Genomic DNA, 59059 nt, shown 5'->3' on the forward strand with positions numbered 1-59059 from the left:
CCCTAATTGTATTCTCCTGATCGGCTCCTCTGTCCAGGTTGTCATCTGTATGAGTTGGGTGACCACCTCTCCCCCCTTCCAGGAGCTGGACACACTTTCACAAGGAGAAGATCATAGTTCAGTGCAATGAAGGGTCAGGTCTTTGCTTTCACTCTGTCCTGGGTTATATGGGGATTCTGGCCGCGGTTAGTTTTTTTACGGCTTTCTTAGCCAGGACATTACCGGACATTTATAACGAGTTCAAGTACATCACGTTCTGTAGTGTCTGGATAGCAGGATCGCGGCTTATCCCAGCACCAAAGGCAAATACATGGTGGCCGTGGAGAGATTTGCTAGTCTGACATCGAACGCTGGACTATTGGGCTGCATATTTTTCCCTAAATTTTATATCATTCTCTACAGACCTGAAATAAATACCAAATCCTATATACTGAAGAACAGGACTCTATGATATTGTGCAAACAGTAATAAAATGCCCGCCTCTTATGTGAAAAATATTTTTATGGTTTCAATTAGGTCTTATTATTATTATTACTACAGAAAAAACATTTATATGCACACACTAAACTATATACTATACGCCTACTCTATATATACTCTACATTACTATATAAGAGGAAAATCTGGAACAGCAGAGTAAACCAAACAAGCTGGAATCCCAGGGGGGTACAGAGGTATCAGACACACCCGGGCCCTGGTGCCTAATGGTATGTTCACACGGAGGAAATTTGCGGCGGAATCCACTGCAAAATTCCGCCTCCCATTCATTTCAATGCCGACGGCAGGAATAGTTCCGCTGTAGATTTTGCGGCAGGACCTGCCACGCAAAATTTGACGTGTGAACAGGGCCAAAGGCTTTTGTGTATTATAAATGGCACATGGTAGCTGGGGGGCTATGGTACAAATTTTGCATCGTGACTCAGGAGCTTACACTAGATTTATAACCTATGAAGATAATTGTAACACTTGATCCTTTATCGCCATATATAATGTGCAGCTCATTACTGTGCCATGTGTCATGGTGAATAATACACTAGATACAATGTATCATGTCGTATAGAACATTCTAGAAGCTTCATGTCCCGCCCTGAGCTGCGTCGTTCAATCTCTCCCAATATAGTGAGGCTGCAACTTTCTGCTCGGCGTCAGACTCACTATCATTATTCTCCACAACCCCGAGAGATGTCACATAATTATCAATTACCTGATCGGATCAACTCACCAAAGACGAAGCTACAACGAGGATGATCGTATGGGGCGGATTCAGTTTAACCCACGAGGGACCAAATTCAGATCAGTGAGAGTGAGAGCCACTGGGGGTGTAGCCAATAATATACAAATCTCTATATACATCAACTGCTATGGGGAGCTAGATATTGCAGGGGGCGTGGGTACGTTTAATTTGGGATTTGCAAAGATATATAAGTGTTGAGTATACAATAAAATACAATAATAGAGCAGACACAGGGCCACGCAATTTACCAGAAACCACAAAAGTAGAAAAATATCGGAATTCTTTGTATAAATGACACTTTATGGAGGAGGCTACAACAGATCTGATTCCATGAATGTAACAAATTCCCATCATCACAATTGGATTTTATCATTTTATATCCCAATTTAGAAATTAAAATATAAAGTACAATTAGATAACTGTGATGATGGAGACAAAATCTTACGCCAATCTAGAGTGAGAAAGTGCTGACTCCGTCCCGTCATGTCCTTAAGAGAGGTTTACAAGTTCCAGTTTAGGGACTGAGCAGGGATGGTCTGAGGTTCATTAGTCTCTGGGGGGAGCTATACATTGACTCTAGGTTAATCTTCCTTACATAGATCTAGTTGGGTAGATGATCAGTTTGCACTGATGATGCGGTTGGACAGATGATCTGGTTGGATAGAAGAAACGGTTGGGCAGATGATGCGGTTGGATAGATGATGTGACTGGATAGAGGATGTCGTTGGATAGATGATCTGGTTGGATATAGATGATGCGGTTGAACCAATGCTGTGGTTGGGTAGATGATGTGGTTGGTCAGATGATTCGGTTAGGCAGATTATGTCATCTTCTGATCTATTGTTACACATCGTGTCTCTTTTGTAATTAGAAAAATGTGAACATTTAAAGACAAGTTAAAATTCTAAAGCCACAAAGTTCTCTTGGATCTTCGGGTTGTCTAATTCCTAACCCCGTTCTGTCTTCTGCTCCTTGTGGTCAGCCTGCTTCTACTCCAAGCTGGTGGAATTCTTCTTTTCCTGCCAGTTCCTCTCCCGTTCCTGGAGCTCCCCTCGGGTGAAGGACGCTGGGCCCCAGTTTGTGATCAGACCTGGGTTTCTAGAGCCTGAAAGAGACATTAATATTTTAGTGACGGAAGAAGCCGAGGACATCACAGACCCAATAATTGTGAAGGAAATATTTATTATCAGTCGTGAGTTTAGCAGAGAAGAAAATGGTCTCAAGACAATGCAGAAAATATTCACCAGACCCTCTCTGCTCACTTTTTAAGATGTGTACAGTCCAACCCCCTCATCTTATGTAGTTGCCCGAAGGAAACCATGAAGAAGTGTCAAAATAAAGATTTTGCTGATACCCTCACTTATTTATATATACAAAGTGAGTTATGGGGAACTATTATTTTCAATTTATAATAGGAACCACAATTCTTTTCCTCTCTCCCTATTTCCAAAGTAAAATAAAAAACCATGAAGAAGAGATGGTTGGTGTGAAATTAAAGCCACTAAAACTGTAGAGGTCCCAACATTAAGACAACTAAGCTGACGACCCTCCTCTCCAACAAGACACTATTCTACGGACCATAAAATGTGGGCCAGAAAGGTTCCATGGGTGTCAAAATCAAGATGGGGGGAGTGACGACTTTAAGGAGTGGGATCCCAGGTATAATGACCCTCAAAACTCAAATCGCAAAGCAGAGTATAAACCTTTTCACAACAAACTACCCTTCCCCCCAAACACCTTCGCCAGGCAGGCACGAATAAGGGATCTTTATACACTCACCTGGCTGTATTAATCGAATTAACCCCTCGTGCTGGGCCACCTTGTCTTTCCAGCTCCTTGTCTTACTGGTCGCCATTTCGAGGTTACTTTTAACTTGCTGCAATAAAAGAGGAGACAGAGTCTTGTATTAGGACACGTGGAGGATATGTGAATGGGTCGGCCCAGAGAACCAACAGGAATACACGGCTGACATGACTGAAGTTATGAAAAAACATAATGTAATTATGGAGCTTTATGGCATCATGCTGGCATGGAGCTCTATACACTGTGTTTGAAGGCTGCCTAGCTCGGGCTCTATCAGCGCTGCAGATCTGGAACTTTACCTTTACAAGAGAATTACCTCATATTGCTCCAGAGCTGCGATCCGCTCATTCTCCAGCTGCTCCAGCTGCTGCATAGCCTCTTGCAAGGCTTTCTCCTTCATCTCCTGCATGGTCTGCAGCTCCTTCTTCTCTGCCTCAGTCATCTTGATGGTCATCTCCTGCTCTTTGTGCAGATTTTCCAGCATCGCCCTCTTTGTGGCTTCTTTTTCCAGGAGCCTAGAAATGGCAGCAATATCCAAACATGATGAGCGGCGTCCATCCGCCAGTATAAGACTCTACAGTATATATATATATATCCACACTCCTCAACACTGAAATTGTAACACAAGAAGGAAAAGTTTTGGAAATCACAGGATGGATAGATATGGTATTGACATGTTAATGATATGCAAATGATAAAGAAAATGGAAAGAAATATTCCAGACAACTTGATTTCTTCAGTATGGAGTATGAGCGCCTCGCGCAGAAATCCACGCACTTCCGCGCCTTGGCAGCGATCAATGTGTTTATTAGTGGTTGTCTGAGGCGTGTTCTGCCATGTTGAATTGAGTGGCACACAAATCATGAAGATTGGCTGCTGGCAGCTCCCTGTGGAATTGCCGACATCTCGTCCTAGGCGCGTAGCGATCTGCCGGAGTGATAAACCCAAGGTCTCCCAGTACAAGGTTTTTGTCCCCCTCAGTTTTTGAGAAGTGGCGATAACTGGCACGTCGACCAACACAAGGCATCACACAATCATCCTGCACCACGTGATCCAATTTTTGAGGTTTCATGTGGTGAAAAAATTTGTCTTTCAATCTAACGTTTATGCCCCCACATGCCACAAATTGGAGCGAGTGTTGGAAAATGTCATCATTTGCAGATCTTAGCGACACCTGCGACTTCCTCCATTTGTCTAACCTAAGGGCCTGTCCTTCTTGGTGCTCCAATTTCAGTGTTGGGGAGTGTATGTATATGTGTATATATAGTCATTTAAAGGGAATTTCCACCTAATTCCCAAAAATTGGCACGTATTTGTAAATGAGGAGTTAGATCGGCCGCCACCTTCTGAACATTATGTTTCCTTTACTTGCAAAGATTTTTCTGTTTAGTTGCGGCGGCCATTTTTTGCAAACATGACAAGAGAAAGTGCAGCTACTTGGTTGTCACCTTCTCATAACCTGATGATAAAACTGACCTATCAATGACAAGTTGGCAGTTTCAGTTTGAGTTTCTAAGAAGCCAATTCAAAGGGGACATCAATATGGCCGCACTTCCTGTGATGCCACAACTGAATAGAAAATTGTAAACCGTAAAAGAAACAGAATTACTAAACTGTGTCTATAAGTGACTGTGGCGAGGATTGGAAGGTTTATTTAAGGGGTTACCCCAGAGCTGCTGCTGTGTCCGGCTCCCGACCGCTCATTTCCTCAGCAGCGGCCACTACAGGTGATATGTAGTATTGCATGCAGACAGTCATATGAATGGCCGACCCTGTAATACGGCTTGTTAGTGGCTCTCCGCTCTGGTTCAGAGGAGGGTCCCGAGTAGTGAAAGCCCCCCAATACCATTCATATCAGGGGCGTTCATAAATGAGCTACATAGCAAAAATGGCAACAGTGTTAGTTCCCCTGTCCACTACCCTAGCCAGGAATTCAACCCGAGCGCCCCCTTCTCCATGGACCCCATAGCAGCTGCCTCTATAGTATATAGGCTCCCACTCACAACGCATAAAGTGAGGACACAATCTGTTCCCTTCCTCGGGGAAACCATCAGTAATTAGGATGTGTTTTATGTGGTTCTGAGGTTTACTACGTCCTCCCTCACCTTGTCTGGAGGAGCCGAGCATTCTCCTCCTCGAGGCGAGCTTGTTTCTCGTCATCCAGAGCCTCCTGCAGACGATGATACATTTCCTCCAGTTCCTGCACTCGCTTCAAGTATTGCTCTAACTCCGAGGATTTCTGCGCCACCTTCTCCTCCATCTGTTGTCGGATCTGTAAGGCATAAAGAGTGATGCTCGGGTGACGGCCTGGACGTATGGGTCAGATACAGGGATCCTATACAGCTACAGCTAGGTCTTACCCATAAGGCAAAGGGTGAGTTCCCTATAGACGGCACACATCCAGGCTGCTACAGTCGTAAATGAAGGTTAATCATTGTATATTGAACAGTTCTGCATCTAACAGACTTTGTGTTAGAATTCCTCGCCATTTAAAAAGCTCTACTTGCTGTCAGTGAATGAGAACATTCTTCTTTACATCCAGGCACTTAAAATCCATACTGACCTAGTCTAGCTGACACGATGTTACAATGTGTCAGTGCATATAAGAGAAACCAACCTCGAGTCAAAGAAAGCTATTTGGGCTGATGCTGTGTTTAGCTCACAGAAGACACATTGTATCAAACTCATCAGCTGTGTGAGCAGGTCTGGGTCAGGACATGTTGTCAGTCTTTGCTTGCATTCATTGACAGCAAGCAAAAATCACGATGGAATTAAAACAAAGTCTTTAGAAAGTTGCAGCACCTTTATGACACAATTACTGAAGACTGGACCGGCCCTTTAAACGCTCGGCCGGATCGGCTGTGTGCTGCATATAATATACCGCCATATCATTACCAGCTGCTCCCGCTCAAGCTCCTCTCTGAACCGGTCCTGTAGCTCTATGTGGGTGTCATGGCGTTTCTTCTCCTCCAGCGCGGCCAGGGCGGCGGCCTCCCTCAGTTGCTGCAAAAAATATAAAACATTCCGTCTTTACTAAATATCCAGAAAAGTCTTGAATTCTTAAAGGGACATCAACCCTAAAACAAATAAGCTGTGTACAAGATAGAGGTCAATGTAAACGCTAAAGTAAAGAACATGACCCCCTCCAAGATGGTAAAGCAATGATCTCGTACCTCATCGGTCAAACAAGTCAAATTCTATTCAGCCCTTTCCTACTTATATCTGTTTCTGAGAAAGCTGGGTGACAATCACTATGGCCGACATTACAGGGCTTGTCCTTACAGCTTTCCCAGACTTCTGAATGGAGAATCTGAAAGTTATGTAACAGAAGCAGGAGATGTGTCACTACATAACTGGGCAGATTTGCCTTTCAGGACTCTGGAAAAGCTGAGTGACAATTTCCGATGGGAACTGTAATGAGGGCCATATTGCATGTCACCCAGCTTTCTTAGATTATTGAACAGAAAATCTGCCTGGTTATGTAGGATGTAGCGTTGCTCCTCTAGGCGTAAAAGCCATTCAGGGGTCTTGGAAAGCTGGGTGACAAATCTTGAGGTTGCCGTACATGTGGATGTATTTATTACAACCCAACTTTCCTAGAAACAGAATAGAGAATAGTGCTTCTAATTGTTCACATAAACTCTGAATATAAAGCGCAACTGTAAATCCGGATGTGAGACATTACACAACTCTGCCCGGAGGCACCAGGAACCTCGCGCCTCATCGCTCTTACCGTGCGCACTTGCTCCAGTTCTAGCTGTTTCATCTCATTAGACGTCTGCAGCTCCTTCATCTTCCTCTCCAGCTCCTCTTGCTCGGCTTGTAGCTTCTGCCGCAGCGCTTTTCTCTTCTGCCGAGTGTCTCTGTGCGGCGAGGCGATCCCCATCTTCCTCAGGTTGACCACTGTCTGAATATCTGCAGAGAAGACAATATACATGGAGAGATGCCTGCACTGACTGTGATCCTGGGAGGACCGGAGAACGATATAAAGGAATTTAGGTGCCAAAAGAACGTTGTGTTTCAATTCCTCACCATGTTCAAGATCTTTTCTTGTTGTCAGTGAATGGAAAAAAAATCTTACTAATATCCAGAGACTGAAAAGCTGTACAGACCTAAAACGTCTCACATCTGAGGGTTTGTTACAATTATATCCAGTCTGGACTCCAGCCTGATACATTTTACCAGCACTGATACATTGTAACAAACTATCAGAGCAGGAAAGAGATTTGTGTTTAGCTCACAGAGGATTGTATAGACTGGATAAAACTGTAGCAAACCCTCAAGAGACATATTTGGTCAGGACAGGTTTCCAAGCTCTAGATGGAAAAATAAATATATCCATTCACTGAGAACAAGCAGAATTCTTGAAAACAGTGAGAAATTGAGACACCGAGTCTATCAGAAAGTTGTAGAACTTTTCATTATACAATGGTGAAGCTTTATCAACATTTCCTTGCCTGTTTCTTTTCATAAGCATTATTAAGGCACACAGAGGTAAGAGAAGGGGGTCCCCTCTGATTAGGCCCCGGCCCCCGCTGTTACCGGTAGTAAAAAATGTGTAGAAGAAGATAGAATCTTGTGCGTCTCCTCTTACCTTGTATCCACTCCTGTTTCTTCTTCTTGTCGGAGGCGCTAATCTCGTAGCTTTTTTCAATACATTTCACAAGGAGCAGACACTTTTTCCCATCTCTGTCTGGCAACGACTGAAAAAAAACAAAAAACAACTTAAGGGATCATCCGGCTTTCTACATACTCTGAATGGTAGTTACATTTAAGTAGTAGCTGTTTTCTTCCAATGCGGTGTCAGTTTTTACTGTAGTTCTAGCATTCTATTCATTCTAGAAACTCTGGGTGAATCCAGCAATGATTGCAGATCAGGGAATTGTGGAGGGCACGGAATGCAGTATCATCATCTGTGGTTGGGATCTGTGGGGCCTCTAGGAATGGGCCATTCACTTAGAAAAGATGAGTAATTGCGAAAATGTTACCTCCACACAGCAATTCCCATCCAGGATGATGTCTCCCTTCTTGTCCTTCAGATCCTCACTGACATAATACGACATGACGTTGGGTTTAAGGACAAACCAGCGCTCCGTCCAGTTCTTCCGCTTGTGACCTTTCTTCCACATATAACCCTACGGCGAGGAATAAGACTTCAGAAGGACGATAGTTTATAATGTCCTCTTAGGGCCAACGTTGTCTTTTATTTAATTCCGTGATATTTACTTATTTTCTTTTTTTTTCTGTTTAACTTAAATGCACAAAAAAATAAACAGAAAACGAATGACTAAATAATATCTAATGACGAAAATTATCAACTTGATATGAACTCAGGTTGTAGTTTGTTGTTTCCACCAGCAGAGGGCACCAGAGTTATACAGAAATGCAGTGTGTGCAGTACCTGTAGGCTCAGAAATAATACCATGTTCACATGGTGCAGATTTGCTGCAGATTCCGCATGTATTTTTTACGCCAAAATCAGAACCGCAACCTAAACAGAAGAAATCTATAAAGGAAAGCCTCATCGGTGGGCTCTCCTGTATCCAATTCTGATTTTGGCTTTAAAACTGCATGCAAAAGCTGCAACAAATCTGCACTGTGTGAACAAGGTCTAACTCTGCTGGTTTTCCTGCTTAGTCACAGGGTATCTGGCTAAGACTCTTTATTCCTTGACTCATGTCTGGACCTCTATGAATGGTGGCCTCAGATCTCCATTCTCGCCAGCAACCTTCCAACTATGCAGGCAATGTCCTAAATTGAAGGTGGACCCCTGTACTTTGTATACCAGGCCTGCAGGACGTATGAATTTATATTTATATGGCGCATTGGGCTCTGTAGTTCAGGAGCTCAGCCCCCTGGTTGCGATTACTGGGGAATTGGCCGGCTGTAGAAAACTGTAAAGATGACGCCATGACACCATGAAGGGTCTTCTTTTAAGATGTTCGTTCTATTTAGTTAGATCTATTTCTATAAAAGATGGGTGACAGTAAATATACAATATAGTCGCAATTACGTGATGATCACCCAGCTGTCCTTAAGTCCTGAATGTCAAGTCGGCAGTGATACCGTGATTTGTACTAGGAAAGCTGGATGGCAACCCCTATGAGAGCGGTCATGGCTGTCACCAATCTTTCCCAGACTTCTTAATGACACATCTGCCTAGTGATGCAGGACGAGAGAATATAATCACTAAATAACCGGGCAGATGTGACATTCAGGAGAATAGGAAAGCGTCGCTGGTTGTCACCCAGCAAGAACAGATTTCACTAAGAAACAGCTGAATAGAATATTTACCAACTTTAGAGGAGACGACTTATAATTACGGAGGAGATTTTTACATTTCACAGGGAAATTCCCTTAAATCTTCAGACCAGAGTCTGGAGTTTCCCTTTAAGACTGCGTACATTCCCCTTGGGGTTCCTAAGCATAAAATGTACATGTTGGTACAGAAGAGCCGTTAATCACCTGCTTTAAGACGTCCAGGATCAGCTCGTTAAAAACTTCGTTTATGGCCATGGACACGGTGGTGGAGTCGGTGCCTTTACTGAACTGACCGCTCCCGATCAGCTCGATGAGCTCCCACACGGACAGTCCCTTCTGCTTGTCGTGGAGACTGATCTTATAGTCCTCGAACAAGGCCTGCTGCCAGCCGCTGCCCATCGCCTCCGCCAGCTTCTTCAGTAAATACTCCATCTGCAAAGGAGCAACTTCTTAAAGGGCCAGACCACTTCTCAGCACCATTATGCAGGACATGCTGAATTGATCTCCATAAACAGAGAAGTCACTATGTACATACATTGCATTACTTATCCTGTACTGATCCTGAGTTATATCCTGTATTATACTCCAGAGCTGCACTCACTATTCTGCTGGTGGAGTCACTGTGTACATACATTACATTACTTATCCTGTATTGATCCTGAGTTACATCCTGTATTATACTCCAGAGCTGCACTCACTATTCTGCTGGTGGAGTCACTGTGTACATACATTACATTACTTATCCTGTACTGATCCTGAGTTACATCCTATATTATACTCCAGAGCTGCACTCACTATTCTGCTGGAGGAGTCACTGTGTACATACATTACTTATCCTGTACTGATCCTGAGTTACATCCTGTATTATACTCCAGAGCTGCACTCACTATTCTGCTGGTGGAGTCACTGTGTACATACATTATATTACTTATCCTGTACTGATCCTGAGTTATATCCTGTATTATACTCCAGAGCTGCTTTCACTATTCTGCTGGTGGAGTCACTGTGTACATACATTACATTACTTATCCTGTACTGATCCTGAGTTATATCCTGTATTATACTCCAAAGCTGCACTCACTATTCTGCTGGTGGAGTCACTGTCTACATACATTATATTACTTATCCTGTATTGATCCTGAGTTATATCCTGTATTATACTCCAGAGCTGCACTCACTATTCTGCTGGTGGAGTCACTGTGCACATACATTACATTACTTATCCTGTACTGATCCTGAGTTACATCCTGTATTATACTCCAGAGCTGCACTCACTATTCTGCTGGTGGAGTCACTGTGTACATACATTACATTACTTATCCTGTACTGACCCTGAGTTACATCCTGTATTATACTCCAGAGCTGCACTCACTATTCTGCTGGTGGAATCACTGTGTACAGACATTACATTACTTATCCTGTACTGATCCTGAGTTACATCCTGTATTATACTCCAGAGCTGCACTCACTATTCTGCTGGTGGAGTCACTGTGTACATACATTACATTATATATCCTGTACTGATCCTGAGTTATATCCTGTATTATACTCCAGAGCTGCTGCTCTTTCTACTGAAGAGGCTATGGAAAGCTCTCACCGATCACCCCCTGCATACAAGTCTTCACTGACCCTGCTCTCTCTTTTCCCCATGTTTGTCAGACTTAGGTATGTTAATCCAAAAGTCACGCTGCTGTGCCATTTCTGTGTATAAGAAGGCTACTCACTGCCAACTAGGCTGGGTAGGTACATCCACATGACAGCCCACATACAAGGTGGCAGTTGGCATCGTAATCTGCTACTTTTAAGATTTACAAGAATTTCACTGAAGACAGCCGTCAATCTCTACAAGGAATGTCCTGTACTCCAGTCACAACCAGAGCTACATTCACAATTCTGCTGATTACTACTTAGAACACCCACAACAGTTCATCTAGTCTTCTCTAAGGCAGGGATCTCTGTGGCACCGCATTCTGCAATGTTTAATGTTTAGTATTTTCTACAAGTGCAACGAAAAGACAGACTTACCATATCTTACGCCAGAAACTGGCGTACGTTATGGCACAAATCTATGGTGCAAACAGCAGGCGTAGATTTGCATTTCTGTCGCATGGACAGCCAAAGATGCGCCAAATTTATTAAGAGGTGTGCGAATCTTAATAAATTTGGCACATTTCCTGCCAACGTAAATTAGTTTGACTGGCGTTTGAAATGGCTGTCTTTATATATTCCTCCTAGTGTGTCCGTTTTGCCCAGACCACAACGTGTAACCAGAGGAGATGACGAAACTGCACAAAACAGAAACTCCACAGTCAGCGCCTTTGTCAGCCGAGAACATTTCCTCAGAGATCATAGAAGCCTCGTCCCCCATCTGTAAGAAAATACCTTCATTTTGTATTGCTACATCCCCTTCCCTTTATAACTAGGACGATTTGCTGCTCAGGAGTCTGAGAAAGATTGGCAGCACTAGGTAAGGCCTCCATTACAGCGCCCATAGAGACTGTCGTCCGGTTTTCCGAATGGCAAATCCGTCTATTAATGCAGCAATATCTGAGGGATCATGTATAACCACGGAACTATGAATTCTAGGAAGCTCGGTGTAAAGTTCGCTTTACCAGGGTATGTTTTATATTGTGGTCTGTTAGTTGTGATCATGACCCAGAACCCTCTACTTCAGTGGAATCAGTCATTTATCAACTATAGAGTAACCGTACTTCACTGCTGTGGGGCCCGAGTGAGTGAACAACGCTAAACCCTATGTTCCCCAGGCAGAAATGAGGATGCGGTAATGCTGTGTTCTGCCTCATTCCGAGGATCAGTAACGCTGGAGTCAGACATTACACTACTAATATTGCAGTGGTCTCACAGTGCTCAGGGGCGGGGCTACTGCTCCTCTGTTTACTCCCCTGAGTAACATGACAATTCTAATAGATTGCGAATAAAATCATGTTTAGATACACTGGCCAGTGGAAATGTTTTATAAAAATGGTCTGGAAAACAATCAGTCCAGACCCAGATCTCCCTGAGTGCCAGATTATTGAAATTTCCTTGCAATGCAGCATGTTTTGTGACAACAGAGATTATCGTACAGGCAAGAGAAACTGAAAATTCAGATCAGCCAACCTTCATGTCAGTATCAGTGCAATGTTCCGTGTCCGCTTCAAATGGTGAAATATTTTTTTGAGGTGTAATGGGCCAGGGGCACCCAAAATGAATGCATGTTGAACTTGATGGACAGATGTCTTTTTTCGACCGTAATAACGGTATAACCATACAGTGGAGTCCCATTATTATGACCACCTCCTACTATCTGTGTCTAATACAACAGCTCAGCGAACCTACTGCGTATGGGGCTCTGAAGCCGACAGATGTAAAAAAAGGCTTAAATTTGCACGTCCGTTTCGGAATTGGACCACCGATGATTGGCTCTGCTAAGTCACGTTTTCTGCTTCATTGAATGGATTGACGTTGACGTGTAAGACGAGAAACATCAGAGAACAAACACCCGGCAACTAATTTGGGTATGAATCCATCATAGCAGATCACGTCCCCCCTACATGCTGACTGTCTTCCCTGCGGCAGGTGGAATCTTCCAGCAAGACAATGCGACACGTCACACGGCCAGAAATGTCTGACAGGAAGACCCCGACCAAGACCTCCAAGTACTTCCCCGGCCCCTAATTCTCGAGACCTGAACCCAATTGAGCATCTGTGGGACCTCGATCGTCTTGTTCGCTCTATGAATCCCCCCCACACGCACCCTTCAGCAAATGTGGGATGTTCTGCAGTCAGCGGCGCCAGATACCGGAGACCACCGACCAGCACCTTATAGATCACTCCCCGCTAGTCTACTGCTGTTCCGGGCTACACATGGCGGTTATTCTGGGGATTAGCTGCTGCTCAGAATAATGGGGCTCCACTGTGTGTGTAACTATGTAACATATATGTTTACACTGCCACGTGCTCACACCCAGCGCCACATGTGAATACAAGACATTCATGGTGAAGAGTAGAACAGGAGGAACTTGTCTGTGATAAGAATTCTGGTTTCCTGTCGGAGGATTCACGTGGCTTTGAAGGCAAGTAAACAGGTGGAGATGGAGATGGCAGCAGCGTTGTACTCCGGGGCTGTGAGACATTGGGCCCATGTGTAGGTAGAGCTGCATGTACTGATCCGGAGTTTGCCAAACTGGGCCCTTCCTGCACGAGCTGGTGCCCACACGGTATCATTAATGCGCACCCGACATGCGAGGCGCAGTGTACGACGGATTCACTATATGCAGTCACGACTCATACGAGCCAATTTACATAGCGCATAAAAACAGAAAGGAAATTTGCATACAAGGGATGCTACATCGGGTACAGATAATGTCATTTAGATCGCTGCTAACACATGGGCATCACTGCGAAGGGTGATAATCTGCATCCGTCCAGGTCTGTGGATAAGAGGAACACGGTCTCCATACTTTTATAGAGGCCAATTTGGGCCATAAAACGAGTGCCAATCAACGAGATCATATGAACGCTTTTTTGCCCAATCATTCTATACTTGTCAGCAGCATCTCCCCCCCCCCCCCCCAGTCTCCTACACTTATCATGAACTTGAAATTCAGTGCAAAAATACATACACAGGAGGCAGAGATTAAATAGATTATCAGCAACACTGAGAGATCATATTACAGCTGCTGACCATAGAAGTCTATGAAGAAGGGAGGGGGTAGGAGGGATGGAGTAACTGCAGAGAAGACGACAGAGAGATACATCATAGCAGCTACTCTCTGCCCCCGCTAGAGCTAGGTACTGGGAAAATGGACAATTAGATATAGAGCCTGCAAAAGGGCAAACTAGAAAAAAAATGCTGGATACAGGTCATATAATGGTCAGAAATAGTGTCATTCCGCCTGTAGAATCACATGACAGCCGTTTCTGAAAAATCACCTAAAACGACAGTTACTATTTATATTCAGCTACATCATGAGATCCATGACAATCAGGCTGTTATTGTTCCAAACCCTCTGCTGCGGGAAGTATTCAATTATACACTGGGGCCCTTTTACTCGTGAGCCCAATAAGTCATGTGTCTAATTCTAATAATGATATCACTGCTATAATGTTCAGTAATCTGTTATACTTCTATTATTACTCTCATTGCAAGGGACACAGAAAGCGATGTGTGCACAAGTTCCTATACCAGGAATTCCCCATAAATTCTAATTACAAATTCACAACGATGGAAAATCTATAAAACGAATATGAAGAGGAGGTATTTAACTGTATAGGGGTCTCTGATAAGACATATAACTTATACCAGCTGTACATATATAATTATATACAGAAGATACCCAGGTTATACCAGCATGCTCCATATCACTATATACAGGAAGATGTATAACTTATACCAGCTGTACATATATAATTATATACAGGAGATACCCAGGTTATACCAGCATGTTCCATATCACTATATACAGGAAGATGTATAACTTATACCAGCTGTACATATATAATTATATACAGGAGATACCCAGGTTATACCAGAATGCTCCATATCACTATATACAAGAAGATGTATAACTTATACCAGCTGTACATATATAATTATATACAGGAGATACCCAGGTTATACCAGCATGCGCCATATCACTATATACAAGAAGATGTATAACTTATACCAGCTGTACATATATAACTATATACAGAAGATACCCAGGTTATACCAGCATGCTCCATATCACTATATACAAGAAGATGTATAACTTATACCAGCTGTACATATATAATTATACACAGAAGATACCCAGGTTATACCAGCATGCTCCATATCACTATATACAAGAAGATGTATAACTTATACCAGCTGTACATATATAATTATATACAGAAGATTCCCAGGTTATACCAGCTGTACATATATAATTATATACAGAAGATACCCAGATTATACCAGCATGCTCCATATCACTATATACAAGAAGATGTATAACTTATACCAGCTGTACATATATAATTATATACAGAAGATACCCAGGTTATACCAGCATGCTCCATATCACTATATACAAGAAGATGTATAACTTATACCAGCTGTACATATATAATTATATACAGAAGATTCCCAAGTTATACCAGCTGTACATATACAATTATATACAGGAGATACCCAGGTTATACCAGCATGCCCCATATCACTATATACATGATGTATAACTTATACCAGCTGTACATATATAATTATATACAGAAGATACCCAGGTTATACCAGCGTGCTCCATATCTCTATATACAAGAAGATGTATAACTTATACCAGCTGTACATATATAATTATATACAGAAGATACCCAGGTTATACCAGCGTGCTCCATATCACTATATACAAGAAGATGTCTAACTTATACCAGCTGTACATCTATAATTATATACAGACCATACCCAGGTTATACCAGCATGCTCCATATCACTATATACAGGAAGATGTATAACTTATACTAGCTGTAAATATATAATTATATACAGAAGATACCCAGGTTATACCAGCATGCTCCATATCTCTATATACAAGAAGATGTATAACTTATACCAGCTGTACATATATAATTATATACAGAAGATACCCAGGTTATACCAGCGTGCTCCATATCACTATATACAAGAAGATGTATAACTTATACCAGCTGTACATATATAATTATATACAGACCATACCCAGGTTATACCAGCATGCTCCATATCACTATATACAGGAAGATGTATAACTTATACTAGCTGTACATATATAATTATATACAGAAGATACCCAGGTTATACCAGCATGCTCCATATCACTATATACAAGAAGATGTATAACTTATACCAGCTGTACATATATAATTATATACAGAAGATACCCAGGTTATACCAGCATGCTCCATATCACTATATACAAGAAGATGTATAACTTATACCAGCTGCACATATATAATTATATACAGAAGATACCCAGGTTATACCAGCATGCTCCATATCTCTATATACAAGAAGATGTATAACTTATACCAGCTGTACATATATAATTATATACAGAAGATACCCAGGCTATACCAGCATGCTCCATATCACTATATACAAGAAGATGTATAACTTATACCAGCTGTACATATATAATTATATACAGAAGATACCCGGGTTATACCAGCATGCTCCATATCACTATATACAAGAAGATGTATAACTTATACCAGCTGTACATATATAATTATATACAGAAGATACCCAGGTTATACCAGCATGCTCCATATCACTATATACAAGAAGATGTATAACTTATACCAGCTGTACATATATAATTATATACAGAAGATACCCAGGTTATACCAGCATGCTCCATATCACTATATACAAGAAGATGTATAACTTATACCAGCTGTACATATATAATTATATACAGAAGATACCCAGGTTATACCAGCATGCTCCATATCACTATATACAAGAAGATGTATAACTTATACCAGCTGTACATATATAATTATATACAGAAGATACCCAGGTTATACCAGCATGCTCCATATCACTATATACAAGAAGATGTATAACTTATACCAGCTGTACATATATAATTATATACAGAAGATACCCAGGTTATACCAGCACGCTCCATATCACTATATACAAGAATATGTATAACTTATACCAGCTGTACATATATAATTATATACAGAAGATACCCAGGTTATACCAGCACGCTCCATATCACTATATACAAGAAGATGTATAACTTATACCAGCTGTACATATATAATTATATACAGAAGATCCCCAGGTTATACCAGCATGCTCCATATCACTATATACAAGAAGATGTATAACTTATACCAGCTGTACATATATAATTATATACAGGAGATACCCAGGTTATACCAGCATGCCCCATATCACTATATACAAGAAGATGTATAACTTATACCAGCTGTACATATATAATTATATACAGAAGATACCCAGGTTATACCAGCATGCTCCATATCACTATATACAAGAATATGTATAACTTATACCAGCTGTACATATATAATTATATACAGAAGATACCCAGGTTATACCAGCATGCTCCATATCACTATATACAAGAAGATGTATAACTTATACCAGCTGTACATATATAATTATATACAGGAGATACCCAGGTTATACCAGCATGCCCCATATCACTATATACAAGAAGATGTATAACTTATACCAGCTGTACATATATAATTATATACAGAAGATACCCAGGTTATACCAGCATGCTCCATATCACTATACACAGGAAGATGTATAACTTATACCGGCTGTACATATATAATTATACACAGGAGATACCCAGGTTATACCAGCACGCTCCATATCACTATATACTATCTGAACAGAAATCATGCGCGTTGCACGGACGTATTACACCTTCGTCTAAATAAGCCCTTAGATAAAAGAGATAAAATTTGCCTTTCCGTTGGTTACTTGTATTTGATTTATTCAGGTACAAGGTTCATAGATTGATGCCTCCGTTTTTCTCTTCTTGCTGCTACCAAGACAAAGCACGTCCAGAGTTCAGGTCCAGGTTGGTCTGAGAAGTGCAATGAGGACGTTTTTGAGGGTTGTCAGGTTATAGATAAACTCTACTTTATTCTATAGGTGACGTGGACTTCACCTAAAGCAGATTATATATGACACTGACGGTCAGTCTCATATTAGCGGACGTTTTGCCTCCCATTTTAATGCTGCGGCACACAGGACATGCGTGTTATTGATGGCGCCATACCTGCTACAGGAAATGTCACCAAACTCTCACTATTTTACTCCAAGAAAATCAAAATGCTGAGCTAGTAAAGCTGGTCCTAGTGATCCCCCCCCCCCCCCCCGCTATATTTTGTACAGGACTAGGAAAACATGTTTCCAAAAACAGCACCACATCTGTCCATAGGTTGTGTGTGGTATAGCAGCCCGTCCTCATTCACTTCAATGGAGCTGCAATACCAAAGCAGAATAGGGGTTTAGCCCTCCCCACATTTTACTATAGGCCTGTATCCACGTTACCATAAGGCAGGTCAACCCCATAAAATCAGGTCCAAAGTGTCAATGAGGTTGTTTCCTTTCTGAAGTATTGGAGCTGCAATACCAGACACAACCTATGGACAGGTGTGGCGCTGTTTCTGGAAGAGAGCAGCCATGTTTTTCTAATCTTGTACAACCCCTTTACTTGCCGTCAAAAGTACCTTGATGGAAACTCTGTGCAGAATGATGAACGTAAATGTGGACATAGACTTTGAGCAGCTTCACCAAAGGCAAACCTACATGTAAAATCTTCCTGTATTTTACTTTTCAGAAATATTCAAATTTCAGATTTTCGAAGTAGCTGAAAAAGTAATAAAACATCACGGGAATTCAGTGTCAGCAGTTACTGTGGTGCTTCCTCCATCTGAGCTTCATAATCCTTCTTGTACCTGTCAGGTGTGTGATATGTATAGGGGATATACTGTCCCTTATAACAGCCGGACAATACATCACAAGCCATAAACCTGTTTAGAGACGACCTTGTTTCTGCCTGCAATGCAGGTCCTTAGTGAAATGGACTTCAGACTACCCCAGACTCCAGTAGACAATGCAGCGAAGCTGGAGTCACTGGTCATAGCCGAGTCCTAATGAATCAGAGCTGCTGTGAAAAGCACAGGGAAGTGGATCATTTCAGACTATCACAGACTCCAGACAATGTAAAGAAGCAACAATGTATAAGAAATGTTTATTATATACGATAAAGCAATACAACAGCATACCTACCAACGTTCATTTGTCACAAAGAGGGACAACCGATGCGGCGTGCGTAGCACCAAGTTTTTTTCCCTTTATGCCAAGCCCCTAGTAATTGGCTTGTGAGCTTCCACAATGCACTGCACTCTAGTAACTGGACACCAACAGAATTGTGAATGCAGCTCTGAATGTAACTAGAGCATACGACCTTCGCATATGACCTTAGGAACAGACCAAGATAAGGAAAGGATCCTCAAAGTTATTCTGTGTAATATGTGTATTTAACCTGTGAAATGTTATCAAATTTGAGTCCTTTAAATCCATCAGTAAAAAATATTATATCACTCCAGTGAAGCGGTCAGGTTCCCGCAGGTGGAGCAGCTCTATCCAAGAATAAAGCCATAAACCAATGTCATAAAATGTAGAAGTCATTTGCTCACCAAATGTTTACAGATGGAGCGTAAAACGGAGTTATAAAGGTGAACAAACAACAAACAAACCCTAAATATAGAAATACGGAAACCTAGCGAGAAGCCTGGAGGAGCCCAGCGGCCGCCAGGGGTGGAGAAGTTATAGCTCAAGATTCTGAATTTCTTATACTTGGGTCTTTTTTGGAATTTTTAAAATATCTTTCTTAGATAAATCCAATAATAATAATTCTAATATCAAAGAAATTTAAAAAACGTAAAATTGAAAGGAAAATTTTGCACATTTTACGATTTTTCTTGCTGGGTTAGAGTTAATGTGACATCCTCGAAATCTAGGACGTTCAGGCAATGCATTCCTGCGCATTCGATATCAGCAAATAGTCTGTAAAGGGTGGAGTCAAATTCGGATTTCCATAAATGAAAACTAGGGGTAACGAGGCGTCACTTACCTCCTCCGGGACGATGCTGAGCGGATACTTGTCATCTGACAGGAAGTTGAATATAGTCCACATCTTGAAGGCGCTGTCCTCACTGATGCACAGGGGACTTCTCACCAGGTGTTTCTTAGCGCAGAGAGTCCAGCACATCCTATAGAACTCCACCTTGTCAAAGTCTCCTTGTACCTAAAAAATATGTATATAACAAGCTCAAGTGACGTGAAATGTTACATATTTACCATTGTTTACACTCCCAAATTATGAGATTTATATATTACATTGATTGTAATATTGAATAGATACCAGGCACTACATACAGATATATACAGCTCTCATAGAGTTACATGATAACATTCTGCTGCCTGCAGCCACCACCAGAGGGCGCTCACTACGTACAGAAATATGCAGCTCCCATAAAGCTATATGATAACATTGTGCTGCATGTAGCCACCACTAGAGGGCGCTCACTACATACAGAAATATACAGCTCCCATAGTTATATACTAAGGGGAGCTCAGTACAAACAGATATATACAGCTCCCATAGAGTTACATAATAACATTCTTCTGCCTGCAGCCACCACTAGGGGGAGCTCACTACATACAGATATATACAGCCCCCATAGAGTTACATAATATCATTCTACTGACTGCAGTTACCACTAGGGGGAGCTCACTACATACAGATATATACAGCTCCCATAGAGTTACATAATAACATTCTGCTGCCTGCAGCCACCACTAGGGGGAGCTTACTACATACAGATTATACAGCTCCCATAGAGTTACATAATAACATTCTGCTGCCTGCATACACCACTAGGGGGAGCTCACTACATACAGATTATACAGCTCCCATAGAGTTACATGATAACATTCTGCTGCCTGCAGCCACCACTAGGGGGAGCTCACTACGTACAGATTATACAGCTCCCATAGAGTTACATGATAACATTCTGCTGCCTGCATACACCACTAGGGGGAGCTCACTACATACAGATAAATACAGCTCCCATAGAGTTACATGATAACATTCTGCTACCTGCAGCCACCACTAAGGGGCGCTCATTACATACAGATACATACAGCTCCCATAGAGTTACATGATAACATTCTGCTGCCTGCAGCCACCACTAAGGGGCGCTCATTACATACAGATACATACAGCTCCCATAGAGTTATGTTAATATTCTGCTATACTTAAACGAGCTGCGTTCTTATTATTCTCCGCACTTATTGCTGAGATCAGGGACATTTTAGTCGATGTGTCCACCTTTTCTAATTGGCAAAAACTATAAAAGGTTTCATTGACAACAACATTTGGTGAAGGGTTAAGTGTCCAGTGTATAAGACGTGACATTTTCCTATTGAGGTGGAGGGAGCCGGACTGTGAGGGACCCTTTATTCATCCCTGGGAGATGCACGTTATAAGATGAGGTTGTTCATCTGGGCTCAGGGCCAGCCCCCCGCTAACAATGAGCCCCCTGTTCACTCGGCTCATTTCCTTTTCTGCAAGATCAATAATTCATTTGCATCTGTGAAAAGCAAGAACAATCTGCAAAATCTTGGCCGAGTCCCCCCCCCCCCCCCCCTTATAAAAGAGGGGCGCTCAGAACCGGCCAGGGAATGTTCACAACATCTCCATGTTTTTGTCATGGTAATCTGGACGCCCGTCGTTACAGCAACCAGAAATGTTGAGACTGCGACCAAAAATACAAAAAATGATGTTGATCATAGACAGAGGGGGGTCTGACCCCACAAAACGGCACCGACACGCCGCATATCAGGGTATAAATCTGCAGAAAATGTTGGGTTACTGCAAAAATGTAACTTTACTGATTTTCTATTTTTTCTTCTATGTTCACATCCAAAGATAAACTCAATTCTGCTCGTTTCCTGTTGCCGGAGCTCAGGTGACAGTCACAGTTGGAGCAGATCTGCTATTTCACCTGAGTTACTGTACAATGAATTGCAGTCCAAGACCACCAGCAACATTTTAGGAGGCAGCTCTGGATGTGAACAAGGCGATGAACCTCCAAATCAATACAAACATTTTACAAATCTTTCTCCAATTTTCAGCAACTTTAAAAACATTTTGCTTTACTTATCTTGTACTGAATTTGAGTTGCGATAACTTTTCCTCTCTGTTCACTTACAAAGCTAAACACAAAGTTCTGCTATTACAATGCATTGCGGGGGCTCAGATAACAGTTGCATAGTCGAGGTTGCTGTTTAGTTGCATATCTGACAACAAAGTGTAAATGAACACATTTCTATTTTTAAAGTTAAGAAGAAATTTGAATACAGCTCTGGATGTAACTAGAGAACACCATAGGATATAACTCAGAATCTGAACAGCCCATTTTACAATATATCACAATATAAATCTAGAAAAGGGACACCAACGTCTTTGCAAAAATATCATTACTAAATATCATGTATGGCTTTTGAGTCACATAATAATTCTTCTGCGTTTATACCCAAAGCTAAACTCATCCCAGATGCCAACTCTTGGGCTACTAACAGATACCATGTTCATGAAGCAGGCAGCTCAGTATGAACAGTGCTATAGGTCTCACCCACAGATGGCCATGCTGCCATGTGTTAGTAAGGTGTTCAGCTTATAGGGTGGCAATCTATGGGGCCAAAATATTTCTACATCCCCCATGATAACTCTCCTGCGGGCGCGGCTAGTTTTGCTGAGGGTTATGGTTTATAATAATAGAGGTGCATGGTTACACGGAGCAACTTCTATAAATATTCTGAGACACAACACAATCCCCAAAAATAAAGCAGCCAAAATAAATGTCTGCGAGGTCACAGCGGAGAGAACATCGCAAGTGAAATTATTGACGGCTCTCAAAACAGATTAATTCCAAAATATTGCGGACCCTCCTGTGGACTAAAGATTTAAGACACAACATCCGTGGTTTACAGCCTGGGGCTCTCAACATGATCATACACAGCAGCCAACCTGAACAAGCAGAGCTGCACTGTAAAGCATGGAGGGAGGAAAAAGCAGCAGCCTGAGCTGAGATGGATTTCAGACTACCTCGGACTCCAGCAGACAATGCAGCTACGCTGGAGTCACAGATCATAGCTGTGCATTAAGGTATACTACTCTTTGGGGTATCATCTCCTGCTATTCCGGCTGCCATTATAACTCCTACCGAGGGGGCCAGCCTGTTTTTGCACGAAAATCTGCCAATTATACAGCAATGGGGGATGTTACACGGCTTGTCAGAAGGAGGCGACTCAAGGTCATAGATTTACTGGGAATATTTTTAATATGGGGGAGGGGGACATTATAACAAGGAAGCTTCGTGGACTCCCAACCTCTGCAGTGACTCACTGGAAATAAAGGAGGGTAATCCGGCCAGACGCATAGCTATTATCATGTGACTGGGATCCTCACACAAACCTTATAGGGGTTTAAAGTCCATATAGCATTTATATGTCCCCACAATATGGAAATGGAAAGACGGGGAGTCAAAACTCAGGAACCAACCAAAACTTGCTCAGGGACTATAGCGCTCATCATTTCCATTATGTATTAGACCAGTGGTCTGCAACCTGTGGTGAAACTACAACTCCCAGCATGCTTTGACAACCAAAAGGATTCTACAGTGCGATTATAAGGGCGCTGTCATCTTTTGTGCCAATATTTTACTCTGGTTACAAATTGTAATAAGACGCCCATTCTTCAATCTGGTTAGTTGGCACCACCCTGACCTGTTCTATTCAAGAGAGGGAACAGAATCCTGCCCCCTAGCTGCCTCCTATATCATGACGCCCTAATCAGTACCAGTGAACGCAATCAACCGGAATAATGAACGTAACATGAAAGTCAGAACAGACGACTTGCGCCACTTCTGCAGTATGAGTTTCGTGTGGATATTTTTCTATCTACACCCCGGGGTGAGAGCTGAGAGGCCTAGGATTGGCCAAAACGTTCTTTAAAAATCGCCTGACAAAAAAGAATTCAACTAACTTGAAATGTATAAATAAAAGAAAACATATTGAAAAAAATCCCTTCTACGTCAATCTTTTCTACAAGGGTGCTCGGGTTTTCTTATATATATTATTTCACATACGCAGCGCTCCAACAATGACTCGTTCCATTATATCACTTCACATTTTATGTTACTATCTAAATGAAAGTGGCATAGCAGCAAATCCATGGAGGGGAACAAGGACGTAACTTAAGGAGCCAGTTCACCTCTGAACACCATTTCACTGTTATAATCTACATTACAAATGGAGTCATTTTGTAAATACATTACTTATCCTGTACTGATCCTGAGTTATATCCAGTATTATACTGCAGAGCTGCACTCACTATTCTGCTGGTGGAGTCACTGTGTACATACATTACTTATCCTGTACTGATCCTGAGTTATATCCAGTATTATACTTCAGAGCTGCACTCACTATTCTGCTGGTGGAGTCACTGTGTACATACATTACTTATCCTGTACTGATCCTGAGTTATATCCAGTATTATACTGCAGAGCTGCACTCACTATTCTGCTGGTGGAGTCACTGTGTACATACATTACATTACTTATCCTGTACTGATCCTGAGTTATATCCTGTATTATACGCCAGAGCTACACTCACTATTCTGCTGGTGGAGTCACTGTGTACATACATTACATTACTTATCCTGTACTGATCCTGAGTTATATCCTGTATTATACGCCAGAGCTACACTCACTATTCTGCTGGAGGAGTCACTGTGTACATACATTACATATCCTGTACTGATCCTGAGTTACATCCTGTATTATACTCCAGAGCTGTACTCACTATTCTGCTGGTGGAGTCACTGTGTACATACATTACATTACTTATCCTGTACTGATCCTGAGTTACATCCTGTATTATACTCCAGAGCTGTACTCACTATTCTGCTGGTGAAGACACTGTGTACATACATTACATTACTTATCCTGTACTTATCCTGAGTTATATCCTGTATTATACTGCAGAGCAGCACTCACTATTCTGCTGGCGGAGTCACTGTGTAGATACATTACATTACTTATCCTGTACTGATCCTGAGTTACATCCTGTATTATACTCCAGAGCTGCACTCACTATTCTGCTGGTGGAGTCACTGTGTACATACATGACATTACTTATCCTGTACTGATCCTGAGTTATATCCTGTATTATACTCCAGAGCTGCACTCACTATTCTGCTGGTGGAGTCACTGTGTACATACATTACTTATCCTGTACTGATCCTGAGTTACATCCTGTATTATACTCCAGAGCTGCAGTCACTATTCTGCTGGTGGAGTCACGGTGTACATACATTACATTACTTATCCTGTACTGATCCGGAGTTACATCCTGTATTATACTCCAGAGCTGCACTCACTATTCTGCTGGCGGAGTCACTGTGTACATACATTACATTACTTATCCTGTACTGATCCTGAGTTACATCCTGTATTATACTCCAGAGCTGCGCTCACTATTCTGCTGGTGGTCACTGTGTACATACATTACATTACTTATCCTGTACTGATCCTGAGTTACATCCTGTATTATACTCCAGAGCTGCACTCACTATTCTGCTGGTGGAGTCACTGTGTACATACATTACATTACTTATCCTGTACTGATCCTGAGTTACATCCTGTATTATACTCCAGAGCTGCACTCACTATTCTGCTAGTAGTCACTGTGTACATACATTACATTACTTATCCTGTACTGATCTGGAGTTATATCCTGTATTATACTCCAGAGCTGCACTCACTATTCTGCTGGTGGAGTCACTGTGTACATACATTACATTACTTATCCTGTACTGATCCTGAGTTACATCCTGTATTATACTCCAGAGCTGCGCTCACTATTCTGCTGGTGGTCACTGTGTACATACATTACATTACTTATCCTGTACTGATCCTGAGTTACATCCTGTATTATACTCCAGAACTGCACTTACTATTCTGCTGGTAGAGTCACTGACTGCGAATACACAGTGACTCCATCAGTAGAGTAGTGAGTGCAGCTCTGGTGTGCAAATGAAATGTAGTTTATTTTCTGTATGGCATTGGGTGAACAACAAGCTGGATTTTGCAGTGATATTCTGGATTCTTGTTTACATTCTGGTCTTTGCTTTTTTTTGTTGCTCTGAGTGCGCCGATATCTACAGCCGCCATACTGTCCCGGCACCTATATAGTCAGGCAGAGACCTCGACAACACCAAAGGCCAGTGCCCATCTGGGATGCCCTAAGTCTACGAGGTGAACCCCATTATGTTTATTGTAAAATCTCAGTCTGTTTAATTATTTAGTCGTTATATTTGTAAAATGGACAGTGATTGGATAAGAACCTTTGTGAGGACCTCTGCTGCCCCTACACTTAAGGGGGGTTTTACACTGGGCGATTATTGGGCAGATAATTAGCTCATAGAACGCTTGTTGCTCGTTCACCTGCCGGTCGTATCGTTTTAAAAAAGTAAAATATTCTGGTTGTGTAATCAGGGAGACGCGCTGCCGACATGATGATAATGTATGGGGACGAGGGATCAGAGTAACGACCGCTTGTCCCCATCCATAGCTCCGTGTGACAGGAGCAATCGAGCGCCAATCAATGAGGACTCATTGATCGGCGCTCGCTGCACCGGCCAATTATCAGCCGGTGTAAAAGTTCCTTTATACTACAAAGGGGTTGTATGGTGTAGAAGACACAGTAAATAGAGGGGGTCCCCCGGTCAGGTTCCTCATCCATTAGGTGGGTCTCTCACTCCTGCACATCCAAGCATTACACAGACAGCCCTTTGATTTCAATGGCAACTGTGTAATGCTTTATTTCTCCCGTGGAGGCGCTGCAGGGAAATTAAACACGTGTTTCCAGAGTCCTCCACAGATTACAGATGATCGCTGAGGGTCTCAGCAGCCTAAGATCAATTTCTCTAAGAAATAGAGATTGTCCACAGTGTACAACCCCTTTAAGGAATTACATAGACATTAATTCCCCTAATATAAACATTTCATCATATTTGATCCCCGAACAACAAGCAGCAGGGGGTTGAAAAGAAATGTAAAAAACATACGGCATCTGCATAGCTTGTAGTATGTATAGAAATGGGTTCATATTAGCGTAGAGTATATGGTATAAGTCTTGCTACAGAATACTTCTTTATACTCTTGCTCTTCTTCGTTCCGTCTCCCGTCTGCCTATTGCCCGATCTTCTCTCAGCCTTGAGACTTTAAACATTTGATAATATTCACCACGTGGTCAGAGTTGATAGAGAACAATGAGGTTCAGTTTTTTAGACCCGGGACTTTTTATAGAAATGTGCGTCTACATGTGATGGAGAAGAATCCAGGGAAAAGCTCCACCAATTGTTGCATTTTCCCATTGTGTTCTGTGTATCAGAATCTCGGACCACCGCAGGTCCTTGAACGACTCGTGCTCATGTATACTTGGTTTTGTTGTTCCCGTTCACAATAAAGCCTTTACCTGGGTGATCCCGAGTCTGAGGAGAGATTCTACAACAGGGTCCAATAATAATCATTTAGGATTATGGAGAATGTAAATGACTATCTGCAGGTCTGCTGTTTGCGGCCGGCCTTTCAGTAACACAGGCTGTCCTAAAACATTGTCAGAGGCTTCACTCCACTACTATCAGACGGCTTCCACGTATAATAGAAGTGCAGAATGTTCATACAATTCTCGAATATATTGCAGTCATTTCCTATTCATTATGAAGCAATAATATTACAGAGCCGTTTTACATAATTACCAACGTTTCACACAAGCGCCAACCTGCAGATAATGTGATATGTGCGCCAGAGGCCGGACGTACTGATAACTAAAGGGCTTGACCAGTCTTCATCAGCTGCTAAAGGGCTGAAAATCCACCCCGACATAGTCCTGCCCACACAGCTGAGGGTTTGATGCAATGTATCAGTGTAGGAAATCCTCTGTGAGATAAACACAGCAGCACAAATCTTTGTCCTGCCCTGGACTCTGCACTGATACATTGTAACAAACTGCAGTTATGTGAGCAGGACTGGGTTAGGACAAGTTTTCAGTCTTTGATAATAAGCAACAAAGCTTTTTTTCACTGACAGGAAGCAGGGATCTTGGTTTCATAGCAGATTTTTGGGCAGCTGTATTTTCAGTTTGTGCTGCCTCACGTTGCCCTCTTCCCCAAATTATCAAAATTATTTAATGGAGGAAAATGCTCTGGTTTTGGGATACACAATTTCCTACCTATATCTACAGGGGCGGGGGCGTATCTCCTGCTCGGCCGGGCCGTGGCTACATCTGTCTCTGGACACTTGCTGTGGAATCTAGTGGCCTCCCTGTGGGGGAGGGGCAGGCTCAAAAGGTAGAGGTCCTGATATGTAGGCGCAGATTTGAGACTGCAGCCTATAATAGACAACTATATCACTTAGGCCTTATACACATGGACCTGTACGATGGTGCAAGGGTTAAACTACCTGTCATAATAAAAAGATTTGCAGAAAGAACGCAGAACAATCATAAAAGTCAAAACTTAAAGACGAAGGACTGAAAACTGATACACAGGACACAAGCCATTGTCTCTCCTGCGCCGACTCCTTGTCTCCCCCTGCGCCGCCCCCTTGTCTCTCCTACGCCGACTCCTTGTCTCCCCCTGCGCCGACTCCTTGTCTCTCCTACGCCGACTCCTTGTCTCCCCCTGCGCCGACTCCTTGTCTCCCCCTGCGCCGCCCCCTTGTCTCCCCCTGCGCCGCCCCCTTGTCTCCCCCTCCGCCGCCCCCTTGTCTCCCCCTCCGCCGCCCCCTTGTCTCCCCCTGCGCCGCCCCCTTGTCTCCCCCTGCGCCGCCCCCTTGTCTCCCCCTGCGCCGCCCCCTTGTCTCCCCCTGCGCCGCCCCCTTGTCTCCCCCTGCGCCGCCCCCTTGTCTCCCCCTGCGCCGCCCCCTTGTCCCCCCTGCACTCCACAGCTTAATCCAGACAGATGTCAAAAGTACAATATTCTAGGAATATACGGGTTGAAGAGAAGAAACAAGGAGCGCACATCCACAATATTAATCAATGAACATGAGATTCTTAGTTAACATTTTGATCAAATTGTATAAGCCACTTGGCACTTCACGGCGACCTCCAATAAGTGGGTCCCTACTGTACTAGTTGCAGCACCACATGGCGGTGCCCGCCACCACAATACCGTACCCGCAGAGGGAGCACACAGGCGCAGAAGCACCTCTGCTGCCAGGCCAAGCTAACCTTGGCTCTGGGCCACGTACCCCCACAAGTGCAGCACCACAGCAACAGACACCACCACAGGGCAGCACAACGAGTGAACAGATGGAATGAACTCACCTTTAGGCCAGATTCACACGTGCGTGTTCGGTCTGTGATATACGGACCGCATGTCGGCAGTATTTACCGGACCGAACGCACTGCAGGGAGCCGGGCTCCTACCGTCATATTTATGTATAACTCCAGTCGTCCCTGCCTCGCTGCGTGAAAACGGTCCCGTACAGAAAACATGATACAGATAACTAAGACGCTAGGAGTCCGGCTCCCTGAAGTGTGTTCGGTCCGGGAAATACTGCCGACTTACAGACCAAACACGCTCGTGTGAGCCCGGCCTTAGATGTGTCCCCAGTGGCCAACTGAGAGCACAAGAGCAGAATCACTTATGAGGTCACTCCTTAATTAAAATCTTCTGGGTTAAAAGTACTGAGCGCTGGTACCAGAAATTGCAAAAAGTGGAAAGACTCTATAAATATACTGTGAGTGCGGTATTATGGTGGGGGGCGCCGCCGTGCGGTGCTGCAACCAATACAGTAGGGACCCACTTATCGGAGGTCGCCATGAAGTGCCAAGTGGCTTATACAATTTGATCAAAATGTTAACTAAGAACCTCATGTTGATTGATTAATATCGTGGATGTGCGCTCCTTGTTTCTCCTCTTTAACCAGTAGACTATATTCTAGGTGTCGTGCGGCACGAGCGAGTCTCTCTCCCTGTATAAACAGTGATTACAGTCATTATAAAATTGAAGCCTCCGTTTCTCACTTCCTCTATGTGTAAATCAGCAGAAATTCCTGAGAAGATCGGGTCTGCTGAGATCTGCCGCCTGAGAGCACTGTTTTTGTTCTAAAAAATGTTTTCGTTGGAAAGTGGCCAAAGAATAAGGTGCGTTGTAACGGAGAGGAGGCGCCGTGCCGTAACGGCTGGCCCTTATTTGGCGAGAGGGTTCGACGTGTTTGGGCAGAAAATGTTCCTCTCAAGTAAGTCGTTGACCTAGAAATCATGCCCATATGCCCACAATGAGGAATTTCTTCTCTCCCTGCATGTTAATAACAATGTAGGGGGAAAACACCTGCTGATTCAAGGAAACCATCAACAAGCAGCTGTTGACGGATTTAGCATTTTTAGGATGTGGCTTTTTAGTCGTTTCAGTGCAATATTGTGTCCCGCTAAGAATTCGCAGTGGGTCTGATTGATTTATTAGCACCATAATCCCCCTCGCTTATTAACCCATGACATGATGACCCAATGCAATCTTTAGGGTATGTTCACACACACACACTGTAAACACATATATATATTTTATTGGGGAAAATCTGCAGCGTATTACAGTAGTAAAGCGGCCGAGAAACCGCTCATAAATTCATCTGCGGTGCGATTTTTTTTTTAATCTGCAATCACTGCTCTTTTGTTCTGGGATTTCCCCATTGAATTCAATGGGGAGGTAAAACCTGCAACAAATAGTAAATGCTGTTATTCTTGACGTGGAAAAGCTGCAATTCCGCCGCAAAAATTGTAAATCAGAAAAAATACTTATCCTCGGGCATTGTCATAGGAACGCGTTCCTCTGTTCTCCGTCCAGGCCGGCCTCCTGGGATGGCGATTCATCCCGTGTGACTGCTGCCGCCAATCACAGGCTGTATAATCATCCCAGGAGGCCGGGCTGCACGGCACTGTTTTCAAAGCAGAGATTCCACCCGAAAATCTGCACCAGATTTTGGTGCAGTTTTTAAAGCGGAATTCCCTGCGTGTTCTAGGAGGCACAACGTTGCGTACTTTTACGCAGCGTGTCCGGCCCGTGTGAACATACCCTTAGATGTTCATATGTTAATCAGACCTGTGTTAATTAGGCCTCATGCACACTTCCATCACCGTTTTAGCGGCCGTTTTTGATGGATCCGTGTGTCCGTTTTTGTTTCCGTGTGCACTCCGTTTCCGTTCCGTGTTTCCGTTTAAAAAACGGATGTGAACTTCACTTGAACCTGTCACATGTCCCAGGAAACACCCATAGAAAGGTTACAAGAAGTTTTTGGTGCGGTTTTCTTAGCTTTCAGAGCATAGAGAACAGTTTGAGATTACTCTGCTTGGCTTACTTTGGATTTACGGGTCGTAATTACGACCCGAAATAGCGGGCCCATAGACTTCTGTTAGCCACGGGTACCTTCCCGTTTTCTCACGGGAAGGTGCCCGGGCCGTTAAAAAGCTAGAACATGTTCTATTTTTTTATTTTACGGGCCGTGCTCCTATACTTTATAATGGGAGCACGGCTCGGAAAAACGACCGGCTGCCCGTGTCCGGCCGTGCTCATCTCCTGAAATACTCTGTGCTGCCTTAAACTCTGTGGACAGGTCAGGATCCTGTTTCTTTTAAATGCTGCTGGGGAACCCGCTGGATCCACGATATAAGGCTGCGCTACAGTGCAGCATTTAAAAGAAACAGGATCCTGACCTGTCCACAGAGTTTAAGGCAGCACAGAGTATTTCAGGAGAGGAGCGTGTGATTGGCTGCAGAGGCCGCGGCAGCCTGTGATTGGCTGCAGAGGCGGTCACGTGACGAGCGTGACCGCCACTACAGCCTGTGATTGGCTGCAGCGAGCGGTGACATGGATGAAACGTCATCGCTGGAGGCCGGACAGGAGGACTGTAAGTATGAACGTATATTTTTTTTTTTTTTTATTACATTAAAATTTTATTTTCCGCGCGCCGAGCATGGTACTGTCAAGGTTGCTGAAAGAGTTAGCACCCTGGACAGTACCATGCTCGGCGCACGGAAATTACAGGTTCGGTCAGAACTAGTTCGGTCCGAATCGAACTTTTTCGTGAAATTCGGCGAACTAGCCGAACCGAACTTTTCATAAGTTCACTCATCTCTACTAGAAATAATACAGAATACAACTGTGCAAGGTCTACGCTACCCTCCGACACACTTGAAACTGCGCAAAGTCTATACCGGTCAGAATTTTGGGATTGCAAAGCACATGTTATAAGACAGCAGGTCAATGCGAAAAGTGTAAAGTTTACCTACTGAGAATTACATACAATGGAACAAAAGAAAAGCATGCTCAGAAAACAAGCAGTGCAATGTGTGCATTTACTTACTTATTTTGTGACGCTGGGCACTAGTTCCCTTCTGCCATCTGCGTGTCAAAAGCTCCTTGGCAAGCTCCTCCCACGCGGCATCCTTTTTAGAACGGTCGTGGTAGCATTCTGCCCGCGTATCCCACAGTTCTGGGTGGTCCTGCACCAATGCTATCATTCTTTCCACATCCATCTTCAGAACTGACTGGCTACTGTAGACTGTGAGTCTGTGAACTTTGTCCCACCCAGCCGTTGCTATGGCAACGGATCAGTCAAAAACGGACAGCACACGGAAGCCTTCAGTGTGCCATCCGTTTTTTTCACTGACCCATTGACTTCTATGGGCCACACGGTCACTGAATCACTGAGCAAAGTAGGACATGCTCTACTTTGCACGGAACGGAACAACGGATCCGTTTAAATAACGGAAGTGTGATGGGGCCATTGCAATGAATGGGTTCAGGGTGCTATCAGTGACAAAAACGGATAGCACCCTGAAGGAAAAAACTGAAGTGTGCATGAGGCCTGAGTATGAGATATCCACATGGTATTAATGATCACATTAATTAAATAAAAAACAAATAATGAGATCCATCAGCAGCAGTTAGCCTTCCTACTGATGGTTTCCAAGTAGAAGTAGATTTTAATTATATTATTTGTTATATTAACGTCTGCTTACAAACATTTGTATATTCCTTTAAGAGTTTTCCAAGGATTCCACACTGTGAATTGCAAATAAGAACAAAAATCACGGCGCCACATAGTGCAGGTCAATCAGGTTAGGCAAGCTAAGGGTAGTCACATAACATGCTCACCTAGATATTGTGTAGGAACAATATTGAGAAGGTCACAAGGGTAATCCACAGGTGCTGCTGCCAAGAACCAAACCGGTTAACCATACGGTCACCGCTTGACAAGATAATTGAGTAAATAGAAAAGGAAGGATCTTATAAGGCGCTGCTTCGTGGCTGATAGAAAGTACGGGAAATAGCAAGCAAAATTGTAATAAATAGATATATTTTAAACTAACAATGGTGGCTACGCGTTTCAACGCTGTACCAGCGTCTTCCTCAGGCCATATCCACTGTGAATTGGCATTCCTGCAACAATTCATGCCCCTCTTCTGCACCCACTGCCTCTGCCCTCAGCCCAGTATGTATGGGGTGTTGGTCAGTGGTTTGTCAGCAAAGAATGACCTCAAGGGGAGCACAGGTTAGTGTTGGTGAACCAATCAAGGCACTGGCCCTGGCCCCCATGTTAGTTTTATGGGGATATTCTTCTGTATTAACTCCCCTGACAGCAGAGTCTTATCTTTTATGACTGTGTTACTGTTGGATACTTTGTTACATTGTATCTAGATAGTAAAGGTAACGTTTTATAGTAAGAAAGATAACAATTATAATTGATGTTTAGTCCAGATAACAAGTACACATTTGTGGGGTTTTGTCACTATTCCCGCGTACAGTCACTGATCTCCCTCTAATTGTTGCCTGCGCCACGTCCTGTTATCGCCGCCATCGTTCGCCCTTCGATGATCCTTGCAACAGAGCTCAGGATAAAGCTCATATTATATGTCACAGAGGAACAAGATAATCCTTCCTAACAACTGATCAAGTTTTAGGTGCTAGAGTTTAAAAGGGCTGTCCACATTCTATATGTCCTATCAGGTAATAGAGACGACCCACCCTACAGAGCAGCGCTGGCCCTAGAGCACCGTTCAGGACACTGTATTAATAGGTGACCGTGTAACGCTTCATTAAATGGAGTCCTCAGAACTATTTTTTAGGGATAAAAGAGTGAGGAACAGCAGGGGCCGCGCACAAAAAAATCCTGTGTGACTGAGAATTCATAATCCCTCATTACATGTAAAATGACTAAACCCCCTCTGTAAACCTGACAATACGTGGAAGACGGAGGGCGCAACTTAAAGTTTTTTTTTTTAAATGTATGTAATGAAGCTTAATCACTGCATATTGAAAAGTTCAGCAACTTTCTAATAGACATTGTGTTTCAATGTGTCACCAATTCCAAGATCTCTGCTTATTGCCAGTGAATGGGAACATTGTAAAAAAAACAAACTGTCATGATCATATTCAGCAGACACACACTGTAAGAAAGAACTTTGATACAATGTAACAAGCCCTGCATCTGTGTTCGCAGCATATGATCAGGATGGGGTTTAAGCAGAAATATTTATTATGCAACGATTAAGCTTTATTTACATAAAATTAGAAAACCCCTTTAACATAATAGAATCAGGCATTAAATTCTTGTCATGTCTTTGGCCAACATGGGGTGCAGGATCTAGGATTCCACATGACGACTACAAGTGACATGATAGGAAAATATTTGCTCCCTTTGTGGAGAACTGAGCTCACCTTATCCAGGATGAATTTATTCAGGTACGGCATGTAGCCCTGGTTGGACACGGGACCTTCATCATCATCTCTGAAATGTTCCTCCAGAGCCACCGGATCATGCGGGACATGCAGTAATGTGCAGAGATTGTGAGAGAGGACCTGAAGAAGAGACAGGCGAGAGCTCAGAGGAGAGCGCACTATGCAAAATAATATGCAACTAAAGACATAATAGTAACAACATATCAAGAAACAAAACCTCTGCTAAATAGAAGTCAATGAGTCGTCCTGTTCTCATATATTCTATTCCGCTGTTTCTTAGTTCTATTTAATTCTGGGAAAGTAGAGTAATAGTCGATGGATTGATGGCCAACATTATACATTTACATAAAGAATGAATCTGAATAAAAATATTCAGTCACTGTGTATATGCATTATATTACTTATCCTGTACTGATCCGGAGTTACATCCTGTATTATACTCCAGAGCTGCACTCACTATTCTGCTGGTGGAGTCACTGTGTACATACATGACATTACTTATCCTATACTGATCCTGAGTTACATCCTGTATTATACTCCAGAGCTGCACTCACTATTCTGCTGGTGGAGTCACTGTGTACATACATTACTTATCCTCTACTGATCCTGAGTTACATCCTGTATTATACTCCAGAGCTGCACTCACTATTCTGCTGGTGGAGTCACTGTGTACATACATTACATAACTTATCCTGTACTGATCCGGAGTTACATCCTGTATTATACTCCAGAGCTGCACTCACTATTCTGCTGGTGGAGTCACAGTGTACATACATTACATTACTTATCCTGTACTGATCCTGAGTTACATCCTGTATTATACTCCAGAGCTGCACTCACTATTCTGCTGGTGGGGTCACTGTGTACATACATTACATTACTTATCCTGTACTGATCCTGAGTTATATCCTGTATTATACTCCAGAGCTGCACTCACTATTCTGCTGGTGGAGTCACTGTGTACATACATGACATTACTTATCCTATACTGATCCTGAGTTACATCCTGTATTATACTCCAGAGCTGCACTCACTATTCTGCTGGTGGAGTCACTGTGTACATACATTACTTATCCTGTACTGATCCTGAGTTATATCCTGTATTATACTCCAGAGCTGCACTCACTATTCTGCTGGTGGAGTCACTGTGTACATACATTACATTACTTATCCTGTACTGATCCTGAGTTATATCCTGTATTATACTCCAGAGCCGCACTCACTATTCTGCTGGTGGAGTCACTGTGTACATACATTACATTACTTATCCTGTACTGATCCTGAGTTACATCCTGTATTATGCTCCAGAGCTGTACTCACTATTCTGCTGGTGGAGTCACTGTGTACATACATTATATTACTTATCCTGTACTGATCCTGAGTTATATCCTGTATTATACTCCAGAGCTGTACTCACTATTCTGCTGGTGGAGTCACTGTGTACATACATTACATTACTTATCCTGTACTGATCCTGAGTTACATCCCGTATTATACTCCAGAGCTGCACTCACTATTCTGCTGGTGGAGTCACTGTGTACATACATTACATTACTTATCCTGTGCTGATCCTGAGTTACATCCTGTATTATACTCCAGAGCTGCACTCACTATTCTGCTGGTGGAGTCACTGTGTACATACATTACATTACTTATCCTGTACTGATCCGGAGTTACATCCTGTATTATACTCCAGAGCTGCACTCACTATTCTGCTGGTGGAGTCACTGTGTACATACATTACATTACTTATCCTGTACTGATCCCGAGTTATATCCTGTATTATACTCCAGAGCTGCATTCACTATTCGTACAGGACACTGACTGGACATTATAACATTGTTATAGCAGAAGATCGTGTGTAATCAGTATTGTGTGTATTCTGCAGATTTTAGCAGACGTCTCTGCTTTCTCTTCCCACTACATCTGAGGTTTCACACGGTTTCTCCTGTTGCGCAATTATCATACAATCTCCACGAAAATCAATGCAGCTTATAGTGTTATATTTCATACTTGTGCGTGAAAGAACATTCATTAGAAAATGAGCTACAAAAGATTAATGCGAAGATTAGAGCCACACGACAATGGTGGGATACATGACACCGAGCTCGTCTGTGTGATTCTGTACACACAGACCAGGGTGTAACTTCCTGGTTCATGGAAGAATGCAAGAACTACAGTAAAGACTGACACACACAAGAAATGTGAAAAGTGAGGAAACAGCACTGCCAATGTATATGTCATTCAGGGGCTATGGAAAGCCGATTGACACCCCCTATGAGCACTAGTGGTTGTCAGCCGCATCTCTTACCTGTGTAGATGACCTCGTTAAATCAGAAACAACTGAATCATTTAATGGAGTAATTTATAATGCGGAACTTTCTAATCTATTTTGTTTCTTTTTCAAGATCTCTGCTTGTTTTCATTCACTGACCTGAAGCAGGGATCTGAAAAATGGTTAGGAATTGAGTAATTCCGCTTCTTTTATAGAAGACTGGACTGGCCGTTTAAATAAATAATTTTGGTCCCTGAGAATCCATCATTTGGATTTGAGTTTGTTCTGTGTTAATTATTATACAACCAGCAAATCTAAAAATCAGAGCGGAAAGAAGGAAATAAAGTGATTGAGGCATAAGAGCAATGGCCGCAGAACCAATGACGAAGGTAAGAGGAGGGGGCGCCGCACACCCACTGCCAATACACATGAAATAAGAAGAAAGGAACCCGGGTGGCCGATAATACAACCTGTAAAAATATAGAAAAACACCTCACACAAAGAATAATGATGATCGGATGTAAATGAAACAGATAAGATGTCGTGCACAGTGCAACAATGTAGCAATAACATCCAGGAGTTACCCCAATAATACAACGTCTATAAGCTCAGAGCGCTCCACATGGTATATAATATCCCGCATCCGAGAGGCCTAAGGCTGGATTCAGACGAGCGTGTGCCTTTTACGCACGCAAAAAATGCTGCTTTTTCCTGCGCAAAAGGCACTTGACAGCTCCGTGAGGCAGCATCATATGATGCGCGGCTGCGTGGTTTTCGCGCAGCCGTTATCATTATGACACTCCATTTGGATGTTTGTAAACAGAAAAGCACGTGGTGCTTTTCTGTTTTCATTCATCATTTTCACAGCTGTTGCGCAAATCACGCAGTTCGCACGGAAGTGCTTCCGTGTGACATGCGTGGTTTTCGCGAAAAACGCCCAAAGAACGGACATGTCGTGACTTTTACGCAGCGGACCAACGCTGAGTAAAAATCACGCACATGTCTGCACGGCCCCATAGACTAATATAGGTCCTTGCGACGCGCGTGAAAATCACGCGCGTTGCACGGACGTATATCCTGTCCTTCTGAATAAGCCCTTAAAGTCATCAGTCACCCTGTTAAAGATCTCTACAGTCAACTCCCTCAGCCTGACATGTCTGATAATAGAGAATAGATTGTAATCAGCTGTCCTACAGTCATCCTCCCCCCACCCTGACATGTCTGATAGAGAACAATAGATTGTATTCACCTGTCCTACAGTCACCTCCCTCAGCCTGACATGTCTGATAATAGAGAATAGATTGTAATCACCTGTCCTACAGTCATCCTCCCCAGCCTGACATGTCTGATAATAGAGCACAATAGATTGTATTCACCTGTCCTACAGTCATCCTCCCCCAGCCTAACATGTCTGATAACAGAGAACAATAGATTGTATTTACCTGTCCTACAGTCATCCTCTCCCTCAGCCTGACATGTCTGATAATAGAGAATAGATTGTAATCAGCTGTCCTACAGTCATCCTCCCCCCACCCTGACATGTCTGATAATAGAGAACAATAGATTGTATTCACCTGTCCTACAGTCACCTCCCTCAGCCTGACATGTCTGATAATAGAGAACAATAGATTGTAATCACCTGTCCTACAGTCATCCTCCCCAGCCTGACATGTCTGATAATAGAGAATAGATTGTATTCACCTGTCCTACAGTCACCTCCCCCAGCCTGACATGTCTGATAACAGAGAACAATAGATTGTATTCACTTATCAGACATGTCAGGTTGGGAGAGGATGACTGTAGGACAACAGAGAACAATAGATTATATTCACCTGTCCTACAGTCATCCTCTCCCAGCCTGACATGTCTGATAACAGAGAACAATAGATTGTATTCACCTGTCCTACAATCATCCTCTCCCCAGCCTGACATGTCTGATAACAGAGAACAATAGATTGTATTTACCTGTCCTACAGTCATCCTCTCCCAGCCTGACATGTCTGATAACAGAGAACAATAGATTGTATTCACCTGTCCTACAATCATCCTCTCCCCACCCTGACATGTCTGATAACAGAGAACAATAGATTGTATTCACTTGTCCTACAGTCATCCTCTCCCAGCCTGACAACAGAGAACAATAACACCACTGAGTGGGCCCCACAGGTAAGGGGCTCCAGGACCACTGCCCCCGCTAGCTGCGCCTCTGATCTAAACAATAGTGTGTCTGTCTTTACTCCATGTTCCGGTTTTATTTCCTATGCGTTTCCTAAATCCAGATTCACAATTTTCCTTGTCTATGGAAACAATCTTTCTCCTGCGTCTTCCATCAAATTTAGGGTCCAACTCTCAATAGAATCAAATGATGAAGGGATCAGTCCAGCCAGAAACGCGTTGTCCCTCATCCTTACACGGTGGGACGTCGCCTCACAACTTCTCCAGGATGGATTTACTGCGACTGAAAACCTGGAGATGTTAATCTTTCCTTACAGTAAATGTGGCTCATAGGGCCGGGTGACGTCACCCATTTATTCTCGGAGGAGGAAACGGGTCCCACCTTGTCTGTCTCAGCCGAAGAACAAAGAATAATAGAGTGACGACAAAAGTAAAAATATCCACCAAGGAAGGCGAGATAACCTTACACGCGGCTCCATCCATATCGGCTTCCTATAAAGCAGGGCAGTCCTAGTGTCAGGTATTCATCTCAACCAACTCCAGTGTTCAGGAATAGGCCAAACCAGCAGTGACCAGGCAGGAACTCCACCCTATAGAAGTGCTGCTGTCTTCTACATTACTCCACATGACACATTATCCAGAATATCACTGCAAAATCCAGCTTGTTGTTCACCCAATGCTCTACAGAAAATAAACTACATTTCATTTGTACACCAGAGCTGCACTCACTACTCTACTGATGGAGTCACTGTGTATACGCAGTCAGTGACTCTACCAGCAGAATAGTGAGTGCAGCTCTGGAGTATAATACAGGATGTAACTCAGAATCAGTACAGGATAAGTAATGTAATGTATGTACACAGTGACTCCACCAGCAGAATAGTGAGTGCAGCTCTGGAGTATAATACAGGATGTAACTCAGAATCAGTACAGGATAAGTAATGTAATGTATGTACACAGTGACTCCACCAGCAGAATAGTGAGTGCAGCTCTGGAGTATAATACAGGATGTAACTCAGGATCAGTACAGGATAAGTAATGCAATGTATGTACACAGAGACTCCACCAGCAGAATAGTGAGTGCAGCTCTGGAGTATAATACAGGATGTAACTCCGGATCAGTACAGGATAAGTAATGTAATGTATGTACACAGTGACTCCACCAGCAGAATAGTGAGTGCAGCTCTGGAGTATAATACAGGATGTAACTCAGGATCAGTACAGGATAAGTAATGTAATATATGTACACAGTGACTCCTCCAGCAGAATAGTGAGTACAGCTCTGGAGTATAATACAGGATGTAACTCAGGATCAGTACAGGATAAGTAATGTAATATATGTACACAGTGACTCCTCCAGCAGAATAGTGAGTGCAGCTCTGGAGTATAATACTGGATGTAACTCAGGATCAGTACAGGATAAGTAATTTTAAAGACATAACTTATTAATTGAAATGCAGCCATGGGGCCATTTCCTCCTAGAACTTCACCTTATGGCCTTGTAATATCATCAATAGTCATTTCCTACTAAATATTCACAACAATATAAAAAATAATGTAGACAGGACTAGTGGAGAAGTACTACTGTATATACTGAGGCCCTATAAACAAGGTGCTGAGTGACTATTGCCAGCAGAGACTACTAGGCAGAGTTGCATTAGCGTTTCTATACTGTGCAATTAATATTTACTGCAAGAATGGCTGGACGTGCGCCAGCAACTCAAACAAAGCAAATGCATTTATTAACAATAAGCACTTGCCCTTCCCTTGGAGGGAGAAACAGTATGGGAAACTCCAGAGCCTGATACAAAATGAATGCGGTCCATTATGTAAAGCTGAAATACTCGGTGCTGATGGGACCCTGCTCATTTTACTATGTAATTCTAAATCTAAGACCTCCCATAGAATCAACACACATCTTAGTCCCCCACCATGTAACTATTGTTAATAACTACTATAATACTGCCCCCTATATACAAGAATATAACTACTATAATACAGCCCCTATATACAAGAATATAACTAATATAATACTGCACCTATATACAAGAATATAACTACTATAATACTGCTCCTATATACAAGAATATAACTACTATAATACTGCCCCTATATACAAGAATATAACTACTATAATACTGCCCCTATATACAAGAATATAACTACTATAATACTGCCCTCTATATACAAGAATATAACTACTATAATACTGCCTCCTATATACAAGAATATAACTACTATAATACAGCCCCTATATACAAGAATATAACTACTATAATACTGCTCCTATATACAAGAATATAACTACTATAATACTGCTCCTATATACAAGAATATAACTACTATAATACTGCCCCCTATATACAAGAATATAACTACTATAATACTGCCCCCTATATACAAGAATATAACTACTATAATACTGCCCCCTATATACAAGAATATAACTACTATAATACTGCCTCCTATATACAAGAATATAACTACTATAATACTGCTCCCTATATACAAGAATATAACTACTATAATACTGCCCCTATATACAAGAATATAACTACTATAATACTGCCCCTATATACAAGAATATAACTACTATAATACTGCCCCTATATAGAAGAATATAAGTACTATAATACTGCCCCTATATAGAAGAATATAACTACTATAATACTGCCCCTATATAGAAGAATATAACTACTATAATACTGCCCCTATATAGAAGAATATAACTACTATAATACTGCCCCTATATAGAAGAATATAACTACTATAATACTGCCCCGATGTACAAGAATATGACTACTATAATACTGCCCCTATATACAATTATATAACTACTATAATACTGCCCCTATATACAAGAATATAACTACTATAATACTGCCCCCTATATACAAGAATATAACTACTATAATACTGCTCCTATATACAAGAATATAACTACTATAATACTGCTCCTATATACAAGAATATAACTACTATAATACTGATCCCTATATACAAGAATATAACTACTATAATACTGCCCCCTATATACAAGAATATAACTACTATAATACTGCCCCCTATATACAAGGATATAACTACTATAATACTGTCCCCTATATACAAGAATATAACTACTATAATACTGCCCCCTATATACAAGAATATAACTACTATAATACTGCCCCTATATACAAGAATATAACTACTATAATACTGCCCCTATATACAAGAATATAACTACTATAATACTGCTCCCTATATACAAGAATATAACTACTATAATACTGCCCCCTATATACAAGAATATAACTACTATAATACTGCTCATATATACAAGAATATAACTACTATAATACAACCCCTATATACAAGAATATAACTACTGTAATACTGCCCCTATATACAAGAATATAACTACTATAATACTGCCTCCTATATACAAGAATATAACTACTATAATACTGCCTCCTATATACAAGAATATAACTACTATAATACTGCCCCTATATACAAGAATAGAACTACTATAATACTGCCCCTATATACAAGAATATAGCTATATAATACTGCCCCCTATATACAAGAATATAACTACTATAATACTGCCCCCTATATACAAGAATATAACTACTATAATACTGTCCCCTATATACAAGAATATAACTACTATAATACTGCTCCTATATACAGGAATATAACTACTATAATACTGCTCCTATATACAAGAATATAACTACTATAATACTGATCCCTATATACAAGAATATAACTACTATAATACTGCCCCCTATATACAAGAATATAACTACTATAATACTGCTCCTATATACAAGAATATAACTACTATAATACTGCTCCCTATATACGAGAATATAACTACTATACTACTGCTCCTATATACAAGAATATAACTACTATAATACTGCCCCTATATACAAGAATATAACTACTATAATACTGCCCCTATATACAAGAATATAACTACTATAATACTGCCCCTATATACAAGAATATAACTACTATAATACTGCCCCCTATATACAAGAATATAACTACTATAATACTGCCCCCTATATACATGAATATAACTACTATAATACTGCCCCCTATATACAAGAATATAACTACTATAATACTGTCCCCTATATACAAGAATATAACTACTATAATACTGCCCCCTATATACAAGAATATAACTACTATAATACTGCCCCTATATACAAGAATATAACTACTATAATACTGCCCCTATATACAAGAATATAACTACTATAATACTGCTCCCTATATACAAGAATATAACTACTATAATACTGCCCCTATATACAAGAATATAACTACTATAATACTGCCCCTATATACAAGAATATAGCTATATAATACTGCCCCCTATATACAAGGATATAGCTACTATAATACTGCCCCTATATACAAGAATATAACTACTATAATACTGCTCCTATATACAAGAATATAACTACTATAATACTGCCCCCTATATACAAGAATATAACTACTATAATACTGCCCCCTATATACAAGAATATAACTACTATAATACTGCCCCTATATAGCAGAATATAACTACTATAATACTGCCCCTATATAGAAGAATATAACTACTATAATACTGCTCCTATATACAAGAATATAACTACTATAATACTGCCCCTATATACAAGAATATAACTACTATAATACTGCCCCCTATATACAAGAATATAACTACTATAATACTGCTCCTATATACAAGAATATAACTACTATAATACTGATCCCTATATACAAGAATATAACTACTATAATACTGCCCCCTATATACAAGAATATAACTACTATAATACTGCCCCCTATATACAAGGATATAACTACTATAATACTGTCCCCTATATACAAGAATATAACTACTATAATACTGCCCCCTATATACAAGAATATAACTACTATAATACTGCCCCTATATACAAGAATATAACTACTATAATACTGCCCCTATATACAAGAATATAACTACTATAATACTGCTCCCTATATACAAGAATATAACTACTATAATACTGCCCCCTATATACAAGAATATAACTACTATAATACTGCTCATATATACAAGAATATAACTACTATAATACAACCCCTATATACAAGAATATAACTACTGTAATACTGCCCCTATATACAAGAATATAACTACTATAATACTGCCTCCTATATACAAGAATATAACTACTATACTACTGCCTCCTATATACAAGAATATAACTACTATAATACTGCCCCTATATACAAGAATAGAACTACTATAATACTGCCCCTATATACAAGAATATAGCTATATAATACTGCCCCCTATATACAAGAATATAACTACTATAATACTGCCCCCTATATACAAGAATATAACTACTATAATACTGTCCCCTATATACAAGAATATAACTACTATAATACTGCTCCTATATACAGGAATATAACTACTATAATACTGCCCCTATATACAAGAATATAACTACTATAATACTGCCCTCTATATACAAGAATATAACTACTATAATACTGCCTCCTATATACAAGAATATAACTACTATAATACAGCCCCTATATACAAGAATATAACTACTATAATACTGCTCCTATATACAAGAATATAACTACTATAATACTGCTCCTATATACAAGAATATAACTACTATAATACTGCCCCCTATATACAAGAATATAACTACTATAATACTGCCCCCTATATACAAGAATATAACTACTATAATACTGCCCCCTATATACAAGAATATAACTACTATAATACTGCCTCCTATATACAAGAATATAACTACTATAATACTGCCCCTATATACAAGAATATAACTACTATAATACTGCCCCTATATACAAGAATATAACTACTATAATACTGCCCCTATATAGAAGAATATAAGTACTATAATACTGCCCCTATATAGAAGAATATAACTACTATAATACTGCCCCTATATAGAAGAATATAACTACTATAATACTGCCCCTATATAGAAGAATATAACTACTATAATACTGCCCCTATATAGAAGAATATAACTACTATAATACTGCCCCGATGTACAAGAATATGACTACTATAATACTGCCCCTATATACAATTATATAACTACTATAATACTGCCCCTATATACAAGAATATAACTACTATAATACTGCCCCCTATATACAAGAATATAACTACTATAATACTGCTCCTATATACAAGAATATAACTACTATAATACTGCTCCTATATACAAGAATATAACTACTATAATACTGATCCCTATATACAAGAATATAACTACTATAATACTGCCCCCTATATACAAGAATATAACTACTATAATACTGCCCCCTATATACAAGGATATAACTACTATAATACTGTCCCCTATATACAAGAATATAACTACTATAATACTGCCCCCTATATACAAGAATATAACTACTATAATACTGCCCCTATATACAAGAATATAACTACTATAATACTGCCCCTATATACAAGAATATAACTACTATAATACTGCTCCCTATATACAAGAATATAACTACTATAATACTGCCCCCTATATACAAGAATATAACTACTATAATACTGCTCATATATACAAGAATAGAACTACTATAATACTGCCCCTATATACAAGAATATAGCTATATAATACTGCCCCCTATATACAAGAATATAACTACTATAATACTGTCCCCTATATACAAGAATATAACTACTATAATACTGCCCCCTATATACAAGAATATAACTACTATAATACTGCCCCTATATACAAGAATATAACTACTATAATACTGCCCCCTATATACAAGAATATAACTACTATAATACAACCCCTATATACAAGAATATAACTACTGTAATACTGCCCCTATATACAAGAATATAACTACTATAATACTGCCTCCTATATACAAGAATATAACTACTATAATACTGCCTCCTATATACAAGAATATAACTACTATAATACTGCCCCTATATACAAGAATAGAACTACTATAATACTGCCCCTATATACAAGAATATAGCTATATAATACTGCCCCCTATATACAAGAATATAACTACTATAATACTGCCCCCTATATACAAGAATATAACTACTATAATACTGTCCCCTATATACAAGAATATAACTACTATAATACTGCTCCTATATACAGGAATATAACTACTATAATACTGCTCCTATATACAAGAATATAACTACTATAATACTGCTCCTATATACAAGAATATAACTACTATAATACTGCTCCTATATACAAGAATATAACTACTATAATACTGCTCCCTATATACGAGAATATAACTACTATACTACTGCTCCTATATACAAGAATATAACTACTATAATACTGCCCCTATATACAAGAATATAACTACTATAATACTGCCCCTATATACAAGAATATAACTACTATAATACTGCCCCTATATACAAGAATATAGCTATATAATACTGCCCCCTATATACAAGGATATAGCTACTATAATACTGCCCCTATATACAAGAATATAACTACTATAATACTGCTCCTATATACAAGAATATAACTACTATAATACTGCCCCCTATATACAAGAATATAACTACTATAATACTGCCCCCTATATACAAGAATATAACTACTATAATACTGCCCCTATATAGCAGAATATAACTACTATAATACTGCCCCTATATAGAAGAATATAACTACTATAATACTGCTCCTATATACAAGAATATAACTACTATAATACTGCCCCTATATACAAGAATATAACTACTATAATACTGCCCCCTATATACAAGAATATAACTACTATAATACTGCTCCTATATACAAGAATATAACTACTATAATACTGATCCCTATATACAAGAATATAACTACTATAATACTGCCCCCTATATACAAGAATATAACTACTATAATACAGCCCCCTATATACAAGGATATAACTACTATAATACTGTCCCCTATATACAAGAATATAACTACTATAATACTGCCCCCTATATACAAGAATATAACTACTATAATACTGCCCCTATATACAAGAATATAACTACTATAATACTGCCCCTATATACAAGAATATAACTACTATAATACTGCTCCCTATATACAAGAATATAACTACTATAATACTGCCCCCTATATACAAGAATATAACTACTATAATACTGCTCATATATACAAGAATATAACTACTATAATACAACCCCTATATACAAGAATATAACTACTGTAATACTGCCCCTATATACAAGAATATAACTACTATAATACTGCCTCCTATATACAAGAATATAACTACTATACTACTGCCTCCTATATACAAGAATATAACTACTATAATACTGCCCCTATATACAAGAATAGAACTACTATAATACTGCCCCTATATACAAGAATATAGCTATATAATACTGCCCCCTATATACAAGAATATAACTACTATAATACTGCCCCCTATATACAAGAATATAACTACTATAATACTGTCCCCTATATACAAGAATATAACTACTATAATACTGCTCCTATATACAGGAATATAACTACTATAATACTGCTCCTATATACAAGAATATAACTACTATAATACTGATCCCTATATACAAGAATATAACTACTATAATACTGCCCCCTATATACAAGAATATAACTACTATAATACTGCCCCTATATACAAGAATATAACTACTATAATACTGCCCCTATATACAAGAATATAACTACTATAATACTGCCCCCTATATACAAGAATATAACTACTATAATACTGCCCCCTATATACATGAATATAACTACTATAATACTGTCCCCTATATACAAGAATATAACTACTATAATACTGTCCCCTATATACAAGAATATAACTACTATAATACTGCCCCCTATATACAAGAATATAACTACTATAATACTGCCCCTATATACAAGAATATAACTACTATAATACTGCTCCCTATATACAAGAATATAACTACTATAATACTGCCCCTATATACAAGAATATAACTACTATAATACTGCCCCTATATACAAGAATATAGCTATATAATACTGCCCCCTATATACAAGGATATAGCTACTATAATACTGCCCCTATATACAAGAATATAACTACTATAATACTGCTCCTATATACAAGAATATAACTACTATAATACTGCCCCCTATATACAAGAATATAACTACTATAATACTGCCCCCTATATACAAGAATATAACTACTATAATACTGCTCCCTATATACAAGAATATAACTACTATAATACTGCTCCTATATACAAGAATATAACTACTATAATACTGCCCCTATATACAAGAATATAACTACTATAATACTGCCCCCTATATACAAGAATATAACTACTATAATACTGCCCCCTATATACAAGAATATAACTGCTATAATACTGCTCCTATATACAAGAATATAACTACTATAATACTGCCCCCTATATACAAGAATATAACTACTATAATACTGCCCCTATATACAAGAATATAACTACTATAATACTGCTCCTATATACAAGAATATAACTACTATAATACTGCTCCCTATATACAAGAATATAACTACTATAATACTGCCCCTATGTACAAGAATATAACTACTATAATACTGCCCCCTATATACAAGAATATAACTACTATAATACTGCTCCCTATATACAAGAATATAACTACTATAATACTGCCCCCTATATACAAGAATATAACTACTATAATACTGCCCCTATATACAAGAATATAACTACTATAATACTGCCCTCTATATACAAGAATATAACTACTATAATACTGCCCTGTATGGGTAAGAATGAGCAGGATTAATAGTAACTTGTGCATATATTGGCCTCCAGTTGCCGGTGATGACATAATTATATGATTTGTCTGACGAGATGATTATTATATTTTGCTGCACATTCCACACATCTTACATTTACTGATTTGTCAGGAAACATCTCGTTCCTCCGGTTTGTCGGCTGCATTTCATAAATGGAATTGCCACGTGTGGGGGATTTTTGTTTTTACACTTAGATCTGTGTTTTGTTCTTTTTTTCTATTCCTCAGGTAATATATTCTAACTTTACATAAGTTTGATGAATAAAGATCTCTGCCTGTTTATAGTAAAGAATTTTGGTTGACAGTTACAGTGACGGCCGGGTGCTGTGTAGGTGTTGGAGACGGGCCAGGTCTTGTTTAGTTAAGAACACCTCGTATAACCCCAGCAGCACGCGAGAACTACAAATACAAATTATCCCACCAGAGCATTAGAAAAGTGATGCTTTTCTGTGTGAATTGGTATTTATTATACTCCAATGAATCAAGGACCGTGTAGGACCCAAGAAAATACATGTACCCATCCCATATTTGGAAGAAGGAAATATTAGCACCATACAGGGCCCATGTAATGCAATTATACAGTTATATGCAGGATCCATATAATAGCGCTATACATGTATAAGTATTACTGCCATACAGTGCCAATACAATAGTACTCTATGGAGCCCATATAACACTGTCATACAGGGAGTACGTAATATAACCATACAGTGCTATACAGTGCACAAATAATAATGAGCATGTTATACAGCCATACAGTGCTTACACAACAGTGCTATACAGTGCACAAATAATAGTGACCATGTTATACAGCCATACAGTGCTTACACAACAGTGCTATACAGTGCACAAATAATAGTGACCATGTTATACAGCCATACAGTGCTTACACAACAGTGCTATACAGTGCACAAATAATAGTGACCATGTTATACAGCCATACAGTGCTTACACAACAGTGCTATACAGTACACAAATAATAGTGACCATGTTATACAGCCATACAGTGCTTACACAACAGTGCTATACAGTACACAAATAATAGTGACCATGTTATACAGCCATACAGTACACAAATAATAGTGACCATGTTATACAGCCATACAGTGCACAAATCATAGTGACCATGTTATACAGCCATACAGTGCTTATACAACAGTGCTATACAGTGCACAAATAATAGTGACCATGTTATACAGCCATACAGTGCTTACACAACAGTGCTATACAGTGCACAAATCATAGTTACCATGTTATACAGCCATACAGTGCTTACACAACAGTGCTATACAGTACACAAATAATAGTGACCATGTTATACAGCCATACAGTGCTTATACAACAGTGTAATACAGTGCACAAATAATAGTGACCATGTTATACAGCCATACAGTGTTTATACAACAGTGCTATACAGTGCACAAATAATAGTGACCATGTTATACAGCCATACAGTGCTTACACAACAGTGCTATACAGTGCACAAATCATAGTTACCATGTTATACAGCCATACAGTGCTTACACAACAGTGCTATACAGTACACAAATAATAGTGACCATGTTATACAGCCATACAGTGCTTACACAACAGTGCTATACAGTGCACAAATCATAGTTACCATGTTATACAGCCATACAGTGCTTACACAACAGTGCTATACAGTACACAAATAATAGTGACCATGTTATACAGCCATACAGTGCTTACACAACAGTGTAATACAGTGCACAAATAATAGTGACCATGTTATACAGCCATACAGTGCTTATACAACAGTGCTATACAGTACACAAATAATAGTGACCATGTTATACAGCCATACAGTGCTTATACAACAGTGCTATACAGTGCACAAATCATAGTTACCATGTTATACAGCCATACAGTGCTTACACAACAGTGCTATACAGTGCACAAATAATAGTGACCATGTTTTACAGCCATACAGTGCACAAATCATAGTGACCATGTTATACAGCCATACAGTGCTTACACAACAGTGCTATACAGTGGACAAATAATAGTGACCATGTTATACAGCCATACAGTGCTTACACAACAGTGCTATACAGTGCACAAATAATAGTGACCATGTTATACAGCCATACAGTGCTTACACAACAGTGCTATACAGTGCACAAATAATAGTGACCATGTTATACAGCCATACAGTGCTTACACAACAGTGCTATACAGTGCACAAATAATAGTGACCATGTTATACAGCCATACAGTGCTTACACAACAGTGCTATACAGTACACAAATAATAGTGACCATGTTATACAGCCATACAGTGCTTATACAACAGTGCTATACAGTGCACAAATAATAGTGACCATGTTATACAGCCATACAGTGTTTATACAACAGTGCTATACAGTGCACAAATAATAGTGACCATGTTATACAGCCATACAGTGCTTATACAACAGTGCTATACAGTGCACAAATAATAGTGACCATGTTATACAGCCATACAGTGCTTACACAACAGTGCTATACGGTGCACAAATAATAACACCATATAGTGTATCAGTATTACTGCCATACAGTGACTACATAATGCCATATAGTACCTACAAAACAGCGTTATACAGTGCACAAGTAATAGTGACCGTGTTATACAGCCATACAGTGCTATTAAACATCCAAATAATAACACCATACAGTGTATAAGTATTACTGCCATATAGTGACCACATAATGCCATGCAGTATTTTCACATGTTATACAGTGATCAACTAATAGCACTATATAGTGACCAAGTAACACAACCATACAGTGCCTATACAATATTAATAATAATAGCCCGGCTGTACATTGGTATACAGACACCAGTGCATTATAGCAAGTATGAGACGACATGCAATGGAGACATCTGTCAATCTATGATTATTAAAGGGACAGTAAACCTAAAAATAAGCCAGGAAGGATACGATGAGAGGGGTCTAGAGAAGGGTCTATGTCCCCCCAGCCCCTCGACCTTTGTCTAGACCATCTGAAGTGGCGGGCCTGAAAGGACAGTAAACAATAGTAGTAAATGGTCTCGTGGGATTTGTAGTTTTCAGCATTTTTCTCTGAGACGCTGCACAGGCAACCCGTGAGATTGCAAAATTTTATGCCCCTTGAACTCCCCATTTGTTTCCGGAGGTTTCTGTTTGTCACAGGCGCCCGGGACATTGTAATGACGGATGACTATATATAATGCATGGTCTCTGCTGACCGTTTCATTGTCACAAATATCAGGGAGGATATTATGTATCAATAGCAGAAAAGGCGCCATTATATTCCCGGGAAGTCGCGGGAGGTGGTAAGAAAACGCATCCAGCGCTGCTTTGTCCTCCATGATATTCCGCTGCCCTCGCCAGGTCCGGTGCTCACGCTACGAGCCATTTAGACCTGTGGGTGACCGGAGGGAGGGGGGATTATTTTCCAGCTCTGGAGAATGGCGTTGGGGAGTATAAAAATGGCAACTGTTCTGGGTCCTTTTGTGTTGCGCCCAGCGAGGTTGTCACTTCCTTTATCCCAACAGGAAGTGAGGGGGAGGGAGATTTTCTAGACCCACCTCGGAGGGGGCTTACACTGCAATAACCAATCCGTAAAAACTTCTCACCCCTCCCCCGCCCATTGGTTGGAGCCTAATAGTGACATGACTGCGAGGAGCTGACAACTGAAATAGGCAAAATAACCTTAGCGGGTGGAGTCTGACACCCATTTTCTGACATGGGAACATAGTTGTCGTGGAGGTAAAAGCCCCCAAACTGCTACAATGTAGAAACCATACTGTAACAGTAATCACAGGGGGAACAAAGCCTGTTTAATGTGCGGGTGAGGGGCTGATACCGACACCACGAGGGAATATTTCCTATAGTCGGTCATAGACGAGGTGAATGGGACGAGGTTCGGAGCGGTTTTGCCCCATGGTGACGCTCATGTACAGAACGTTCATGTTATTTCCTGATTGCATCTACTTGATCCCACACCGCTGATCACCGTCACGCAGCAGAACTTCTCTGCTTACCAGAGCGAAGATCACAGCCCTCACAGAGGTTGGCGTCCAGCTTTCCCAGTCTAATAAGAACACCCGCCCTGTGCCATACTGACCCCTGAGGAGCGATCATGGCCGCCATATTGGTGATCACCCAGCTTTTCCAGAGACCGATAATTTAAAATAAAATTCTTAACGACCTGGGAGAAGAAGAGGATTCTGGGACTTATTTGTACAGGTTTTTTTTGTTTTTTTTTAAAGAGGAAATGATCTAAAATAGAATAAAGACAAGTGCGGTTCATGTTTCCTTTAAATGGGACGAGCGTTTCACAACTTCCTCTGCAGGTGTAGAGATCACACGTAAGATTCCTTGTCGTCTCGTAACATCATAAATACTGGAAGTCACAAGTCCCTGCGCCGTGATACTCAACCTATGACGCAATTACGGAGATTTTACTACGTCCGGTGCAAAACCCCAGGGGACACCTCTCCGAATCTGCAGGGTCACTCGTACCATGTCCTCTACTGCAGTGCAAGTGTGATGGGAAATATGGGGCAGGCAACTGAACGGAAAGCATTATAGATCAGTCTCACCGAGTGCCACTTAAAGGGGGTCTCCTCTTTGGACAATCCCTGCTTGTCCCTTGACAATAAGCTGATCACAAATTGCCCCCTGCTGGGACCCCCAGCGATCAGTTTTGATCTGTGGGGAAACCTGGCAGTGTGTTCAGTTTCCCTGCAGCGCCACCACAGGAGAAGTGAAGTATTACACAGTGTCCATTCATATCAATGTGTTGTCTGTGTAATACAGGACAGGACGGGTCCTCCAGCGAGAGACGCTCTATGTAACCGCTCTCCACCCTGACCAAGAGATGAGGGTCCTGAACAGAAGACCCCCCTCTATTACCTAATAGGATTATGGAGATGGGTTTCGGCAACAGGACAACTTTTATCGACAAGCGGCGAGTGTCATTGACTCCATAAATATGGCGTACACCACGAAACCAGAAAACTGCCCTAACCCCCTGCAATGTTTCTGCGCACTGGTGGTCGTCACAGTGGGGTGCACAGTTATAGGGTATCCGTCACGTGACCACCGCTCGGACTGTGGTCCCATACAGAGACGATATAAGACACACGCACGTACAGTCACATGACAGATGCGGAGACGTGGACGGAGTCTCCCCAGGGACCAGAACGATAACTCGGCCAGGAGACTTGGGGAAAGTTCTTGCCCTGCAGAGATCCCGCCACCTTCTATATATGGCTCTACAAGCTTTTGGAACACTACAACTCCCAGCATTCCCTGATAGGCGCAGGTGGAGGAGGCGCCACCTTCAGCACACAGTAAGATTGTCGCAGCCGGAGCTGAGCCCAGAGATTTAACATCATTTCTTTTTCAGCTTTTACATCCTGGAGATCAGGGATTACAGAAGGAAATAAAATCCTCTTGTGGATTTATCCCCGGCCCCGACCTACCGACTTCTACTATATTTACCGAGACACCGATGCAGGCTCCAGAACTACAAGTCCCAACATTCACCCAGCATGCTGGCCCTTGTAGTCCCACAAAACTCTCATAGAAAAGTGCTGGTCAGGGCTGTGAAATGCACAGAATCCAAGCAGGACAGGACAGGACCCCCCCCAGCCCGACGTACTGCAAAACTGAGAGCCCCCCAATATCATGTTACGTACGGGGGGGTCATACGCTGGTTTTGGAAGCCCCAAGTGGTTTTAAATTTCATGGATTAACAAGTTGAGGTTATAGCAAGATGGAAGTGACTTCTCCAGCATGTGGGACAGATATCATCAGTGGTACCCCCATCACTTGTCCCCGCTCCATAAGAAATCATTCTTAAAGTGGCAGTACACCCAAATGTCCATTACTTCGTCTTTCTGCTGGTGGACCATTATATTATATTAGGTGTCAGTACAGGGGAGACGGCAGCCCCATAATGTCTATTATTAGTAATATTAATTTTGAAAGGACGATGGGAGTTGTAGTTCCACAACACCTGGAAATGCTGGGTGTTGTAGTATAATAATCAGCAGCACATTAACCCCTCGCAGCCCTCATTACCTTTAACTGAGACTTGGAGACTTTTCCAGACTTGTCCACGTCCAGGGCGGTGAAGGCGTGCCAGATCGGCTTCAGTAAATCTTCCTTTAAGGCCATTGTGTCTCCTGAGGAGAAGAAAAACAAAGACACAAAGTTCCTGCTTCTACTTTGCCCAGAATCTTGTGCAGCCGGAGGCTTCATGCGACTTGTCAGGTTCTTCTCCTCCCATCATGTGACCTGCTCCTCACTGAGGCCAATCACAGCGGCTCCTACTTCCCCATATCAGGACACCGACAGTTAATCCGCCTGAAACTGCAGTACTTGGATTATAAAATCTGGGGCCCGGGGCCTCACTGCTGCCTACACACCGCAGCTGCTGCAGAACCTCATAATACACACCGCAGCTGCTGCAGAACCTCATAATACAAACATCAGCTACTGCAGAACCTCATAATACACACCTCAACTGCTGCAGAACCTCATAATACAAACATCAGCTGCTGCCGAACCTCATAATACAAACATCAGCTGCTGCAGAACCTCATAATACACACCTCAGCTGCTGCAGAACCTCATAATACAAACATCAGCTACTACAGAACCTCATAATACACACCGCAGCTGCTGCAGAACCTCATAATACAAACCACCTACTGCAGAACCTCATAATACAAACATCAGCTACTGCAGAACCTCATAATACACACCTCAACTGCTGCAGAATCTCATAATACAAATATCAGCTACTGCAGAACCTCATAATACAAACATCAGCTGCTGCAGAACCTCATAATACACACCTCAGCTGCTGCAGAACCTCATAATACAAACATCAGCTACTACAGAACCTCATAATACACACCGCAGCTGCTGCAGAACCTCATAATACAAACCACCTACTGCAGAACCTCATAATACAAACATCAGCTACTGCAGAACCTCATAATACACACCTCAACTGCTGCAGAACCTCATAATACAAATATCAGCTACTGAAGAACCTCATAATACAAACATTAGCTGCTGCCGAACCTCATAATACACACCTCAACTGCTGCAGAACCTCATAATACACACCTTAACTGCTGCAGAACCTCATAATACAAACATCAGCTACTGCAGAACCTCATAATACACACCTCAACTGCTGCAGAACCTCATAATACAAACATCAGCTGCTGCCGAACCTCATAATACACACTTCAACTGCTGCAGAACCTCATAATACAAATATCAGCTACTGCAGAACCTCATAATACAAACATCAGCTGCTGCAGAACCTCATAATACACACCTCAGCTGCTGCAGAACCTCATAATACAAACATCAGCTACTGCAGAACCTCATAATACAAACATCAGCTTCTGCAGAACCTCAGAATACAAACATTAGCTACTGCAAACCTCATAATACAAATATCAGCTACTGCAGAACCTCATAATACAAACATTAGCTACTGCAAACCTCATAATACACACCTCAGCTGCTGCAGAACCTCATAATACAAATATCAGCTACTGCAGAAGCTCATAATACACACCTCAGCTGCTGCAGAACCTCATAATACAAACATCAGCTGCTGCAGAACCTCATAATATACACCTCAGCTGCTGCAGAACCTCATAATACAAACATCAGCTGCTGCAGAACCTCATAATACAAACATCAGCTGCTGCAGAACCTAATAATGTAAACATCAGTTGCTGCAGAACCTCATAATACACGTCCCCGCTATACCCGGTTCTCCTCACTCCAAATGGCTCTGCCCTCATACTGGTGCCAGCACTTGTACCCAATAGGAGTGACATATCCTAATCTCCACAAGAGCATGATGACATGAATGTGTCACCCACTAGGTCAAGCAGAGCTGCAGTGTAAAGCATGGAGAGGACAGAGCAGCAGTCTCATTCCATGATGAGACAGGTAGTGTATTTCAGACTGCCTGAGACTCCAAGAGACAATACACTTAGGCTGGGTTCACACGAGCACATTAACGTCCGTAATGGACGGACGTATTTCGGCCGGAAGTCGCGGACCGAACTCAGTGCAGGGAGCCGGGCTCCTAGCATCATAGTTATGTACGACGCTAGGAGTCCCTGCCTCTCTGCAGGACAACTGTCCCGTACTGTAATCGTGTTTTCAGTATGGGACAGCAGTTCCACGGAGAGGCAGGGACTCCTAGCGTCGTACATAACTATGATGCTAGGAGCCCGGCTCCCTGCACTGTGTTCGGTCCGGGACTTCCGGCCGAAATACGTTCCGTCCATTACGGACGTTAATGTGCTCGTGTGAACCCAGCCTTAAGCTGGAGAAACTGATCATGTCTGTGCCATAATGGAGCAGGACTGCAGTGTAAAGCATGGAGGAGGGACAGAGCAGCAGCCTGAACTTCTAATGAGGAAGGACATGGACTAAGGACCCATTGTCTGGGTTATGGGGGTCCCAGTTTTTATTTTGTCTCTTCTGACATATTATCAATTGTTTTTGGGGTGAACCCTCAGTCATATTTTCCAGAAATTGTTTTGATACTTTTACTTATTGATTTTTTTTGTATATTCCGGGGAATTCACAGACTCTTCACGCTTCGCCGCGTGTCGCCCACCTGCTATCACATGTCTCAGGGGCAAACCCGGAGGTGAGGACAGACCCAGGTGCCCCCCGCCCCACACCCGCCCTGTGATCTGATGTCCTGAATTGATGCCAGAGAGGGAAGTGAAAGCCGCTGTTACCGAACATCTGCAGAAACTCATGGACCAATGACTGAGAGGCGCCGAACCCCGAAACTCAGCTGCTCCGCCATCAACCTGCAACGGGCTACACATCGTCACAGCTGAGGGGTCACTTACATTGTGTGACTACTACTCTGCACTGTACGGAGATCATAACATTACATGATAGGAGCTGTAGTACTGTGCGCTTCCCTGACAGTATCACACATGATAGGATTAGATACACCGCTCAGCAGACAGTATCACACATGATAGGATTAGATAAACAGCTCAGCAGACAGTATCACACATGATAGGATTAGATACACAGCTCAGCAGGCAGTATCACACATGATAGGATTAGATACACAGCTCAGCAGACAGTATCACACATGATAGGATTAGATACGTGGCTCAGCAGGCAGTATCACACATGATATGATTAGATACACAGCTCAGCAGACAGTATCACACATGATAGGATTAGATACGCGGCTCAGCAGACAGTATCACACATGATAGGATTAGATACACAGCTCAGTAGACAGTATCACACATGATGGGATTAGATACACAGCTCAGCAGACAGTATCACACATGATAGGATTAGATACACAGCTCAGTAGACAGTATCACACATGATAGGATTAGATACAGAGCTCAGCAGACAGTATCACACATTATAGGATTAGATACACGGCACAGCAGGCAGTATCACACATGATAGGATTAGATACACGGCTCAGTTGACAGTATCACCCATGGTAGGATTAGATACACAGCTCAGCAGACAGTATCACACATGATAGGATTAGATACACAGCTCAGCAGACAGTATCACACATGATAGGATTAGATACAGTGGCTCAGCAGACAGTATCACACATGATAGGATTAGATACAGCGGTTCAGTAGACAGTATCACACATGATAGGATTAGATACACAGCTCAGCAGACAGTATCACACATGATAGGATTAGATACAGCGGTTCAGTAGACAGTATCACACATGATAGGATTAGATACAGTGGTTCAGTAGAACACTGTCCCTGTAGATTATTCAATAATACAATTCTGTGGCTATTTTCCGTGTGGCTCTTGCGGATATCTGGAGGCCGACTGGTTTTTCAGACGAGTCTCTGATTTCAGTGTCGGGACATTCATACAGTCCATACACAGCGGCTCCAGCACTGGATCATGTGCGCCCTCTGCTGGTTTACATTGGACCTGCACTGGCTGGAAACCCTGACTCAGAATGGGGTCCATGTCCTTGGGATTATTATAGGGGTATTCCTGGAGTTA

General features: G+C 41.2%; 1 protein-coding gene across 1 annotated transcript; it reads right to left on the bottom strand.

The window, feature by feature from the left end:
* Nucleotides 1–1940: 1940 nt before the first annotated feature.
* On the bottom strand, nt 1941–55295 carry SWAP70 (switching B cell complex subunit SWAP70). The gene is made up of 12 exons (XM_075838164.1): nt 55070–55295; nt 34651–34791; nt 19936–20109; nt 9503–9730; nt 8026–8172; nt 7632–7740; nt 6771–6952; nt 5933–6040; nt 5143–5309; nt 3354–3552; nt 3014–3110; nt 1941–2339 (listed from the first exon to the last, which is right to left on the bottom strand). The coding sequence occupies exons 1-12, from the start codon at nt 55247–55249 to the stop codon at nt 2224–2226; spliced, it is 1848 nt and encodes a 615-aa protein (XP_075694279.1). The 5' UTR covers nt 55250–55295; the 3' UTR covers nt 1941–2223.
* Nucleotides 55296–59059: the final 3764 nt, after the last annotated feature.

Source organism: Rhinoderma darwinii, chromosome 9, assembly GCF_050947455.1.
Source record: "Rhinoderma darwinii isolate aRhiDar2 chromosome 9, aRhiDar2.hap1, whole genome shotgun sequence".
In the NCBI taxonomy this organism is placed as follows: domain Eukaryota; kingdom Metazoa; phylum Chordata; class Amphibia; order Anura; family Rhinodermatidae; genus Rhinoderma; species Rhinoderma darwinii.

What these genes read in the sequence shown, in the direction of transcription:
- SWAP70 (XM_075838164.1), bottom strand. Translation starts at nt 55,249, where the DNA reads ATGAAGCCTCCGGCTGCACAAGATTCTGGGCAAAGTAGAAGCAGGAAC. An exon ending in TCCTGGACGTCTTAAAGCAG is followed by an intron (nt 8,173 to 9,502) that starts GTGATTAACGGC and finishes TCCTCGCCGTAG; the next exon opens with GGTTATATGTGGAAGAAAGG. An exon ending in AGCTTGAGCGGGAGCAGCTG is followed by an intron (nt 5,310 to 5,932) that starts GTAATGATATGG and finishes TATGCCTTACAG; the next exon opens with ATCCGACAACAGATGGAGGA.